The 72,089-nt window shown below is 39.7% G+C and overlaps 2 protein-coding genes across 2 annotated transcripts; both read left to right on the top strand.

Moving 5' to 3' along the window:
* Window positions 1-16,235: 16,235 nt before the first annotated feature.
* On the top strand, window positions 16,236-36,906 carry LOC131256960 (uncharacterized). Its single transcript, XM_058258082.1, has 7 exons — window positions 16,236-16,615; window positions 18,806-18,847; window positions 24,851-24,933; window positions 25,092-25,194; window positions 25,694-25,907; window positions 36,247-36,341; window positions 36,428-36,906. The coding sequence occupies exons 1-7, from the start codon at window positions 16,474-16,476 to the stop codon at window positions 36,676-36,678; spliced, it is 930 nt and encodes a 309-aa protein (XP_058114065.1). The 5' UTR covers window positions 16,236-16,473; the 3' UTR covers window positions 36,679-36,906.
* Window positions 36,907-42,887: 5,981 nt separating this feature from the next.
* On the top strand, window positions 42,888-48,365 carry LOC131256959 (photosynthetic NDH subunit of subcomplex B 1, chloroplastic). The gene is made up of 6 exons (XM_058258081.1): window positions 42,888-43,528; window positions 44,936-45,126; window positions 45,613-45,870; window positions 46,355-46,460; window positions 46,632-46,717; window positions 48,052-48,365. The coding sequence occupies exons 1-6, from the start codon at window positions 42,911-42,913 to the stop codon at window positions 48,215-48,217; spliced, it is 1,425 nt and encodes a 474-aa protein (XP_058114064.1). The 5' UTR covers window positions 42,888-42,910; the 3' UTR covers window positions 48,218-48,365.
* Window positions 48,366-72,089: the final 23,724 nt, after the last annotated feature.

Raw genomic sequence — 72,089 nt, 5'->3', positions numbered from 1 at the left:
CAGTCCGTGTACAGGCGATTGCGCCGCTCTCGTAAACGGTGCGTGGGATATCGATCCGATTCGGCGAATCCGTCCATGTATTTTCTCCATCGTATGAAGGCTAAAACAGTGCATACGAAATGAACTTTTTCACTTTGCATCTCCGTCGTATGAAGGGAAATCCCAATCGCAGATTTTCCATCCATATGCGCATGCAAAATGAAACTTTAGATCGTAGGCTTATGAAGGGAAATTGATGTTTAATGAAAAATCCCAGGTTTATAGAATCTGACAGAATAGCTGGGAATAGACTTCCTAGCTCGGGAAGGGGAGGCATTCTTCGGCGTAGGAAGGCCAACACACCATCTCTCTGATCCAATCTCATCCTATAAAATGGTGATAAAAAACAGATGAACGGCATAGATGAGACACAAACAGCATGGTGGGGCCCACATAGCATGGAACCAATCCGTTTCCCTCGTACTGCGGACCACTGTGTCAAGAAGTGGGCGGGCGTTCCCACGACAGAGGTCTAGTCCCATGGGATTGGTCCAGTCATCCCAAACACGCTCGGTTGCAAATCTAGGGTGTACACCGAAACCTACCGACATCCCAAACACGCCAGCCATCCAGGATGGAATTCGTTCCATCCCATGGGATTAGCCGACAACCACTGACACGCAACATCATTACCTTGAAAACCATTCCATCCCACCAAATCCCATGGGATTGGTCCGGCCAAACACGCCCTTAGGTACATGTGTGGGCCTATTAAGGTTAGGAGTGAACCTATTAAAAACCTCCGATGGTGAAATCTAGTAAGCTCTAGGAGAGAGCGCGTCAGCCGGGAGTGGAGTAGGAAAATCGAACCTGTCACACCCCCGTTTTGGAAACCCGAGCTCGTTTAATTCAATCGATGAGTCGAAGGTGTGACTCAATGGTGACGGAAAAGTATTATACAGATAAACATAATAATCATCACAGATAATACACTTAATTAATCATCATCCACTCAGATAAAATTATTAAGTATCTACTGACTGATATCTAGTACAAGTTTATAAATCATTATTCAAAGCAATAAACATAAAATGAAAAATTATTTGTTCTTTCAATAAATCTCTAAGAGCACGTCTCTTGAAATCATTACTTCACACTCGAAGACTCCAGTACATTTCCATGTCCTGGATGGTTTTTCAATCAACGAATGAGTTGACAACCTAACAAGTAGTTATATGCATGATTCATAACATGGGTAAGAAACAAGTGCATATACATGAATCTCAGTATGCTATATTACCATATGACAATTTCTTTAGTGAACAACTAGGGCCATAGCTGCGCATAGCGTCCGACCTGCCAACACCCATTGTAACGCCCTAAAAATCGAGGGTCAAGCATAAGTCCAACTCCCGAGTTCCAATGCATCACTTATGCAACATATTTAATGATGATTAAATGTTGTCTGTGTTAGTGCATTAATCATGAGTGAGATTATACCAAAACAGTAATTCATACTCCAGAATAATTCATATAACGCAAGCGGAAGACTGAAAAAAATGTATATAAACGTATATGAACCAAAAAAATCACGATCGGTCTCCAGAGTATGAATACATCACTGAGTCACCATATACATGTCATAGTCCAATAGTCCAACTACAAAAATAAACCCTGTAGCCCCGTCGATCCGGATGGCTTAAGCGAAACCCCCAGAGAACTGCATATATGAGAACTCGTCCTGATCATCATAGAAATCAGGCTCCGCCTCCTGAGTCGCATCATCATTTGCAACTAAGACAGAGTCTGGTGGGTGTTCAGAACACCGTCCCAGAACGTGGGAGTGAGTGATCAACTCAGTGGAACAATAAAGCAAGGGTTAACATGTTATTAATTCAGTCAAGCAGTAATGATAACGCAATACAAGCAAACATCCCTTAGTACTGTGATTAATGCAAGAATGATATGAATAATGATTCATGCCCTCACTTACGCTCCCTTAGCGACTTCATCTTACGTTCGCGCATGCAACACTGCCACAGTGCTTGACCTGCTACGCCAAACGCACGTATAATGCGGTGCATGAGCATGATTATCAAGTTCTTATTAGTCTTTTTCATACAGCAGGATTTGAGAAGCTAAGGTACCTCCCTTATATCAATTCTCAAATAATGATCCATTCTAGGGTCGTCAATCCTAGTAAATCTCATACGATGATACGGTTTTAGGTCGCTACAAAGAGCTCGTCACCTTATCAGTGCAGGCCTAGTGTACTCTTGTTGCTCCGTAAGGGCTTGTCGCCTCTACGCAATCTTAGTGTACGCTCGAGGTCACTACAAAGGGCTTGTCACCTTATCAGTGTAGGCCGACAGCACGAATATAGTGTCTCATACCACCATAATCGGCCCATGAGTTTGGTTGCTCACTGGTTACTACGGGGAGGCTCGTCACCCCATCGTAGGCCGACGGCTCGACCACGGTGTCCCATACCACCATGCCCGGCTTATGAGTCTTAGCGAATCGAGGTACAACGGTTAACGGGATTTGCACTGGTAAGTTTTGTACCTTAGGTTCAAGCAGTAGCGTCCAAACATGGGAAACATACAATAGGGCCAATCGGGTTACTTGACGAACTCGACTAGTATGAGTGCACGTTGAGTTAATCGACATGAAGTGCGTAAGCACTCCGTGTGGCCTAACCACTGTCGACATCCCAAGTACGGCTCGGATTCACCGATCATGTCCTATGTGGCGAGATAGCCTCAGCCACCATATCAGAACCTGTTACCGATTGCCTGGACTATTCCGTAGTCTCAAACACATTCAATTATAACAAATACTCATACAAGCAAATCAGAACAGTAATGGATCAACAATTCCAATCATACAAGCATGTGAGCATATGATGGATTTCAACTTTAACATGAATTCACACATAAGTAGTGTCTAAGTTAAGCAGACAAAGAAAATAAGTTACATGGAGGAAATCATACACATCGTTAAGGTAATTGAGAATCTCTTCTCAACGCCCATAAAAAGTACAATATATTACACACTTGTTCATTTAGACATTTCTACAAACACTTAGGCTACATATTCCAACATACATGATGTGTGTTGGTGATAACACATATTAGGACAAATCCTTTCCCCAAGGAGTTGTTACACATACAACTAGCATAAACATACGACAATTAATCATGGCAAGCACACGTTTAAATTTCAAACATATACGATACTTATACATATACATGGAATATACTAAACTCAATATAGTTCATATATATCAGAAACGCAATACAAACTTTGCATTTTGCATGTGAAATTGCACCCACATCAGTACTAAACCATTAACCGACATTGAAAGCCTTGAAAACCATAACCTATACGTTTATAGTCCGCACCTTTCGCCGGTAGACTTGTAATGAACTCAGTTTAAAGCTAAGTCTTTGTCTACGGTAGATTTGGCAACCTATAGGATAAATTAGGTTAGCTATTTGATAACCTACACTATCAGAAACTCTAAAACAGATTAGTGTTAGGTTTTCTTACCTAAGAACGGGATTGGTATCGCCCGTATAGCGATCCAGTAGCGATGAATAAGCACGGGAAGAGGCAGGGTAGAATACCAGGAATCTTCTCCAAGTTCTCTCTCACTTTCTCTCTCTTTACTCTCTTCTCTCTCCTAGGGTTTTTCTCAAATTCGTATGGAGTGAATGAGAGAGGGTTTAAGGTCCTTATATAGGCCCAGATTTGATGGAAATGGCCCCAGGGCCAAGGTATACTTAGGTTATATCCAAATACGGACTGTTCCGGTCCAACGGAGCACTTCTGGTGGCCCCTTTTTCACGTGCGGTCGGACTTAAGCTCCTTGACCATGGATCTAGGTCAGGCTGAGTTTTCATTCCGATCGAATTTACAGATTAGCCGTGGCGGACCGGTTTCAGTTCAGCGGTCATGGTCACTCGATCAGGGCCACAAGTACATCGACATGTGTGGGACATTTCTCCTGATCTAAGGGTGTATTTGGATCAGATTCTGACGGTCTAAATCCTTATATTTGGCCCGCAAGTGACACGACTCAGATTACTTAAATTCAGATTTTATTTCTAAATATTTTCATGTTTCTCACCCTCTTCGCTCCAGGCTCAAGTTGTGCATTTATAGATACAGTTAGGACTTGATTTCCGAGGGGGTTGTCAAGTCCAGTAATGCGGTCATATTTATATAGTTTCGGGGTAATCGGACTTTTGACGTGCGGTCCAAGTCTGATACGGAGTTTCAATGTGCTCCCGAGAGCAACTGGGTTTTGAGATGGATTCTAGATTTCAGGGTAATGTAGCATCAATGATTCTACACGTTTTGGGTCTTGCAGATCATATTTAAGTGATTACTGCTAATTTCATAAGTACTCTTGTTTAACACTTGCTAATATTAACCTAATTTCTAAAGGATTTGGTTCTAAGTAATTCCTGCCTGAGGTGGTACTCGGGTCTTTATAGTTTGTATAGAGAGTGATCCAAGCTATTAATACTTAACTAAATTACACCCTAATTACAACAGAATAAGGTCCTAGGGCAGTTTTACATCCAAGGACGTCCATTGCCAAGTTAGGAAAAATCCGAGATGTTACAATCCACCCCCCTTAAAAACCAATTTTGTCCCCGAAATTGCCTGAGAGGAATGAATAACGATTTGATTATTTCATTTGCCTAAGTTTTATTTATTTCAAGTTTACTCGCGTGGTAGGGTGTACATTGTCCATGCTAGTCTGGTACATTTTAGTCTCTACCCCCCTTAAAAACTTATTTCTTTATCTCTTACTTATATCCTGATGGTTTGCTACAATGAATTTCTTTTCCTATTTGGAGTCTTGACGATGATTCTCATCTATTTAGAGTAAGATATTCATTTTCAATAGTCGACCAACACAGAGAGACAGTTGTAGTGGGCTTGATCCCGATACATCGATCATCTACCTGACCAGGGTAGAAAGCTCATGTATCCCTTCTTAGTCCTGGTGGATCCTGGTCTTCTGCTTGGTCAAAGCAGTGAGTCCATTGGTAGTCGCCAAGCATTGAAAATTGGGTCAAGCTGCGAATGTTTCGCAGTTATATATTTCAATAACTCTATAGTCCGATCACTCTAAAAACTTAGGGAATGCCCATCCCTGAAAGGTTCAAATTTCCTATTTCTAAGGTTGCCCTTTAGGTCTTGGTCTAAGAAAGTCCTCGTTTTAATCTATGTCCGAGGAAGGGATAAATCAATATTGTAATAGATCATCCTAAGGAGGTTTTTAATAGTATAGAATTGGCTAAGGTTTCTATTAACAATTGCGGATACACTAACTTTGTTTCTTTTGACTTAACTCGTAACTATTGTTAAGCCTATTCTTTAATACGAAGGTTCCGCTTCTACTTAGTGACCATTTAGTGGCCTATCCTTTTGTCTAACCTGGATCAATTTCCTTCGATCCTAGGCCAGTGGGGCAAGGGCCAACCACGCTTCCGCTTCGCCACTTTGATTAAATGGAAGCATTAACTGACCTAACTAGATTGGGCTCATAATGTTCTACCCCCCTTAAAAATTATTTTCACTCTCAAGGCTCAAGGATCTATATCCTGCTCCGTATGTAGGAACAAAGTGTAATTTAGGACCTATCCTTGACATGAAATGGGATACGATCTCCTAATACATTGGTCTTCCTTCCATCAATGATGTGTGCTATGGCATTGGTACCTATGGTTATAGAAAGGAGCTAAAATGATGGGTATTGTAGTTGATTCCATGGACGGGTGTGAGTTTATGGCAAGATGCCTAATCTACCCAAGAAGGAACTTTTACTATGATCCCGACTTACCCTCTTTAATCATGCCCAGTTTAATACGATAAGATAATCTATATATTATTAGTACATAAGGAAGTTGGACAAACAGGTTAACAGGCAGACTATCCTTCTAAGTTCATATGCACAATATATATGCCAGAATGGTTTGTGATTCGGGACCTAATTCCTAACTGTCTGTTGCCCATTTGAGAAACTTCTTGGGCCTAAAAAGAAAAATATCTATTGGCTATATACTTTTAATACTTCTCAAAGACGAAGTAATAAACTTTTGGTTGTAAGTGGTAGGGTCAACACGGAAAGAAAGTTGTGTAGTGGGTTTGAGCCGGATACATAGACCTTCTACCTAGCTAGGACAGAAAATTGTCGTATCAGTTCTTAATCCCAGTTAATCCCGAGCTTTTGCTTGATCAGAGTATTGAGTTCATTGGTAACTACCAAGATTGAGAATTTGATTCAAACCGCGAATACTTCGCTTATATATCATTTCTCTACTCCGTGTTCCTGATTAAAATAAGTCCTTGAGAAGGCTATTATAGAGGGTGTGTTGTTTTGATCTAACGTTCAATCCAAGGGATATATAAGTTTCCTCTGAGCGTGAATAGTTTCTAAGTCAAACAAGCTTCCTAAGAGTTACTAAAGAAGCCTATAAGTACCAAGAGGATTTAATGAAAGAATAAGGTCTCACTCCAACCTAATCAAACCGACCAACGACGTCTATTATTCGATTGTCTGAGCATAATCAATGCTTTACATTCCTTAGTATAACTAGTTGCCTAGTCGTAATTTAGGAGTAGCCGTAATCCAATAGTTGGAATCCAAAGTCTACACTCATACGCTAGTTGATTTCATCCCATCTCTAATACAAGAAATTATTTTATTGCTTAGGGTCAAACGTTGTCTGATTGGAATTGAGTTGCTCGAACTTGAATGTAATTGTGCTCGTGCATTCACACATGACCATACCAGCTAAGAAGTTCCTGGGGTTCACGTTATTAATTTATTGAATTTCCCACACTGTTAACTCCTTTGAAATCTAAGAGTACCAACCTTAGGTCTAAAACTCTAAGAGCCTGTTTGGCCAGAGGTATTAAGTTGTATTAAATGGATTTTGTTGCTAATCCCACCTCCGGATGTGGAAATAACATGTTTTGAAGGAGGGTGGGATGAAAAAAAAAATCAATTTCATAGGCTTTGGAAAATAAGCCTTATGTTGGAAAGTGTGAGATGGGATTTCCAAATCCCATGATGATAAATTTCCAAGTGTAATTTGAAAGGAAATTCCGGGATTTACTTTTAATTGCATACATTCCGAACATGGTGTCAGAACCCATGGGATACACCCAATCTAGGGACATTACCTTACACATGCATTTATTATTACTTTTACAATCCCATCCACCCTAATCTCACCTAGGTTAGAAAATTCATGGAATGAGAGAGTGAGGGTTTAAGAGCTCGAATGAGAGAGAATGGAAAGGGTTGGAAGCTGTGGTAGAGGTTTTTGAAGGGGTGGTGCAAGGGTTGCACGAAAATGAGAAAGGGAGTGGTTGAAGGAGGGATTTGAGTGAAAAATCTGAAATTTTTGGAAGAAAGGAAAGCTTGGAGTGGTGGTTTGTGAAGGAGAGGTGGTGTAGAAGGGTTTTTATCAGACCTCACCTGCATACGTGGGTCCCACAACACCTAGGAAGGATTGGCTCGGGCCCGTTTGGCGGTGAGGGCTCGCCGAACCGGCGAGGTCCTTGCCGGTCGCTGGACTATCCGGCAAGGGCTCGCCCTTTGGGCGAGGTCCTCCTGCCCCCTGGGTCCCAAAAAGGTGTGGGTCCCACCATGGGTCCCCCTGAAAGGCTTCGTTTGGCCCCCGACTCCGTTTCGAGTCGTTTCGGGTCCTTTCGAGCACTTTCTGATATAACCTCGTCTTTTCTCGATTGTTGAAGGCTGTGATTGGGTAAATTATAGTCTAAACTCGTCGATTGATGGTCTGGGGATGATCCGGGGTCGACTCAAGCGATCACGGATGTGTACAGACCCGATCTCGGTGATCATTTTCGGTGAACTTTGCCAATTGGTGAAATCGGAGAATCCTAAGCTTGTCTCTACATCTCTCTCGCACCCAACTATGTCGAAAATCGTCAACGTACGTTGTGTGACCATAACCCAGGTCCGGTTTAATCCAAATCATGCTCTGATACCATCTTGTAACGCCCTGAAAATCGGGGGTCGAGCATAAGTCCAACTCCCGAGTTCCAATGCATCACTTATGCAATATATTTAATGATGATTAAATTTTGTCTGTGTTAGTGCATTAATCATAAGTGGGATTATACCAAAAACAGTAATTCATACTCCAGAATAATTCATATAACGCAAGTGGAAGACTGACAAAAATGTATATAAACGTATATGAACAAAAAAGATCACGATCGGTCTCCAGAGTATGAATACATCACTGTGTCACTATATACATGTAATAGTCCAAATAGTCCAACTACAAAAATAAACCCTGTAGCCCCATCGATCCGGATGGCCTAAGCGAAACCCCTAGAGAACTGCATATATGAGAACTCGTCCTGATCATCATAGAAATCAGGCTCCGCCTTCTGAGTTGCATTATCATCTGCAACTAAGATAGAGTCTGGTGGGTGTTCAGAACACCGTCCCAGAACGTGGGAGTGAGTGATCAACTCAGTGGAACAATAAAGCAAAGGTTAACATGTTATCAATTCAGTCAAGCAGTAATGATAACGCAATACAAGCAAACATCCCTAAGTACTGTTATTAATGCAAGAATGATATGAATAATGATGCATGCCCTCGCCTACGCTCCCTCAGCGACTTCATCTTACGTTCGCGCATGCAACACTGCCACAGTGCTTGACCTGCTATGCCAAACGCACGCGTAATGCGGTGCATGAGCATGATTACCAAGTTCTTATTAGTTTTTTTCATACAGCAGGATTTGGGAAGCTAAGGTACCTCCCTTATATCAATTCCCAAACAATGATCCATTCTAGGGTCGTCAATCCTAATAAATCTCATACGATGATGCAGTTCTAGGTCGCTGCAAAGGGCTCGTCACCTTATCAGTGCAGGCCTAGTGTACTCTTATTGCTACGTAAGGGCTCGTCGCCTCTACACAGTCTTAGTGTACGCTCGAGGTCACTACAAAGGACTCATCACCTTATCAGTGTAGGCCGACAGCTTGAATACAGTGTCCCATACCACCGTATTCGGCTCACGAGTCTGGGTTGTTCACTGGTCACTACGGGGAGGCTCGTCACCCCAGCGTAGGCCGACAGCTCGACCACGGTGTCCCATACCACCATGCCCGGCTCATGAGTCTTAGCGGATCGAGGTACCAAGGTTTAAAAGGGTTTTCACTGGTGAGTTTGGTACCTTAGATTCAAACAGTAGCGTCCATACATGGTGAACATACAATAGGGCCAATCGGGTTACTTGACGAGCTCGATTAGTATGAGCGCACGTTGAGTTAATCGACATGAAGTGCGTAAGCACTCCGTGTGGCCTAACCACTGCCGACATCCCAAGTACGGCTCGGATTCACCGATCACGTCCTATGTGGCGAGACAGCCTCAGCCACCATATCAGAACCTGTTACCGATTGCCTGGACTATTCCGTAGTCCCAAACACATTCAATTATAACAGATACTCATACAAGCAAATCAGAACAGTAATGGATCAACAATTCCAATCATACAAGCATGTGAGCATTTGATGGATTTCAACTTAAACATGAATTCACACATAAGTAGTGTCTAAGTTAAGCAGACAAAGAAGATAAGTTACATGAAGGAAATCATACACATCGTTAAGGTAATTGAGAATCTCTTCTCAATGTCCATAAAAAGTACAATATATTACACACTTGTTCGTTCAGACATTTTTACAAACACTTAGGCTACATATTCCAACATACATGATGTGTGTTGGTGATAACACATATTAAGACAAATCCTTTCCCCAAAGAGTTGTTACACATACAACTAGCATAAACATACGACAATTAATCATGGCAAGCACACATTCAAATTTCATACGTATACGATACTTTCTACATATACATGGAATACACTAAACTCAATATAGTTCATATATATCAGAAACACAATACAAACTTCGCATTTTGCATGTGAAATTACACCCACATCAGTACTAAACCATTAACCGACATTGAAAGCCTTGAAAACCATAACCTATATGTTTATAGTTTGCACCTTTCGCCGGTAGACTTGTAATGAACTCAGTTTAAATCTAAGTCTTTGTCTACGATAGATTTGACAACCTATAGGATAAATTAGGTTAGCTATTTGATAGCCTACACTATCAGAAACTCTAAAAAAGATTAGGGTTAGGTTTTCTTACCTAAGAATGGGATTGGTATCGCCCGTTTAGCGATCCAGTAGCGATGAATAAGCACGGGAAGAGGCAGGGTAGAATACCAGGAATCTTCTCCAGGTTCTCTTACTTTCTCTCTCTTTACTCTCTTCTCTCTCCTAGGGTTTTTTTCAAATTCGTATGAAGTGAATGAGAGAGGGTTTAAGGTCCTTATATAGGCCCAGATTTGATGGAAATGGCTCCAGGGCCAATGTATACTTAGATTATATCCAAATACGGACTGTTTCGGTCTAACAGAGCACTTCTGGTGGCCCCTTTTCCACCTGCGGTCGGAATTAAGCTCCCTGACCATGGATCTAGGTCAGGCTGAGTTTTTGTTCCGATCGGATTTACAGATCAGCCCTGGCGGACCAGTTTCAGTTCAACGGTCACGGTCACTCGATCAGGGTCACAAGTACATCAACATGTGTAGGACATTTCTCCTGATCCGAGGGTGTATTTAGGTCAGATTCTGACGGTTTGAATCTTTATATTTGGCCCGCAAGCGACACGACTCAGATTACTTAAATTCGAATTTTATTTGTAAATATTTTCACGTTTCTCACCCTCTTTACTCTGGGCTCAAGTTGTGCATTTCTAGACACAGTTAGGCCTTGATTTCCGAGGGGGTTGTCAAGTCTAGTAATGCGGTTATATCCATATAGTTTCAGAGTAATCGGACTTTCGACGTGCGGTTCAGGTCCGATACGGAGTTTCAATGTGCTCCCTAGAGCAACTGGGTTTTGAGATGGATTCTATATTTCAGGGTAATGTAACGTCAATGATTCTGCACGTTTTGGATCTTGCAGATCATATTTAAAGTGATTAGTGCTAATTTCATAAGCATTCTTGTTTAACACTTGCTAATATTAACCTAATTTCTAAAGGATTTGGTTCTGGGTAATTCCTGCCTGAGGTGGTACTCGGGTCTTTGTAGTTTATATAGAGAGTGATCCAAGCTATTAATACTTAACTAAATTACGCCCTAATTACAACAGAATAAGGTCCTAGGGCAGTTCTACGTCCAAGGACGTCCATTGCCAAGTTGGGAAAAATCCGGGATGTTACACCCATCCGAATGAGATGCACATATGCCTAACACGTGTAGGATTATACTCACATCATGCATGAACGTAGGCTTAAGGTATCTCACGTATCGTGTGTAATTGTATAGTATGACAATAGTGGCTCACTTTAAAGCCGACCAAACTCATTCCCCAGCCTTGACTATAGTCTGAGGAGGAGAGCCTATTGGTACCAACAAAAGTTACATTGGGAACTCTACCTAAAAATTTAAGGAATAACTTGATCCCCGAGTTGTCTGGTGTTCTTAAAATGATAACACATTACAATACAAGTCAACTGCATACTTCAACATATATCAGCATATTATAATAGTAAAGCAAAAGTAACCATATAATGTTATGCAATACATGCGAGAAAATTCATCCATAATAGCGACTACTTACACATAATGTCCATTCTTCATTCGTTCATTTAGGTTTTTTAATCATCTCCTCAATGATCTGATGACTTGATTCAGGTTTACGGTATTTGGAAATATTTTTATTGTTTGGGTCATGAACATAATTCAAGCACTAAGTCAATGTGTTTCTTACTTATGGTCATTTTTACTTAGAATATTGATAAAAAATAATAAATAATCTAAGATTTATCGATTGATCGGTTAATACGATCCTTAGTTTCTTAGATATGAGTTGTAAATGGTTCATTTTACATAAAACTCATATATTTGCCATGTTTTTAACCATTGATCAAATATATTAATCCTTGTTAGGTCTAACATGTGGTCAAGATCTACCTTTAGAACAATTGGATGTTAAGATCCATCCGATCCGATCATTCATTTCTTTATTTTTCACAATTTTAATCTAAAGAGCTTGATTGATCCTTGATCAGGTGATTCGATCTAAATCTAGGTCGAGTGAATCTTATTTTTCTTAAGTCTATTACTTTAATTAGTTGATTAAACCCTTGCTCAATAGTTAGATTAGATCCGATCGTCAATTTAACGGCTGAAATCATTATTTTAATCTTTATCTAATTTCAATGGTCTGAATCAAGATCCACTTAAGGATCATAATGAACATATAATGATCAAGAATTATAAGGTTTCAATAAAGTTCTACACTTTTGTGGTTGAGATCCACCCTTCATTTGAATATATGTGGTGGGGCCCACTTAAGGATGCCTTTAATGTTGGTGGGGCCCACCGCTATATTACTTTGCTAATGATGGATTTTGCATCTAAAATGATGTTGAAACTCATTATGCGATTAGCTTTTTTTTTTTTTATCATGTTTCTAATAACAATATCTTAAAGTGGGGCCCTACCCCAAATGTTTGATCAACTATTCTTTTGACATTGATTTCATATCTTATCCCCAGTCTAATCAATTAGATTAAAATCATATGGTGGGGCTTAACTTGAGTGATCGTGACCACTTACTGTAAGGTTCACCATATGAGATGATCATCATGCATCATTTAAGTACAACTTTAAATTTAAAATTAAGATCTCTACATCATTACATCTTTCACACATCCCAATTTCATGGTGGGCCACCATCTTACTGTATAATTAATAATATGTGACCCGTCCATGGGTATGATCACATCCATTGGAACATATCTAGTCCTCAAAGTATGCTCATTGTACATTCTTTCCATGTGGAGCCCATTACACTTGATCGAAGTATGATCTACACAGTTGATCTAGATCCCTATCAAGTGATCTATCATGATCAAGTGATACTCTCGATAATACAATGTTTGGTTATGCAAAATTTATTGCTTAATCATGATGGATTTTAACAATCATAAGAATACTAGTGTACATATAACAAAATTTATATTCTTACACGATTAAATCTAGGTTGATTGGTGTATCTTTTGGTAAAAGAGATTTTAATGTATTTTAGACCATTAGATTTAGATCACATTGGAAAAATACCCATAGGGTGCACTTTGGACGAGATTGAGCGGTTTAGATCGTGCCGAGTCAAAACAAGGCCCACCTATTAAGACCTCTCTCACTTTTTGCATAAAGTGTAAGTGCTTACGAGGAGTGGTGCACACCCCTTCCTTTTAAAGGGATTCATGCCTTACACGGCATAAGAGATTTTTTTTTTAAAATGTAAGAAAAAGATTGCATAAGACATATTTAAAAGGAAGTTTTGATTGAAGGTGCAAATTAAGCTTAATGAACATGCCAAATCACTAAGGGTCCCACAAGGACTGATCACAAGATCCAAGGCAATCAAAGCATTGTTCTAGTTGATCTCTCTATGGTAAAATTTGTAGCATGTCATGTGTGAGCTTTGACCACTTATGTCATGGAAGGAGTACCTAGTAAGGGCGTTCCTCTTTTTCCTTGTGTAAATGTTTACCTTTAGGTGTGTGCATGCCACATATGTATACTCCACATATATTTGATCTAATGTGATAAAAAATGTCATCTTCATGTTCATGATGCATGGATTTAGCGAAAAATATTCTAAATGTACAAATATGCATGATGGACGAGATATTCAATATTCATGATGATAGATCATATACATGCATATGATAAATCACATTTTCACATATTTCTATGAAGATCTAACCATATAAATCAGTAAATTTAAGCATAATAAATATAATAAGATTATCTATTTGCATATTGGTCTGCTACCTTAGGCTAAATTTATCAACTAATCATCGCCATCCACACTCTTGATCCTAGATTTGGATTTGTACTCAAGATTAAATTATGAAAATTATGTAATCTCAAATCTAATACAATGGGGAACAAAATAAATAGTGATCATTAGGTGGATCATGTGATTGAATAGTCAATTTTAGTGATATAAGTGATTCGTCCATTAATTTGGCATCTTTTGGCGATTAATTTGGCAATATAAAGGTTAAGTGTTAGTTTTGATGGACGATTCATGGTATGTATTGGTGTTTAAACGGACAAATCGACGTAGATCCATATTTAAATGGTCAGATGACCCTACCTAATGATTAATTATGATCAATAAAATCGAAAAAAAAAAAGAATTTAAAAATTCTCAACTATACTACAAAACCACCATACATGCCTGTGTTTAAGATTGCCATATGAGTACATTTCTAATTATACTTATGTATCTAATTGATGAATTATGTATGCATAATTAGATAAATGTTAAAACTTGAATAATTAGTTTATCCTACGCACTAAATCACTATCTTATTTATATACTAGTTGCCTAACTAATATATATTTTGTAGTCTATATAATTAGACCCATTAATCATGGCTTGGTACTCTAAGTATTAATTGTATTCTTAGTTTAAATTGATAAATTAGTTTAAGTAGGTGATTATATTTTTAATTGGTAAAATTTTAAGTAATCCTATTCAACTCTCTTTGTTCTATAACATAATCACCATTTTATAGCACTACCAAGCTTACGAATAACGTGGTAAACTATTCTGCATTCAATTTCATACTTGAGTTTTGAATTAGCCTTATTTTATACTAACATGATTTGGCTCAAATGATACATGGATCACATACCACATACACTTTGTGATGGCCCCATGGTGGTTTTTGTTGAACAGAATTAGTGTCCTAAATCTGTACAGGTAGTTTGCTAGGGTGTCAGGTCATTCTGGCCATCATGTGAGACAAGGATTAGGTGAACCAATGGCCCGAGATGTGTTGGGTGCTGTGGGGCCCACCACTATAAATGTGTTTTATATCCATGTTGTCCGTCCATTTTGCCAGCCTGCTTGTTGGTGGTAAACCTAAAAAAATGAAGTAAATATAACGTAGTGAGATTGGAAAGCACATTAAGAACTTCACCAGCTCAAAAGTTTCAGATAAGCTGATATTTTTGTTTTATTTGGATGTTTGTGACCTAATTAATATGTTAGATGGAAAATGAATATTATAGTGGGACTTAAAGAAAGTTTCAACGGTCCATCTCATTATCCTTATTGTTCCTGTCTTATCGTTCGATTGAGAATAGATCTGCTTCATTTTTTGGCCTAAGTGGATCAGGTGTGGCCTTGTCTAACCCAAAAGAGTGTGTCCCTTACTGTGGGTCCCACCATGATATATATTTTGCACATCCACCCTGTTCATCCGTTTTTTCCAGCTCAAGCATGGGCATGAGCTAAAAAAGGTGAAGCAGATGGAAATATCAAATAGCCCACATTATAAGAAACAATGGTGATTTAACACGCACCGTTGAAAACTTCCTAGCGCCCACCAAAATGCCCACCGTAACATTTATTTGCTACCTAACTTCTTGATAAGCTCAGGAAGACCTGGGATGAGGAATAAAAAACAAATATTAGCACGGTCCAAAACTTTATTGGCTCACAATTTCTTAGTGGTTAATCATGTCTACTTCTTATGGTATGGCCCACCAGAGATTTGAATCTGTTTCATTTTTAGCATTAGGTATTAAAATGAGCTGGAAAAACGGATGTACGGCGTGGATATACAAAAAATACCTCAAGTTGGGCCCCACGGTCAGGGCTGTACCGTATGCGGTGAGGCCGGGGCTGCACCTAATCCGACCCCAGGTAGGCCCCACAGCGCCCAACGCATCACGCCACCGCTGGGGGTGGTGTTGCAATCTGCGTCCCCATCATGTGGGCCCCGAAATCCATGCATGGGATTCTCGTATGCGACATCCAGACCGTTCATCAGATGGGACCTTCTTGTATGTACATTGAATGGCCCACAAGTGTACATCGTATGTGGAAAGCTGGTCAAAAGTCTCTTTTGACTCTCCTCTTTACTAAACAACTAAGTCCTGAAGATTGACCCCCAAAAGCCGTTTTTTAAGCCATCGCAAATACTCCATCAGGGCCCACTTGATGAACTGCCCGGATCTTCCACGTACCAATCAAATTGGCACGTGTGGGGAGAGCGTGTAGGTTTCAAAATCCAAAGTCTCATGTGCATTTTCCTCATAAAGTAGAAAAGTCGGACGGCAGTCTTCACGACCTTCAGCTTCTCTATTACAAGCACCGAAAGCCGGGCTTCAGAGTCTCAGACACGATTTCTCTCTCTCTCTCTCTCTCTCTGTGACATTTTTCCAACTTCCCCAAATCTGCAATTCCTCTCTCTGTAGATCTGATCGTGAAGAGGAGAAAGAGCTATAAAAGACGAGTCCCTTTCTTTTTTTATTTATTAATTTTGTTTTTTTTGTGATTGAGGATCATGTAAAAAACAGAGAGATTCTGTGAAAATGAGTGTATCTATGACTGTAATGACTTTCAATCTCCACGAAGATCAGTCAAATGACAGTCCAAATTCATGGGAGAGACGGAGAGATTTGTGTATAAGTGTCATCACCAGCTATTCTCCAATCATTCTCTGCACCCAACAAGGTATGAAGATCTTTCTCACCATCTTTTCCTTTTTCGATGATCTGGGTCTTCTTCAATCGGTGTTTTGGAGGTGGGTTTTGAGTGCTTTTGGATTTCGTGGTGTTTTTCTTTTTTTTTAGTCGGCATGATTGATCTGGGCTAATTGGTGTTTTGGAGATTGGTTTTTGGTGATTTTGGATGTCGTCGTGTTTGTTCTTGAGAATGGTTGATTTGGGTATTCTTTATGTTGGGATATCGGACTGTTTTGAATGAACTGTGGAAAGCTTGAAGTGGCTTCAAGTCTCATTTTGAACAAGGTTTTGAAGTATAGTCCGAAACCGGTATGTATTTCCTGATATGCACTGTATGTACTAGTTTCGCCCATGAACAATATGGTTGTATCGGGTCTGTATCGGGTCTGTATCGGCCTGTATATGAGACCCAATACACTAATTTAAAACCTTGATTGTGAAGTTTCGTTAAGACGATATATTTGCCGCCATTACAGTTGAAAATCCGAGCCCATGTCTCCCGCTTGTTAGATAAGCTGGTAGAGACAGTGCAGTGTGTGAGTGATCCAAGGTTCAATCCATGGCAGTGCTACCTTCGAGAAAAGAAAATCAGAGCCTGTAATCTGGGTTGCAGGCAATTCGTCTCCAGGGTACAATGAAGCCCAATCTCTGTCATTGATCTTCAGCAAGCTTTGGTGGTCAATTGACCGGGAACACTCCCAGCAATGAATGAGGTTAGATTAGAAACAAACTGACTTTTATCTGTTTCTGTGGTGATAGAATAACAGCTGTAAACAATGTAAAAGATGTGTTGGAAAATGTGAGCAAAACGACAGTTCTCAAAATGGAATTTGTAGAGATACTGATTGCTGGGATTTGTAAATCCCCCAACCCTCTAGAAATAGAGGTTTAGCCATTTAGGTGTCTGTTTGGATGGGTTCTTTGCATGTTCTGAACAGGCACAAGATGATTCAATGCACCCTTTCTATTTAACCAACCGGTTTGACTGCTGATCAAATGGTCAAGTCACCCTGCCATGTCGCTAATCCAAATGGTCCGCATAACTGCCACCATGGAACTGCCACGTCACCCAATTGTTCATGTAATCACCACCCACCCTCACCACATCATGGAATGGTCTACTCAGTCAACTGCCCACTGAGGCACCACACCATTGGGTCTGTCAACCTGGTCACACCACTTACCTGAACCACGTAAGTGGTAAAAGTTGAAGGTTCTTCATGACGATACATGTGCAAAGTGCCAAGTGTGCAAAAGGCGCCCAAGTAGCCTTATAGCTCACAACCACACATGCACCATGTCGCATTTCGTGTTCAAGTTCCTTGTGGAGATTTGAACTTAGGTATTTTTTTTTTAGTAAAAAAACACCGATGAGGGTATTTAGTATCAAAACTGCTATTCGATTCACAACTTTTTGGGTTTTTGTTTTCCAAAATATAATGGGTATCTTTTTCATGACAACTTTGAAGAAGGTTAGTCCACATTTCCGACAAGTAAACCCCCAAAATCATGTTTTGATTTTGAAAATTCCCAGTGCTTTAATTGATGTTTTTGGAGATATTTTTTCTTCTTCATGTTTTTGGCTTCTGTGGTGTTTTTTCTTGAGAATATTTGATCTTGGTTTCGTTAATTTGATGTTTTCGAGATGTTTTTTTTTTGTTTTTTTCGTGTTTTTTTTTTTTTTTTTTTGCTTTGGGCTTTGGTTGTGGTTTTGTTTGAGAATGTTTGATCTTGGTTTTGTTAATTCGATGTTTTGGAGATGGGTTTTTCTTATTTTTGACTTTCATGATGATTTTTTCCCCTTCTTTATATGGTTGATCTATATTTTGTTAACTATGATGTTTTGGGAATGTGCTTGATGTAAATTGGCTTTTGTTGCGCTCTCTCTCTCTCTCTGGTTCTTTTTTTATTTTATTTTATTTTAAAATTTTTTAAAATTTTTTTAAAATTTTTATTTACTTCGAGAGAATTAGTGGACTGATGGGTGTCTTTTTCAACTGATGTTTTTGAGTGATAGGTTTGTTTTGATATCTTATAAGTCTTGATATGGGTGTTATTGATTTTTTACTTCCGAGTGATGGGCTTTCATTTTTTCTTGGGATAGGTAGCGTTTCATTGAATGGGTTGATCTAGATTTCCTACTAATTGACATTTGGTTTTTTCTCTTTTCATGCTCAAGGTGTGAAGTCGCAATTGGAGTTCCTTCAACAAGGCTTACCAGGTAATGTTTTGATTTAGAAACTGTTACTATGTATTTTTCATTGATAAATTCGCCATGTAATGTTATCTATATAACTTTCAAGTTTCAACTCACGGAAATCAGATTGTTTGGTTTTAATTCCAGTATTTAACCAATGCTTATTGACTAAAAAGGAAAAAAAAAGACATGTATATTATGCTTGGTTGGAGGGGTGTGTATAGTGTCGGGCTCTTTTGGGAAGATGTTTGGAGGGGTGACATGCCTCGTTATATCAGGTTCCCAAAGATTGACAGTCTTGCTCCAGATCGCAATGTCATAGTCGATAATGTCAATCGAGGGAACACAATCTCAAAACGTGAATCTCATTTAATCATGTACTATACTTAGGTTGTCTATTTTAGGAATGGAATTATTCTCCTTCATTATCTCATTCGATCATGCTATACTTGTCTATTTTAAGAATAGAATTATTTTCCTTCATTATCTTCATTATCCCTTAAATAAGAGATTGTAATCACCCAAAATTATGGGTCAACATATACCATGTATAACATTCTGTAATCTATTTAAGAGGATGGAATCTCACAATGAGGACCACCCTGAATTGAATCACATCTTGATATCAAGATCTCAACAATTCAAAAAGGCTGGCCACTACAAATAAAGAAATCCAATTTTGAGAGAGGGGGGCTTCGACGTTCTTAGGAAGAGCCGTACGAGGCTTCTCATGTACGGTTTGGGAGTTGAGTCCCAGCACAGAGGCTTAGGTCAACACTTATATGTTAGCCAATCATCAATTGGAAGTGGGCAAGATGGTGATGAATTGCGATTGGTCTAAACCTTTGACTAGCAGGTGAGTCCGGTCAGGAAGGAGTTTGACTGTTGGGATGAGATGCGGGATCCTATTCAAAGCACTCCACCACGAATAACTATCAATCGGACTGTCGGATAGGCAGTAGAGATAGGAAATCCTATCTTTAGGGTGGGCTTTCAAGGCACAGATGAACTACTACATCTTGAAAGGGCTTTCAAGATACAGATAAACTACTCCAGCTGTTGCTTGCAAAGCCATTGCGCGCTAGCTTATGTTTTCTTAGCATGGCTTCTAAGCTTATTACTAAGTAAAACGCACTAGCGCGCCTGAATTTATAGTTGTTTTTCAGCTGAAAAATGTAATATTGCAGCTTCAATTGTATAAATCCCCTTCTCCTTCCTGTTGTTGTTAGACACATGTCACATTAACAGTCTGAAGTGTCAACTAGGGATGCCTGACTTTTCAGCCCTTGCTTGTATTTTTGTAGAAATATCAGATAAGTGCAACGATCGTTGTGGCGGGTCAGTGATGTAGGCTCCGCCTTGCCGTCGGTATCTTCGAGACAAGGAGGTTGAGGAGTACGCCATTCTCTTGTGTTGTTTGCATCTATGCTGGCCTTCGGAAGGTGAAAGCAACAGTTTGGTGTGGTGCAGAGATAAATCAGAATGTTTCTTGTTTAGATCTTTCTTTTTTACGCTTTTGAGTGGTGGGGAGAAATCGGGGAAGACGAGTCACGTTTGGCATTATGGTGCGCTCCCCACCTAAGATTGGGGCTTTTGGTTGGCTAGTGGGCAGAAAAGAGTATCGACGATCAACAATCTCTAAAGGCGCTCTATGGTTATTCCTAACACGTGCTCTATGTGCAAGTCCAACACCAAGTTAGTTAACCATCTATTCATCCACTGTCCTTTTGCTAGCCATGTTTGGGGTTCTATTCTTGTTAGGTTCAATTTGGATTGGTCCATGCCTCTTGAGGCGGGAGATCTCTTTTCGGCTTGGCATGGGGTGGCCCTAGGGAGAAAATCTCAAGTCATTTGGAGGCTTTGTCTTCTTGCCGGCTTATGGTCGATTTGGGGAGAAAGGAGTGTAGATGCTTCTGCAACGAAAGCAAAAGTGTTGAATGGGTCTTTAGATTTGTTTGGTTCCTCTTGAGTGGGTTGGGGCTAAGCGAAGGTCGGAAAAGTTGTCATTTTTTTTGTTTTGTTTTGTTTTTTTTTTTGCGTGTGGTTCGCTGTGTTTGTGTTTTGTTTGTGGCACCACCTTGTCGCTTTTTTAATGAAAGCTTTTGTTATCTTTCAAAAGAAAAAAAGAAAAAAATTAATATGCTTGGTTGGGAGTTGCGACCCCAGCTACTGCATTTTCTAGTGGTATTGCTAGTTTGATTTCACTTGGTTAGTGAGACTATGCTTTCTTGGCAAGTTGTTATTTTGTTGAATGTGGTAGTCATCCTACAAATGCCATTATTTTGCACCTCCAATATGGGTATGATGGTTCATATGTGGTGAATTGTTTCAGTTAGAGCAATGGTTCTAACTTCTAACAACTATATGAGGGATTATTTATTTATTTATTTATTTTTATTTCCAATGGCCATCTTGTCTTGGTATCTGACATGTAATAAAATAGAATACAAAGAAGTTCAACTTCAAAAGAAGATAGCAAAAATCAAAATATAGATAAACAAATAATAGTTAGCACCATGGGTACTTGCCAAATTTGCCTTTGATGCTGCATTGCATAGCACACTTGTAAATAAATGGTTCATTGAGAAAAGAAGAGAAGATGAGAGGAGAAAAAGGAGAGGAGAAAGAGCACAAAGGATGTTCACTTGCCCCCCTGGCCCCTACCAAAACCCCCACAAAGTAATATATTAGGGCAACTCTAATAAATGTAAAATTACACATATATCCTTTTCACTTGATATACACCCTACCCAAGGTATCCCAAATCGGTTACGTATCGGCCGTAATGGCCGATACGTAATGGTAACGGTGGGACCCGTTACGCGATATGGGGTCGAAACGGCCGTTATGGAATTCTGTGACCGTAACGGCCGTTACGGGCCATAACGGCCGTTACAGACTAGTAACGGCTGTTACAGGCCCTGAAAAAAAAAAAAAAACAAAAAACAAAAAAAAAAACCTTCACTTTTTTTCCTTTCTTTTCTTGTTCTTCTTCTCTTTCTTCTTCTTCTTCTTCTTCTTCTTCTTCTTCTCGAGCAGCTGCGCCTGCTTCCTGTTCTTCTTCTTCTTCTTCTCTCTCTCACTCGCTCTTTCTCTCTCTCTCAATCTCTTCTTTCCCCCTTTCCCTCTTTTTTTCTTTTCTTTCTTTCCCTCTTTTGTTCTTTTCGTTTCCCTCTCTCTCCATTTTTTTTTTTTTTTTAATTTGCAGCAGCTGACTGTTGTAGGTACGTGTCACGCAAAGATGAGCGCTGACACTCCTCGAGCTCCGAGTTGTATGAACGGTTTAAAGGAGATCAAAGTTATATGGGCTCCACAGTGATGTGTTTATTACATCCACACCGTTCACCTATTTTCAGATATCATTTTAGAGCACCAGCCAAAAAATGAATTCTATCCAGAGATCATCTAGACCACACCAAAAATAGCAGTAGAGATAATGATTTTCACGATTAAATAATTTGTAGGGCGCACGGTAACGTTTATTTTCCATCCAATCAGATCAGACCCGAGTGGGCCCCACCATAATGTATATATTTTATCCATATCGTCCATCCATTTTGCCACGTCATTTTAAGTCAGGATTCAAAAAATTAGTAATTTCCAAATCTCAGGTGGACCACACCATAGGAAATAGTGGTTATAGAATGCTCACCATTAAAAATTTCCTAAAGTCCACTGTAATGTTTATTTTCAATCTAACATGTTAATTGGGTCACATTGACGTGGATGAAGGGAAAACACACATGTTAGCTTGATCTAAAACTTTTCTAGCCCCCAATAAATTTTTAACGGTGAACGTTTAATTATTATTGTTTCTTACGGTGCAATCCACCTGACCTTTGGATGTGCCTCATTTTTGGGCTCATGCCCTAAAATTATTTGGCAAAATGGATGGATGGTGTAGATATAACACATTCATCACGGGTGAGGCCCAAAAAACTTTGACACGTGTGCTGCACTTTACATCCGAGTCCCTCCTAATTCAAGCCTTAAAAAATTGTACACGAGACATATATTAACTTGAAATTTGACAATTAAATTATGTACTGCAATTGCTAACTCACAATGCCAAAATCAAATTATTTGAATAGTTTTAATTGTTAATTTGTGAACTTTTATTTTTAAAAATAGGGCCTTTTGATTTTTATTTATTTATTTATTATGATTCATTATCCAATAAATGACCACCAATTTATAAGTGGGATAATGACAATAAATGGCATGAATTTGAGGCTGATTTGAAGAATAAATTGGTCCTCCAAGTCAGCCCCAAATTGGCAACGCCATCTACCTAAATTTAATTTTATTTTTTTAAAGAACTATTGGGAGAAATGATATCAAGATGTTAAGTATATAAATTACATATTTAAAAAATTAAATATATGAATTTTGTAGTCAAATTCAAGTTACCTGGTTAAAAAATTAATCAGACAGTCCGATACAACTTCTCACCAAAGAGTGGACCGTTATACCACCATAAACATATTCCAATTTATAAATGAATGCATATTTGGAATGCTTAGAATATTCTGGATTTAATCCATATTTTTTCATATTTTTTTGGCAAAAAAAAATAATTTGTGCCGTTACGGGCCGTTACGCCCCCGTATCGCCGTTACGCCCCCGTATCCGTATCGGTTTCGGAGGGCACCGTTACGCCAACCGATACCGATACGGGACACCTTGACCCTACCTAAATGAGTGCTAAACATAACCAACAATAACGGCCATAAGTGATACATGTGAACTACTTCATTGATCACTTCTAATAATCTTATGATCACCCCCCAACAAGATGGTCCACACTCATGATCATGACTGTCCATCATGGCCCATCAACATAAAACATATAGAGAAAAGTTTCGCTTCAACTTCTCACTTGAAAACCTGGTTTTACCACATCTTCCATATTTCTAAAACATAGGCCATGTAATCTATTAAGTGATGTTTGGAATTTGGAAATACTTGGAATTTTCCTTCATCATTCTAGCCTTTTAATGTAGTCCAATCAACTAATTCACAAAGACACAAGCAAGTGGGTTACACCACTGTATAAATATAGATGGAATTACTAGGCCATCTTTGTTGTTTCAACTTAAAACCAGATTTGATACTTGAATATTCGGTTTGACAACCTGCTACTAATTCCTCCTCTGCTTTTGGTAAATCAAAGGGTACATGAAATCAAAGATTCATGTGGTAATTTTGAGATCTTTGCTTCATGGTAATAACGCGATCTGGGAAGGGAAAATTCACCATTTAGAAATGTAGCCGGTTGGCAAGGAATAGTCCATATTTTTCTGTAGAAGTCACCGTAACGTTTTGCCAGTTTTATCCTGCAATTAATCACAGGGAAAAAGGAAAATGGTATGTCTCTGGGGGTATTTTTGTCATCCAATTCTTTCATGCGAGTAGCCCGCTCTTAAATCTTCACTTTGCTTATAGTTTGCATTGACGGCGGAGTAATAGGGAGCCCATGCAACAAAGGCTCTGTGGCGCCTATTGTGATGACTGTGTGACATCTGCTCCATACATTGTTGAGCCGGATCATGTCAGGACAACAGTCCAAAAATGAGGGAGATCTAAAACTCAAGTGCGTCACAGAATTGGAAAATGGTGGGGATGGGTTGCCCACCATTGAAACTAGGGTAGCCCTCTCTCGATTTGTGTAGCCGCGTTCTTTTCCCGTCTCTCCTTTTTTTTTTTTCCTCTCCTCTCCATGTGCTTTGCGTGCGCCCCCCCTGGTACTTTCATTGAACAGTCTCATTCTTTTCTTGTTTGTTTTCACGATTTGGTTTTTCTTAGTTGATGTTTTGTTTCTTGGTGTGAATTTTGGCATTGTAGATTTACTTGATATACATCTTTCCCTGGTTGTTGTTTTCTTTAATTTGCTATTAATCTAACCATGTAACTTTCAACCGGATGATATGGTTCACTGTTGTTTTATATATCGCATATGGGACAAGGTTTCATCTTAAAATTGGAAAGCCAACTAACCATGAAAGTTGTTTCTCCTACATTCTCAAGGTTATGGACAATTTGGGGTTTCAAGGAAAGGATCCCAAGATACTTCAGATGAACATTGCACAATCTTCTACGACAAGGAGAAGGTATCATGCCATTCTCTTCTCTAAATTTGGGATTGTTGGATGGATTCTGATTTAGTCAAATGAACTTCGATTTGGACATCATTTTTTTGACTTGAAGTCTTAATGAGACATTATTGATAGTTTTTGCCTTTTCTAAGACGTACTTGGACTAAATGAAGGTGGAGCTTCTAGAAGGTGGAACCTTTTGGCTGTCAGAGTCGCCCTCTGTTCCGGGAAGCATTTCCTGGGGATCTGTGGTTCCGTGCATTGCAACGTGGGCAATATCCTTTGGTGTTATTTACCTAAAAGGAATCATCTAATTCGTGGCCTGAAGAAATGCATAGCATCCTTGGACCCTCATTTCCCATAGGTGGGGTCCACATTTTGTGCAGACAGATTGTTGAGCTGATGGGGCCTACCATGGAAAGAACATGCCCAAATCTTCTGGATTGGAGGATCCCAACCTTTTGATCCTTGTTCTTCCCCACCATGGATTATCTATAATTCACAAAAAGAAGGATCAAGCGTGGATTGACGGTATCTTCCCTGGATATTTTGGGTCATGGTATATCCTTGGTAGGCTCATCATATTAGTGGCCTCAATCGCCAACCTGTTGGCCCTACTTCTACCAGATGGAACTTGGGGCCCAAGGATACCATGCATATCCTTGGGCAAAGGACCATATAATTCCCTTACCTGAATAAATTGTCCGGTCCGATCTTCTCATCTTTGTTATGTTGGATGTGGTATATGATTTGCTTCTTTGACATCATTTCCACACATTTCAACTCAAGAGAGTTGGGCCTCCAGGCTTCACTTTCCAGATTGTAAATACGAACATGGATGAGTTCAGTCCTCGGGCTCGTAGACGCAGTGCTTTGCTCACATGGCAGCACATAGCATCCTTGCCTCCAAGCTTGCCGGTTGTATATTGTGGAGGATTCAACACACAGAAGGAATCAATGACAGGGCGGTTTCTACTTGGCAGATCAAGGTATTGGTTAATCCGTACTGAGTAGTTATACTTAGGGTACATACAACTTTCAAATTCAAACTAGGTGCTGATTCCCCAGCTAATTCACTGATTGCCATGTTTCTGCTAGTTGACAATGGCCAGAATATATTCTATGAATTTCATGCTGGTTCCTATCTCTACGGTTTGCAAGTTGTATACACCCTAGCTCCCTTTTGGTTCTATTGGAAATTTGGAAATAAAGGAGAATGATTCCACAGTAAGCCCCACACGCAAACCGTATGTTTTCTATGGTGCACGTCCCTCCGAACTATTCCCTGTGGTGTGGCCCACTTAAGTTTTGGATTGGCTTGATTTTTGGGTTCGGGGGAAAACATTGGATGGTGCACTTGATGGATGGAGTGAATGCCATACCCACATCACAGTGGGCCCACACAGCTCAACTCCATGTGATCATTCCCTGGAAAATGACATGTGATTGTATTGTTGTAGCTTAGAATGTGAACTGGGACACTGATACCTACATCTACTAAATTGTTATGATGGCTTGTTCTGTCACTAAGCATTTTATCTACAAGTAGAATTTTACTAACGAGGAAAAAATGGGGGGATTGAGATGGCCCACTCTAAAGACCTTGATTTATTTCTATGTAACCTAGAGACAAACATGTGTATCATTTCCAAATGGTCAGTAGCTTCTAAAAGGTAGATCGTCAAAGTGTCTGTACAAATTCTTAAAATAACAAAATCATGTATTCTTTTTTGCAGGGCAAAATCACTTATTTTAATTTTATTTATATGTAAAAATCCTGAGAGATCTAAGCACATAGAAGTAGATTGTTATTTTATCAGGAAAAGGTGATATCCGAGATAATCAATACTTCTCATGTTTCATCTAAAAACCAACTTGCTGATACTTAAGCGGTTGGACAAAACAAAATTCAAGAAAATTCTAGGCACTCCGGGCATGATAGATACCTATGCACTAGCTTGAGGGGGAGTGCTGAAATGGGTATTCTCTTTTAAAGTCCCTTGATATACATTGATATGCCATCCTCTAACAGTTCGAGCTTTTAGAGCAACTGGTTGTTTGATATGGTATTAGAGCGGAACGTCTTGTTTTCGAATCCTGGGAGCAGTAAATATGCCTCCATAATATATTCTCCCACGAGGGGCCACTTATGGTGTGAGTTGTGAGTGCCCCTTCACCCTTGCCTAGTATGTTTCCGTGTGGAGTTCCCCACGATACAATATCCATTTTAGCCCTACTGAAAACCACCTCTGGTTGCTTGCATCGATTATGAAAATATCTATCCTTTTTGCCCAGATGGCCTAGAGACCGCCAAGAAGAGCAAACCTCCACAATTTCCCTTATGGCCCACACTACCATTATTCCAAGCAAGGGACATCTTGATTATTTCCTTAGGAGCCACCCAGTGAATCTAGTAACAATAACTCTATTCCTAGACATCCTTGGGGAGTTACGCAATGCAAAAGAGATGGTCAACGGTCTTTGCATCTTATAGGCACATAACACACGTTGGGGATCATCTGCGTCTTTTAAAGGTTATCCACTGTGAGGACCTTGCTTCTGCCCACAAGCCAAGCAAATGCCGCTACCTTCGGAGGCCATCATAGGACCAAATAAATTTTGTAGTAGCTTCTATCTTACTACTCCCCTGGGATCAGATAGCCTTGTAGAGAAGACTGAGAATTTTCCAGGTTTCTTTCATTTCCAAATCCACCCATCCTTATCAGATTGGTAGAAGCTGCTATGCTGTAAAAATGGTAACAAGCTGATTGTGTCCTCTCTCTTTATCTGGGAGATTCCTTCTATAGATAGGGTTCCAAATTGTGGAGATACCCGGATCCTTCCTAACTTGACCAATGAAGTGAAAATAAATTTGAGTGGTCTTTTACCACACCAAGCGTCCTCCCAAAATCGGATAAGAGAACCATCAACCAAGAGAAATCTGACCCCGTATTTGAATCTATCACTGACCCTCATAATCACCTTCCATGCTGATGAAGCTTTGCAAAGAGATGAGTCCTTAGTGAACCACCTTTCGTTCCCGATTCCATATTTTATTGCGATTACTTCTTTCCATAAGTTAGTGTCTTCCATCCCGAACCACAACCATTTACCTAAGAGGGCTATGTTGGGATTTTTGAAAGATAGGTATTTGGTTTTTAGATTTTTGGGATTAATTCCCATCTAGATAAATTAAATTTCTAAAGCCTAAAATAGATGGTTCAGATCATACCTTAATGCTACAAAGTCTGAAAAGAGAATAATTGATGTTGTTCCTTTCTGAATTGAGGTCTCTCCTAGATCTATCCCGAATGCTTGAAACCCGTTGATTCTCTTCATTGTAGGGCTGTAGAGATTGGTTAGCGAAGACAGGTCGTTGATCTAATGGGCCATCAATGGAAGTGATGAAATGATAGGAGAAAACTCTCCTCCTCCACTCTCTCTCTCTCTCTCTCTCTCTCTCTCTCTCTCCCTCCCTCTCTCTCTCTCTCTACATGTGTATGTCACTAGGGAGGGGAAAGGGGGATGCATAGGGCCTTTCTATAAGGACCAAGGAGGTGCTTAGGGGGAAGCGGATTGTGTATTGAATAACTCACTACGCTAAGCGTACTGAGTAAACTCTGTGGGGTCCACCGTGATTTATATATTTTATCCACTCCTTCCATCCATTTTATAAGATAATTTTAGGGCTTAAGCCCAAAAATGAAGCATATCTAGATCTCAAATGAACCACATCGTGGGAAACAGTGTGAATTGAAAGTCTACCATTGAAAAATTCTTGGGGGCCACAGAAGTTTTGGATCAAGCTTATATTTTTATTTTCCCTTCATCCATGTCGGTATGATCTTATGAACAGGTTAGATGACAAATAAACATCACTGTGGGGCCTAGCAGGGTTTCAACGGTGGAAATCATTATTCCCACTGTTTCTTGTGGTATGATACACTTGAGCCTTTTATATGCTTCAAATTTGGGCCCAACCCCCTAAATGAGGTGTAAAAACAGATGGACGGCGTGGATAGACCACATACATTCACGGTGGGCCCAACTTAGTTTACTCAGTACGATAAGAGCGTACTGAGTAACTCAGTACGCAATCCGATTTCTGCTTAGGGTTTAGTGGAGCATATATTGTGGTACTTCGCCACCCTATGGACTTTGGTAATTGTCCTACAACACAATTCCGTCATGTTGCCTTTCTCACACACCAAAATAGACCTATGTCCTTTCACTTTTTTGTGACATCCAATCCAGGCCTTTAAAAAACCTAGTGCAATGCTCTAAATTAGATATTAAAAGATATGACTATTGGATTTCAATAAGGCTTGATAAAAATAAATCTATAGTTAGAACAAATGATCTAACAGTTAAAATTGATCTAAAAACCTTTTAAAAGAATATGAAGGTGCTGGACAATCATTTGAAGCTTGATGGCCCATCCAAGGGGCAAGATCTAGCTAGCCACTATACTTAGTCCTGGGCGACAAGTGGATTCCCTTCTGAAATACATGAAGCCTCACTTGAATCTTATCACGAGAACCCAATCTCACATGTGTGTCAGCCACTAATGTAGCATTAGAAGGTGTATCAAAGCCCCATATCAAGATCAATGAAGTCCTTTTGTTATCTCAGTTCTAAGGACAAGTTTAAGCCTGTGCACAATCAACCTGATCCAATCCAAACATGATGGGTATTCTTGGTTAGGAGACTTGACATGATCCATTCCAATACAAATATCTAATCAAGTCTAGAACTAGATCTTGATGAACAAATAAATACTTGTACTCATCCCATGTGTGAAGGGCGATGACAACTAAATGCCTGATGGTGGAGATAAATGAATCCCTACTCATCATCGGTTCGTACACAAGATGATCGTAAAACTGATCAGAGGTTGCCTTTCCCTCGCTAAGACAATCATGGAGAATTTCGTTGAGAATATGGAACATCAACTCTGCACTAGGCTATCTGCGTCGTTATGTTCATTGCATTCTTTTCCCAAGGCAAAAAGGAATTTGAAGAGAAATCCTTATAACTCATTAATTTGTCTAAGTTTCCAATCAAAAGTAATAGTAAAGCATATAAAATGTGGGTCACTAATAACCCTATTTCATTCACACCCTTTAAAAAAACCTATTCCATTCACCAAAAGGGGTCATTAATGACCAAGTTTCAATTATTGAAACAATAAGAGTCAAATTGGCTTGAAAGGGCGCACACAACACCAACAGGGTAGGCTCATTGACCTTAGCTCCCTTATCTCTGCTCTACCTTCCGAAATCAGTTTGCAAACCTCCTTCCATTGCAACAAGTGAAATTTGTGCTTGCTTTTTGCTCTTGCTAAAGGAAGTCACACCTAAACCTTTCCAAAACTTGGTCACCAATGAAGATGGTAATAAAATAATGACACAAAATAGACCGGCATATTGAACATAGTTGCCTTGATTAGCATTAACCTGCCTTCTAAGAACAGATGCCGACTCTTCCAACTAGATAATTTCCTTTGAATTCTTTCTATTAGCTTGTCCCACAAGTGCTCCATAGGTTTACCAATGCAAAGGAGAACGTCGAGATACGAGGTGAAAGACTACTTACTTTGCAGCCAAAGATATCTACCAAGACCCGTACCTCTTTATCTATTTTCTTGACGCCCAATATCTCACTCTTGTGAATGTTAATTTTCAACCTTGAAACCACCTCAAAGTACTTGACGATTTTCCTTTGATTGTCTACCTCAATATTTGAGCCGTAAAATAAAAGCGTATCTTCAACAAATTGGAGGCAATATATCTAATGTGTGGCAACCTTCCATTCAAAACTCTTTTTTGATTCTCACTTCGACACCCCTTTCCAACATCCTATTTAGTGCCTTCATTACCACCAGAAACAAAAAGGGAGATAGCATATCTCACTATCTCAGACCCCTTGATGTCGTGAAGAAACCTTTGGCCTAAACATTCACTAGGATTGAGAACCTAGCAAAGCTAACACTTCCTTTACCCATTTTCTCCACTTCTTGCCACTGCCCAATTGAGCTAGCATGTTTGAGAAAGTTCTAAGCAACATGATTGTAAGCTTTTCTCCAAGTCTAGTTTACGCAATATCCCCCCAGTGCCTCTCCTATATTAGGAATCAATACATGAAAATTTTCTTGCCAAATACAAAACTTTTGACGGACCACAGCATTCTTCGGAATCTGGATGCGGAGACTTTAGCTAGGATTTTTTATGGGCTTCCAATCAAACTGATCAGTCTAAAATCCTTCAAACTTTTTTGTTGCTTCTTTTTTCAGAACTAGAGCAATGAAACCAATTTTGCAGATAACCTTCATCGCTCACCAAATTCCTGAGTGAATGCCATTAAATCCTCCTTCTCCCAAAATACTTTGAAGCAGGCCAAATGGTACCCATCCAAGCCTGGAGCCTTATCCCTCCCTAGAATTCATTGCCTCCTTAACTTCTTTTTCTTTTGTCGGTCTTTTTAACTCTTCTGCTTGCAATTCTGAAATATGAGCAAACAGTAAGTTGTCTAACTTTGGCCATTTCTATCTCTTCTCCATTAGGAGCTGAGTAGAACTTGACAATTGCACTGCACAATTGATCTGTTTTTGCAATGTCACCTCGTCAACCAATACACTATGGATGTTATTGGATCTTGTCCTACCATTAGCAATACCATGGAAAAAACTTTGTGCTTCTGTCCCTTGAGCCACACAGCCCTTGAACATTGCGTCCACTTGATCTCCTCCTCATTTAGTTGTTTTTTATAATCAAGAATGAGCGTAGACCGCTGATCCCTATCCTCCCCAACAATGAATCCCCTTCCACCTAGATGTCTATTAGCTTAAGAATATTGTCTTTCTTCTCCAAGGTGTTCTGTAATGGTAATGGTGGCTGTAACGGCCACCACCGTTACCTCTACGATACGGGGCATAACGGCTGTTACGGCCCCGTAACGGCCGTTACCTTCTCTCTCTTTTTTTAAAAATTATTTATTGAAAAACTCTCGAAAAACCTGTATCTGCCCCGTAGTGTTGATTAAAAAGTATGAAAAACATGTGTTTGTCCCGTAATAGACCATTACGGGGCTATTATGGCCTTTATAGGGGACATAACGTTTCGCTAACGGCAATTACGGGTCATTTTTTCCATAATGGCTGTTACGGCCGTTACGACCTCGTAACGTGTAACGGTTGCCACCGTTACCTTTACGTGATGGCCTTTACGGCACACCATGTTCTTCTCCTCTTTGACCAAAGAAATCTTTTCGCCATTGCCTAATTTTATCCTTTAGAAGCCACGACTTTACCAAAAATGTATGCACTGCCCGACCCTCCACTTGAAATGATCTGGACCACTCCTTCACCCGTTGTGCAAACCCCTCAGCCTCAAGCTACACAAGCTTGAAGCGAAAAAGGTCTCAGGTCTCAATTGTCCTCTTGAAAGTAAGATAGGGCATTTTGTCGGAGATTGGCCACGGCAGGCCCCATTATTCAAGCAATGGGAAAACATCAACCCCATCAGCCAAAATCAAGAAGCGGTCTAATCCGGACATTGCCGGTCTTTCTTGACCATTCAACCATGTGAATTTCATGTCCCCCATAGGAACATCCACCATTTCGTTCCTCTCTACCCAATCCGATTAGTCTCTCATACTTCTTTTTATTTTGGATCCATTGAGTTTTTCATAGGAGAATAGGATAACGATGAATTCTCCACCCACATGGCATGGCACTTGCCATCTTGCATGAACTTGATCCAGCTACACTTAGAAGGCCAATCTCTGTTGATCTTTGTTCGGTCCATACACTGAAGTGAATGCCCATTTGAAACCCAACACCATGTCCCTTAGAAGTGTCAACATCGAGAATTCTCCTGCCCACCAAACCTCTTTGCTCCTATGGAGCCCCAAATAACCACCGTGCCTCCTGTAGAGCCCTTTGCGTCTAGCACTGCCCATTCTCTAAACTTAACAGCCCATATGAAGACCACCATTTTCAGCCTTCTTTAAGAACAATGTAAAAAGGCTAGGTCTTTAATCTTGGATGATTGAGGTCCCCTTTCTCTTAAACACTTCTTCTCTTCTTCTCTTTTCTTACTTTCTCCCTAGGTCTTAAATCTTGGATGATTGAAGTCCCCTTTCTCTAAACACTTCTTCTTGTCTTTTCTTACTTTCTCTTTCTCATTTGAAAAGTCAGTAATACGAACCTGTGTGTCGTTTTCGTTGTCTTCATCAAGTGACTGTCTTTGAAATTGTGACATATTTAGTGGTACTTATTTTAATTTAAAAATAACGAATGGCTATAGATTTCATTAAAAGAAAAAACAAAAGAGGAATACAAAGACGAGCAGCTACACTACACAGACTCCAAATTGACTTGGAGCTGCGACAAAGGACCCCTCGAACACATCATAAAAACAATAAAACAGAAGAACATGAATGAACATTTCCTATCACCAAATTGCACTCTGGATATGTTCCATGGATGCCCCCTCAATCTAGCCTGTTAGCCTCCACATATGCTGCATGTTGCACATGCGAAAACAATGTGATGATGGATGAGCAAAGGTCTGTTTTCCATGATAAGATTTGTGATGCCCCAGGAACAACCTGATTTTATCCAACCAATTGCATTGCTGAAGTCCCCTTCAATGCAGATTGGGTTGAAATTACGATGTACAACCAGTCTAATCCATGGTTTTGAATATTGGTTACGATGTGGCCGGATTGCAACTGTATTGGCCACCCCGCTATGCGATACAGGGTTGAACTGGTCCATTACAAGGAAAAAGGGCTGTATCTGTATTGGCCAATATACAACAGCCATAAGGGCCCCATTTCAAGTTCTCTTATTTTTTCACTCAGGCCATTTGAACCATAGAGGAAGCTTAGAAACTCATTTTTTGACTAGAGCTAGGCCTAATTTGAGGATCAAAACACGGATTCGAATGGCATTCAACAAATCAAAGCGGAATGTACCATTTGGGAAAAAAATGGAAAAACCCTCCCCCCCCCCCCCCCCCCGTCGCTCTTCTTCTTTTTTTGTTGTATTTCAATGTAATGTTTCCTAATTCATGAACTCCCACTTGATTTGTGTTTGATTAGGCCCTATTCGGTTTCAGTAGGTCAAGCTGATAGACAACATTCTTACCAAAGAATGACCCATTATACTATCAAATAGACGTCCAAAGCAAGAAAAATATATTCTGGATCCACCCATTATTATTATTATTATTATTTTTTCAGCAAAAGAAAAAAAAAGAGGCTGATATGGTCAGCAGTCTGGTTGACATGGGAGCTGATTCTGATTTTCATAACCTTGGTCTAATCCCTTGGAGAAGGGCAGCAGTCTCGGCGTAATTTGATGTCCTGACTCCCAATTAGCATTGCACCAGTATTTCTCCTTACTGTTCCTGATTAATCACCGACTCTAGTTGGGTTTAGGTTCCCATTGAACTGCACATTGCACCAGTATTTTTCCTCACTTTTCCTGATTAATCACCGAGTTCACTTGGGCCTGGGTTCCCCTTGAGCTGCCATTGAAGTTGAGTTTGAAATGCCCGTCTCGAGGACAACACCAAATTTCTTTTATAGACCCTGGATTCTAGCCATATCTAATCCATTTTTCCCATTTGGATCTTAGTAAATCGGACAGGATCCCTCTCAATATCTTGTTAAGCTTTCACCATTCAACTGTACTATGCAATAGATTTTGTGATATGGCATGCTCAGACCTTGATTTCCCTCTGGAAATTCTGTTGTTCATTTCTAGCAAAATGCATCATAATGGCAGCCTGCCTTGATGATTGACCTCCATAGGAGTCAACCAACTGGATCCATGCATCCGTCCACCATCCGTCCACCATCCGTCCACCAGCCAATGATTAGAGGATTTGGAAAATTGGGTTATAGCATTTGGAAATTTTAGGGATTCTAGCAAAATCGTGGTTTTAGATTGTAATTTTGGGAAAAAAAATGGGAAATTTAGGGTTAAGATTTGGGGAATTGGAAATTTAGTTGGGGAATTTGGGAAAATTGGGAATACCAGATTTTGGGCTAAGAGGAATTGAATGGTATTGACTTTGATTATTTTTTTAAAAAATAAAGTAATATCTATAAATAACTAAATAATAATATTTATTATATGAAGTCAAAGACTGTGTCTGGAATCTCCAAGCATGCGTGTGCCTAGGCATTTCGGGCACTATAGGGGTAGGTGCGCTGAATGCCTTTAATTGCACCATACTCAAGTACAAGGTTGCAATTTACATGTAATGAGCTTGATCCCTAGTTGCATAATCCACTCCCACAATTTCACTTCGGACTCTGGCTCCTGCTCCCACTTCTTAACTATTTATACTTGTTTACATTTTGAAACTGATGCTTCCCTGCTCCCGTACCTGAATCTGTTGCCATTTCGTTTCATGCTTCGTGCAAGTGCAACTATTGTTCCATGTGACCCGGATGAATTATGGAAACTTCAACCACGTGACATTTGCATGAAACAAGTATCACTGTACTGTAAAAAGTCAGTCGTGTATGTGGTCTTGAGTAATTATATAATCCTAGGCCTGAGCATGCACCAGCACAACATACAGTTTTCAATTTGTACCAGTGGGTCCATGGATGGGGCCATGGATGGACCATACCCTGAAGGTCTTCTTGATCGGACCATCCTATCCTTCCAATTTGTGGCCTGAAAGAGTAAATGGTTAGGAAGATGCTTGCAACAACTGTCCACATTCTACTGAAAAGCCCAGAGATTGTCAGCAACCAAAAGATCTTTTAGACTGGGAGATTCTTGGCAATCTGTCCATCCCTGTGGTTCACATCAGACCTATGGTTTGGGTCAGTGGAATGTGGGCCCCAATCATACAAACTGAAGACTGGTGTATATCTTTCATAGCCTTAGTTCTGTGGTCCTACAATTAAAGGCTAGACACCAATGTGAGATTGTGGCATTCAAAACTGTGGCAGCATGAATAGGTTTCATTTGGATTGAGCATAGCCCACTGATTGGATGATCTTAACTATCTGATTCATCTGTTGAATGTCAGCCACCACCCATTTTCCCTGTAATGGTCCATTTGATGAGCGCTGAGAGAAGGGCAGGGTCGTCCGATCCGTTTGATTTTCAGGCTATGCTCCATCTAAAATGCTCCATCATGCGGTTGCCACAATTCAGCAAGGTATGGCGAGCATGTGTCAGAGTCTACTCCACGAATCTGTAACTCCTCCATATCTACGAATCTGTAACTCCTCCATATCTAGATATTATTACACGGGCTACTGATGTGATTGCTGCTGGTTCTCACATTCTGACAACAGAGAGCATGGCGTCGTAGGGGACATGAGAGATGCATGGCCCAATGCACGGGTGAGGAAAAATGTCTCACTTATCCGCACATATCATGGATTCAAAGGTAGGTATCCCATTTCGACCTCATAATCAACGTGCCCCCATGACACTGCAGCAGACTACTTTAAACTGTCAGGCGGCTGTTTGCAGGTGACCAACAGGGAGTTCTCGAGTTCCTGAAACTGATATTCCGAGCTCTGTGCCTATGCTGGGACCGCCAGACTCAGGACTTGCACATCGATTGGATTCTATTCCGCGGCCGCTCCTTGATCCCCGTCTCCTGCGAAGTGGTGAACGATCACATCGATGACATGTATCCATCTTCGCATTATCCGATATTTGCCGAGTTTATGCTTCCACGTACGGTGAGGTTGCTTGAAACTCCCGTAGATGGAAATTAGTTATTTGGTTCTGCCTTCAAGTCTTTCCTTTTTTTTTTTTTTTTGTCTTTTTTTTTTGTCTTGCTCTTGAATAAATGGTAGAGATCTGTTTCTTGTTTGATTGTAGTTTGTGATTTCAGGTGCATTTGGTACCTGAAATACAGGAATCCTGAAATAACAGAGTTTTGAAGATAAAAGGAAATGAAATGACAGATTCCTGTCCTTAGGCAACTAGCCTACTACTGAGTATTTGCCAAAATCTCTATATCCCATCTTGGAAAATATTTTGCAAAGAATATTTGTCACTTGGATAGGGTGCATCTGGGCTACCCTGGGCACGGTTCTAAAACTCACTGACTCGACTTGGAACTAAGATGAGTTGAGTCAACTTGGCTCAGATTTCAGCCAAGTCACTTGGAAACTTGCTCTTGGGACTGACCCAGTCTTTGATCAGAAAGACTCAGTGAGTCGACTTGGTCAGCTGGTATTTTGTTGAAAAAATTTGAAAAGGGGACGGTATCAAACCTGTCACTTTGATGGAAGAAGTCTTTGACTAGCACAGGACATACTGCCAATATGCCTATTCTTTGGCATTTTGATGTAGAACAAGTGGCGGAAGATTTCATGGACAGCTAGGATTGAAAGAAATCAGGTTGGGAAGTTCAATCTAGAGTAAAAACAGCCTATTACCCGTTTTGCACATATAATATGTCATTGGAGAGCCATCGACAAGTTCTGTCTTGGCTAATCACCAGAGTTCATTGACCCCCTAATGACTTCGTAAAATTCAATCATTTCAGGAGTCAAATTTGAGTTTGAAGTCAAAACTTACTTCTAGTAAGTTCTGTTTTCTCTATTTTAAAGGTTTTACAAGTCTGGTTGTAGTCTTTGTTTACGCCATCTAAGAGTTATTTACGAGTTTGGGTAGGAATTAGACCTCCTTCTAGGCTTTTACTATATTTTAGTAATTTTTACTATTTCGAGAAAGAGTCCTAGTTTGCCTTGAGTCTATTGCCTATTTTGGTCATATAAGGCCATCAGGTACTTGTGAGTAATTCATTCACTTTTCCATCCAACCCAAGTTTGTTACTCATTGTAAAGATTTTTCTCCCCTGTTGATTCGAGGATTATCCTAGAGATGAAGACACTGATATTGTCTCTTTTATCTGCATGCCTGCATCTTTAGTTTGTAATATTTTTACAGAGCATAACTATTTTATGTGCTTATTCCTAATGCCCTATTTGATAGCCACTTAAAAATGAGTTCATCTCATTTTTGTTAACAGTATGTATTAGATATTTTGTTAAGGATTAAAAATAATCTTAATAACCCTTAATTAAAATGTAATCTCTATTGCATAATAACTATTATAAAAAATGAGATGAGCTCATTTTTAAGTGACTACCAAACAGGGCCTAATGGTTTTAGTTTAATTATTTACTATCTAGTCAATCCGAGTCTGTTCTGCAGAGTCTTCAAGCCGATCAGACCCATCTAGACATTGAGTCGAGTTTTCAGATTTTTAAACTATGGTACTAGCTGAAGTGGTTCCAAGCCTGAGTGCCCATGAACTTTGGACTCGAGTCCAATGCAAGCCAAGCTTGCTGCGTAGGGAATTGGCTTCGCCAGGCCAGGCTGGAGCCAGCATAGCCTATTTGCAACCCCCAAAATTTGAAAGATCTTGGAAATCTTCAGGGAGGAATTGCTGGGAATAAGATTTATTACTATGGTAAAATGTACAAGTATTGTATATCATTAACATACAAATGGAGATTGCTTGATGGGCCATGCTTGGGCTTCAGGAAGTTTTAATGATGTCATGCCTGGGCCCAATTCATGCTGGACTGGGTTGCGCGATTGGCCAATGGCATCCCTACATTTACCATCAACCACCGGTGAGTAAAAATGCCAAGAGATGGGATGATGAGAAATAGCTTTGGTAAATCTTCTCAAAATCAAATTAAGAATGCTTAGGGCCTGTTAGTGTTTTTGGTAGCACTCGTAGCGTATGCTATGTAGTGTAGCTCCCTAGTAGCGTAAGCTATGCTTGGCGTGTAGCACATGCAGTGTACCTACCTGAAATCTCTCTTTTTAAAGTGTTTCTTCTATGTTAGTTCAACACCTATGTTGAAATGATGGTGGGTCATCCCCTTATGTAAATAAATTGTAGTTCTGAAAATGAGGAAGAAGAGTTGATGAGAGAACAAAGGGAATATAGCTCTCTTGCACCTATCTTCCCCTATATTCCACTTCTGCTTCTAGTTTTGTGCTATTCATTGATATTTCTCATTTATCATGATTGAGTTCTGGGAGATGAAGATCTAATAAGCAGAACTGGCCTGAATACCAAAGATTTGCCTTTGGGCAGATGAATCTGCTTAGGTCCCTCTCCTAAAAAAGTAGTTGTTAGTGGTTCCAAAAATTAGTCAGAAATTCTCATTCAGATAGAAGAAGACGAGACTACCCAATTCATACCTCATACCAATCTGCATTTGTACTATTGAAACCAATGAATAGGAATCAGATCGACATGCTTCGCACATTTGCAGTTGACCATCTCTGTGCCTCGAAAGCGTTGATTCATCCCTACCGTAGCACCCTTGTATTTTTTTTTTTTTTTTTCTGGGTTTATGGCTTATTTCGATTGAACTCGTCGATTGTGATTAACTTATGTAATAGACCAATAAATAGTGGTTGATTCTAATCAACGATGTAATAGTCTATTAAATAGCTCTTGTGGGAATTTCGTGCTCTTGTTATCGGTCCGAAGCTTGAATAAAAGAGGGGGGGTTACAAAAGGTTGGCAGCTGCTGTCAAACTTCTGTTGTAACTTTTATCATGAATCCTGACCATAGTGACATATCTCATTCATAGCAATTTCTCAGCTGAAAATTTCTACGTAAACTTTTATTTTTTGAGGTTTTTTCTAAAATAAAAAATATTTAAAATAATTTATTTTAAATTAATGAATTATATATATTGTATTTTAAATTAATGGATTTTATATATATATATATATATATATATATTATATTATATTATATTATATTATAGTGTAGAAGGTTTTGCTAATGTTCCCACCTTCATGGGAATGCTAATAATGTTCCCCAAACCTTTTAAATGTCACACATGCACCTATCGTCAATCCGAACTGTTCATTCATTTACACAACTAAGAGCAAGCCATGGGCAAAAATCTTGTCAATCCGGTGATCCTAAGCTACCAATCAATATCATGAAAATGGATAGTCAAGATTGACTAGAAAAATAAAATAGGTCCAATTATCATCTTGAAACATCTATTAGATAGATCCCACATTGTATTTCTTATAATTCTAAAGTAACACTTGATTTGATGATTCTAATCATGTGATTTATAGCTTGAAAACAATGGACGGTTGGAACAAATTGGCCCCAATCAAAGGGTGATTAGTGTGATTCTTGTACCATGGCTTCTTCCTAGTGGTATGAATGAATGGATGGTTCCCATCGATGATATGTCAACCCCCTATGCCATTAAAGGGTTCGAGGATGTTACTAACATCCAAACTAAAGTGGAACCTTAGCAAAAACTCATATTTATTTTTAGAAGTAAAGCGAAAACCCATATTTATATAACAAATTACTTTAAGCTTTTTAGCAAATTTTCAAATTAATATCACAATATTATCATAAAATTTCACAATATTTAAAATCTACTGAGATCATGATAATATCACAATAATGTCATTTAGGGGCTGTTTGGATCTTAAGTTGCTTAAGATAAGCTACTTATGCCATAAGTAGCTTATCTTAGTTTCTACTTATTAAGAAGATAAGTATGTTTGGTAAACAACATACTTATCATCTTCTCTTTTTCGTCTCTTCTTATGGCTCTCTTTCATGACTTATGAAAAGTAGAAAAGCTAAAACAATTAAGTGAAGTTATTAAGTACTTTTAAGTAAAAAAGTTACTTATAACTAATCATAAACCAAACTTATTTGAAATAAGTCACTTATATACTGCTGTAGGTAAAAAAAAGCAACTTATTTGGTGGTATCTAAACAGGCCCTTAGTGGAGTGAAGGATACCTCGTTTCAACACTGAGGTCTTGGTATGGATCCCTAGTGGGGGTGGCTAACAGTGAAGTGTGAACTGACAGTGTTGCTACTAACAAGCTAACAATAAAAAAAAAAAAACAAAAAAACAGGCCCTTGGTGTATTTCTGGCTTGGCTTCTAAGAAAGAGGGTGCAGGTCAAATCCGCGCTAACCCTTTACTTCAAGGGATGGTGCTTCTGATACATGATTGGTTAATGACGATTTTTTCGAAGTGACGGAACTTTGAATGAGTTGAGATCATTGTCATTCATCCGTCATAGGTCGGAGTACTACTCTTTTGATTGAAAGGCAGCGACCGATTCAATGCCTGCCAGTCTCACTGAATGACTGTAATTTATTCAGTGGTATCTAAATAGGCCCTTGTGTATTTTCTCGAAACGACCACGGCGACTCATGTAATTGGGGCTCATAGTTTAGATGGTTCGACCTAGATGTCTTAATACCTGAGTATCAACCATAACCTTACATCAGAGTATCAATGTTTCTTGCAAATGCTAAATGTTAAAAACATTCTATGGTATAAAAAAATAATTACGTACTCTTCTCAGCTCATGAGCTGGAATTTTAGAAAATAGTCAGGTAGCTTAGAAAAACTTTGCCAAGTCTTTTTTTTTTTTTCATCCGTCCATTGATTTTGTAAACATTGTTCTGCTTGATGACAAGAACAGACTAAATTTTGGGCCAGAGTATCTGGACAAGGGGACCCATTTGATGGATGGCTTGTATGTGCATGTAGAAGACGGCAGTAGTTCAATATATGCACAGGGCGGATAATCCTAGCCATCTGATCACTTGCATTCAACCCGATGGTAGAAACACTAGTTATTTATGTTGACTTTCATTTCTAGAAAGTTGAAGAAAAGTGCCGTATGGGATTGCCTGATAGGCGTAATTTTTTTTTTAAAAATATAAGCCATCCATGATGTTTCCCACTAGATGGACGGTCCTGATTAACACACAAACCAGCTAGTGTACTTCAGAGGGGCGGATCCATTCCAGTGCTTCCAACTCTAATTTATCACCTCCCTGGTTTTTTGCAATGTGCTAGCAAGGCTCTGATCCAGTGGCTTGCCAAATCTGCCTCGCCATGCGATGATCCAGACCGTTCATCTAGAAGTTGCCTTTGAGGGTGTTCCACATGTGAAAATCAAAATGACTTGCCAGCGACGGTCCGTAAAACTAGTTCCAACTTAGCTAGCTTGAAGGGTGATCAATGATCATTCCTGATCAGTGATATTCTATCCACCTTTACCATATGCTATAAGAGTTTCCAGATGAACGGTCTGGATCATCGAGTGGTGGGTCCAGTTCCTATGGAGGCAAAGTAGGTACTCCATTTCATGGCCTCACGCGCGGCATACGTGAACGTGATCTGAGCCCTTCATTCAGCAGCCAATAGGGAATAACCTATAGGCCAAAAAAAAAAAACTGGTCCGACCATCCTAACCGTTTAATGGGTGCCGTCCAAACTGACACTAGAAGATCAATCAGCAACGGCTCACATTCAGTGCCAACAGGGTCATCTCTTTAGTGGTTAAGATCATCCAATCAAATAAAACTTTGGTGGGTGGTCTATCAAAAATCAGGCCCATCAAATTCATGGTTCTGATCATTATATGAAGTGCCACGTGTAATGATATGAAGGCGGAGTGGAAAAGTGCATAAAGAAGCAAACAAGAGGCAGGCGTGAGTGAAAGCACTTATCCAACTCCCTTCCACACATTCAAAATCCGTCTCCTGCCATTTCCCAAACTGTTAGTTTACCATGTGCATTCTCCACCACTTCCTAGATGGTGGCCACACATCCACCGTACACGTGGTACACATTCAACCTAATCCAGACCGTCCAAATAGTTAATCCACTGTATGTGAATAATATCCCCCAAACTCTCATCTATCAGACAATCGTAACCTTAAAATAATAGCCATTGAATTCGGAGCACGGACAGCATTCTTTCAACAACCCATCATCAGCTCCCAATTGCATGTTTACTGTCATCCAATCAGCGGAATCACATGATCATCGTATCTCCTGCAATTTATACGGTCTGGATCAACGTGCACACCTCACCACCATTTAAAACTCCACCCAACAGCATCACAGCCATTGAACTATATAAAAACAAAAACGCCCAAGGGCCCATCATCCCACCATGGCCACTGCAACATCTCTGCTCCCCAAATCCTCCACTCATCTCTTCTCATCTCCACTGTCCTTCAACTCCCCACCTTCAATTCCACAAACCCAATTCACCAAAATCACAATCTCCTCCAATTCATCATCCAAACAGTCCCCTCACTGGACCAAACCAACAAAACTACTAGTAGTACCCAATGCCAAGAAGAAGAACCAATGGCTCGATCCATTCGACTATGGCGATGATCCCGATATGGAATACGGGTCCCTCTTCTCCGACGGAAAGCAAGAAGAAGATCCGAGACCGCCCGACAATCCGGACAATCCATATGGGTTCTTGAAATTTCCACTTGGATACAATGTGGAGGTCGCTTCGTTGGGATTGAAGGTGAGGGGGGACGTGCGGCGGTGCTGCTGCGTCGTGTCGGGCGGTGTTTATGAGAATTTGCTGTTTTTCCCGGCAATTCAGCTGATAAAGGATCGGTATCCCGGCGTTCAGGTCGATGTGTTGGCGTCGGCGAGGGGGAAGCAGACGTACGAGTTGAATAAGAACGTGAGGTGGGCCAACGCCTACGATCTAGATGATCATTTCCCAGATCCCGCTGAGTATACGGACATGGTTGGAATTCTCAAGGTTGGTTTTGCTTTCATGATTTTTGAATAGAGCAGTAGGCGGGAATTGAGGATTGAGATCAGACCGTATTGGGTGGGACCCACTAGCCATTTTTTCATGGCCTGAATTGAGACATTGGGTGGGCCAGATCGTCTATGTTGGATGTGGGCTGTTAGACAATTCTTTTAACCGTCCATTTTCATTAATATGCATGGCTCTGATTTGTGGGCCGCGGAATGTGCATGGTGGGGCCCACCAGTTAATGACCTGGATCTTGAGCATATGGATGGTGCAGGATTCAGACCGCATATTTCAATTGAATACAAATGGCATGGTAGCGTATTGGGAGATTCCGTAATAATTGTTAGCTAGAATTAGCACTACTACGGATAGTTGCAGGTGATCCGTGCATACAGGATCTGTCAGTCCACTCAGCAGGTGGCCCATGTTGGGAGACCTGCCGAAGCACACACAGATGAATCAAGCAAAGTACTCTAATTGTAATAACCTAGTCCAAACACACTGAATATAGATACTACGGGGAAAAACTCTTGTGGGAAAAAACTATGGCACAAAGTGACAGATATGCACTATGAAACATACAAGAGAGACAGATATGCAATATGAAACAGAAATTACAAGAGAGAGATTACTTGAATAAGCTTCAAATCTCCCTTATAAGCCCTTGAAAACTTTTAAACGAATTAGAAAGCTTTGAAATTTTATGATATCATCACAATCGAAATAGGAAACAAATCCCGCACTTACGCATCTTTGCGTAACTCTATGCGCATGTTCGATGACACTTTGATGCCACTTTGATGGCATCGACAGACTATCGATGACATCGAATATAACATCAAAACATTCTAGCAATAAAATATGGATTTTTTAGATTTTTTTGATGGCATTGACGATGCGTCAATAGCATTGAGCAGGACACTAAAAGTGTTTAGCAACCAACATTGGATTTCTAGATTTTCTTGATGACATCGAACGACTTTCGATGGCATCGAATGTTCTGTGGATGGCATTGGCAAATCCTGTTGTTGAAAAATTTGAGACATCAACAACAGGCCACATGATCCTTGATCAAAGGCCACTATGGTATCCTTGGCTCCATATTCTCTCTGTCCTGAAAGCAGCTTAAGAAAAGAGAAACAGCAACAGACCATATTCAACTGTAAAAGGCCAAAGATTGGATAGTTAGTAAATGCTAATCTGGGAAATTTTGGGGCATGGTCCATCCATGGTGGGCTATGAAATCAATGGTCTGGATCCTCAAACCATGAGCAGTTGTAAAAATGGATGATGCATATCCTTGGTTTGAGGAAGATCATAAATAGTGGGGCCAGAAGATGATGAACGACCCAAGTAGCCTACACATTCCTCTGATCAGACTCATGGGGTGTGGCGGTTTTTCGACAGGGTAGGTACTATGATATGATACTATCGACGAAGCTGGCGGGGCTCGGGCATGCTGCCTTCCTGTTCATGACAACGGCCCGCGATAGAGTCAGCTACATCTACCCAAATGTAAATTCAGCGGGCGCCGGACTACTACTATCCGAAACATTCACGCCCGACGGGTTAAATCTGTCGGATGGTGGATATAACATGTGAGCAAGATTGCATTCAACCACATTGCTTAAGAGTGTGTTTGGTTGCACCAAATTTCATGAATTAGACTGTTTGATCGTGGAATATCCTGATATTTGGTGCAACCAAACGCGCCCTGATCATCTGTTTTCGATTATCTTTTCTTGAATTACATGGTGCTCTGCTGTAATTCCTGGAGTTCTCGGTCAGCTAGCATTTGATGCTGGTGGGGCCCACCCATCAGTGATCATGTATGCCATTCGCTTCGCTTGTGGGCCCCATGATGGATATGTTGCACAAAAACTCCCCCATGGACAGTTACACAATGGATAAGTAGTCCTCCAATTCAGATGGCTGGGAGGTGGGGCCCACCTGTATCAAATGCATGGCCAGAATGAGGCCACTGGCAATTCAGTTCTTGAGCATTGTACAATGCCTCCTCTCTGTCAGCTATGCAACCACAACAAATACATCCACTGATAGCGCGGTTTTTCGATCTGTGATAGGTATGATCAGATGGTTCAATGGTTGGGCCGGCCAGCCCGCAACGTGCCGAGACAACCTGTCCCTCCACTTAAAGTGTCCATCTCAAGGAAGCTGAAAGAGGTTGTTGAAGCAAAATACAAGAAATCGGGGGCGGAGAAGGGGAAATACATTGTAATACATGGCATAGAGTCGGATTCTGCTGCATCGATGCAGTCCAAGGGTGACTCTGATAGCTTGTTACCTATCAAAGTGTGGAATGAAATTGCAAAGGCAGTAAGGTATGCATACAGCATGCAAAAAACAGGTTACTGTGATCATGAATATAAAATGCGCTAGAAATGCGATGGACCACACCCACCACATGTGCCAATGTGCGAGATCTAGGCCCTTAACTGCGTGGGCCGAAAATCTGTTGAGTCTGATCATCAGTTGGGCAGATGTGTATAGAGAAATCAATGTTTCACATTTGATGCATGTTAGTCCAACTCATTCATATCTAAAACTCAACATTGGAAACTCTATTACAGTATATGCTGTTCAACCGTTCGAGCTTAAATGCTGGCGAAGATTGCAGCGCCGTGGTGTGGCCCATATAAGTTTTGGGCGGGCCTGATTTTTGGGTTCACGGCCAAAACATTGGGGGACACGCACGGTGGGTCCCACAACTTACCATGGAGTCGAAAAAATATGATCGTTCCCCATGTGGGTCACGCCAGAAAATAAAAACTGCTTATGATTGATTGGTTTTGATGATGGAAACAGGGGTGCAAGGCCTGTTTTTGTGATCCCACATGAGAAAGAGAGGGAAGACGTGGAGGAGGTCGTCGGAGAAGATTCGAGCGTTGTGTTCATCACTACACCGGGCGAGGTCGGTCTTAATTCTTTTGAAATTCATTCAATCCAAGTGCATGTTTTTGACGAAGATCGGTCTTTCATCACTATATTGAAATGACTGTTATTCTAAGTCATAATTTGGACAAAGCAGGCCATTTCCAACATCTGATCGAAATCAGTTTGGTGTTTGTTTCATGTGCATCAGCTTGCAGCACTTATCAATGATTCAATAGGAGTGATCGCCACAAACACGGCGGCCATCCAACTTGCAAACGCCCGCGAAAAGCCCAGGTGAGAGCTGAATCCCTTTCTAGTTACCGTGTTTCTTCCATGAGATCTGAGCCATCCATCAGGTGGACCACATAGTGTATTTCTGGGGATGAAAAATCAGGAAAGGCCACCAATCTAGTCCACACACAAATGGACAGTTAGAAAAAGGGTGCTGCTTGCGAGGCCAACCTGATGAATGTACTGGCGCGAGTTTTGAGCATGGGCACATACAAAATGGGCCAGCCTGATTAGCTGTGGGGCCCATGCAGAGTTGTGATTAATGGGCCCAATGGTTTGCTTATCTTGTCCATTGATCAGTCCAAGTGGAGATCATATCCATCCAGCTTTGATTTTTGCACATTGAATATAGACTGTTGCTGAATTCTCTTCCTAACCACTGATACAAGGGGGCTACGATTGCTAAGGCAATCACATTTTTGGAGAATACTGCATCCAACGCAGGGCCTATCAGATTAATGGTGTGGATTTCTGATCATGGGCCCCACTTGTCCAAACACAAAGCTCAAGAGTCTTCTTATACCAAATTAACCTTTTAATTAGAGCTCGGGACGACTCGACTCGGCAAACTTGTTCAGGTCTGACTCGATCCGAACTGAGTGGGTGAGTCGATCTGAATCAAGTTGACTTCATCCAATCCGAACACAAACCGAGTTGAGTTCGAGTCACCCAGTAACTCAACTTGACCCGACCTGAAATCCAACTTGGTACTGACTAGACTCGATCCGAAACTCAACTCGTACATATATATTAAAAAAAAAAGGTTTTGAGTTGATGGAAAGGTTGTAATGGAGAGGTTGCAATTCGGGCAAGTGAATGTAGGTTTTGAGTTGTGATTTTAGCATGTAGATGCCTGCTGCGCCCCACCCGACTCGGTGCTGACTCAACCCAACTCGGCACTTGTGACCAGGTCGGACTCGGATTGGGTCAGGCATGCTGGAATCAGATCTGAGTCGGGTCGAGTTTGAGTCAGGCCTATTTCAAAACCGGATCGAGTCGGGCCAGCTCTAACTCGATCTGACTCGACTCAATGCCCAGCTCTACTTTTAATCATTCAAGTTCCTGAATTTTCATGTGACTTGTCTGAGTTGACATAAACCCGCTCGACCCATTTCAGTTTGACACCATGACTCAGTCCTGACTCAGGCGAGTCGGGGTGATTCAACCCTGACTCAACTGAGTCATAACATGACCTAAGACCGGACGAGTCGTTCCCAATCACCGAGTCTTAAATCCATGGACCTCATGGCTCAGTCCAGCCCCAAATGGTCTGGGCTGGGCCACGCCCTTTTTTATTCTAGAACTCGGATTGGTGCTCATGCTGTTGTTTTCTACAGCATTGGACTGTTTTCTTCAGAAGAGAAGGGAAGACTGTTTGTTCCCAATGCAGAAGAGAAAAGATGTGCGATCATCTCATCCAAAACCGGGAAATTGATCGACATCGACATCCAAGCCGTGCAAAATGTGGTCCAGATCTTCGAAGTGTCCCTAGTTCTTGCTTAGAGCAATCATGTTGTATTTGATTGATTATTCACCCATCTTAAAATGAAGGCCCAGAAGTTCATGTATTGAGTTCATTCTGATGGTAGGCGTGTTTGGATGTACAATCGGCTTAAATTGCAATATTAAGTGGCAACAAGGTCGAAATGAATCATCCTGATATCCTTTTTTGGATTAGAAATTTTGGGTATTCTGACTTTCATGTCCAATTTAAAAACTATGTAAAATCAGATCCGAGACCCAACTTAGGAATTTTGCTTTGTCACCCATGTTTGGATGCACTATTGAATTGAATTGCAATATCTTGTACAGTAAGTTCGAAATGACTTAAATTGCAATTTGAGGCCTACTTTGTTATTGATGTTAAGGGTCTCAACTTAAATTTGGTCATTGTTGGGAGGGAAAGTAGCTTCATATTTGAATCAAACAAGTAATAGAGGATGAACGAAAAATTCGAAATAAACAAAGAGAACACATGAGTTTTTTTACGTGGAAAATCCTTGCAGGACAAAAACTATGTTATAAAGTGATGATCAATCCACTATAATCAGAAGAAGGTTATAAGAGATGAAACAACTTACGGTAAAAATCCTACTTTTGCCTTTAAAACCCCTGAGTATCTGTGCTAAGCTTGAAAACCATTGTTCTGAACCCTAATTGCAATTAGGAGGGTCTTTATACACTCCCATACAAGAGTAGGAAATAAAACCTGCATTTACTCATATTTATGCGTTCCGTCTATCGGACCAACATGAACTGACACATCCACTAGTTAAACCGAAGATGTACAAAAAGTCACATCATACAATCGGAGAATACACCCATAAATTCGATCTAACCGGTAGGGACACCAGTCGAACTGAATTTGTCTTCTCTGCACTATGATTAAAGGCACTCGATTAACAATCTCCACTGTGGCTTCAATCTTCTAGGTCCACTGCTCCGAGTTGTTACAATCTCTAATTATCTTCAAAATAATGCCATCATCACTTCGTGTGCACTCTCTCTTTATTTCTTCTTTGCCAAGCCTAGAGAAGTCGAGCAAAACTTGAACTTTTCTACATGAATGACCTTCGTATGCATGTCCATCAGATTTTTGCTAGTGTGAATCTTCTCAAGATTGACATCTCATTCCTTCAGCATCTGCCAGATAAAGTGATGACGAACATCAATGTTTTAGTTTGGGATTGATACATTGAGTTCTTTGTCAAATTGATTGTACTCTCGCTGTTATAATGCACAGACACAACTTTCTGCTGAAGCTCTAATTCATTCATCATCCCTTTCAACCAAACAACTTTCTTGAATGCTTCTGTCACTATCATATATTGAACTTCGATTGTGGACAGTGCAACCATAGATTAAAGCTTTGACATCCAACTAATAGCTTTACCTGTTAACATAAATGAGTAGCGAGAATTCGACCTTCTATTACCGACATTCCCTGCATAATCTGCATCCATAAAACCTACAAGTTTCTCCTCAGAATTTTAAAAAACCAAGACTTAGTCTGTGGTACCTCCTATATAATAAAGTAATCATTTCACTACTTTTTAATGTTGCTTGTCGGGGCGTGACATATATCTGCTAACAACACCAATCGTATGTGAAATAATTGGTTTAGTACAGACCATGACATACATACTATTGCCAACCACACTCGATTAGGGCACACGAGACATGTACAACTTTTCTTCATCTAACATAGGACATAACTTCGAAGAAAGCCGAAAGTGAGCAGTGTGGGGAATGCTAATCAGTTTTGTCTTTTCTAGCCTAAACTTGTCCAAGATCTTCTTAAGATATTATTCCTAAGACAACTATAGCTTGCTTATTTCTCTGTTTATGTGTATATTGATGCCAATAATCTTCCCTGTAGCCCTTAGATCTTTCATCTCAAATGTCCTGGATAACTAAGCCTTTAATGTGTTGATTTTAGACATGCTACATCTGTCGATAAGCATATCATCAACATACAAAAATAGAATAATGAATTCTCGATCGCTCAGTTCTCTAAAACAGACACAATGATCAAATTCACTTATGATAAACTGCTAACTCAATATGAAAGAATCAAATTTTTTGCACCAGGCTGTACTATATCTTTAACCTACAAACTAAATTCTCATTTCTTTACACCTTGAACCCTTCAAGTTGCTTCATGTAAATATACTCTTTTAGTTCCCTATGTAGAAACATAGTCTTCATATCTAATTGTTTTACTTATAAATTGTATTGGGCAACCAAAGCAAATACAAATATGATGGATACTTTACCACTAGCACGAATATCTCACCAAAGTCGACACTCTTATTCTGAGCATAACTATTTGCTACCAATCCAGCCTTGTAATTATCCAGTTTCTTTTGGTAAATTCACTTGCAACTGATCAATTTTCGCCCAACGGGCAGCTCTATCAACTCTCATGTTTCATTTTTGTATAGAGAGTCTATCTCATCATGCATTACTGTCATCCTCCTCTCTACATTTTCTGTGTTTTAGTGCTTCCTAAAAAGTAGACAGATCCCCCTCATTTGTAATGAGAATAAATGCAACGTTTGACTCATCTATGTATCTTAACGGTAACCTACGATCCCTTGGTGGATTTCTCCTAATAGGTGAATGCTCCACCTCTTCTTGTACCTTTACCTATGTTGAGACTCAAATATTGCATATTTTTTTTCCCACTTATATCTTGGTTTTATGAACATGATAATGCTTAATAGTATACTTTATACATGTTTATGTTGTAAGGTGAGTTTAAGAGCTTGGATTGAAAAGAATGTTAGAAGTATAGATTTAATGCTCAAGAAACACCAAGGCAAAGAATGGATCCTTGGACACCAAGATTGAAGATTTCAAAACCCCAAGATCCAAGAAAACCAAGTAGAGAAGGAAGGAAGTCGAAAGAACAAAGTGCTAAAATTCGCTTCATTACTTGTGTTATTGACAACTATTGGATGACATCGAAGCCATGGTTCGATGGCATCGAACACAGCTTGATGACATCGAATTTTTACATGAAAATCAAGTGGTTGCCCGACATATTGGGTGCCATTTTCTATTACTTGAAGACTTGCTCGATGACATCGATGAGTTGCTCTCGATGACATCGATGAGTTGCTCGATGACATCGAGCACAGCTCGATGGCATCGAATTTTCTGAAGAATTATGAAGCAACTCGCTGGACTGTTTTGGATGCCTTTTCGATTGTTTGAAGACCTGTTCGATGATTCAAAGCTTCTCTTGATGACATCGAAGGAAGGTTCGATGATACAGAGACTTACGCAGTGTGAAACGAGAAAATGCGCGACTTTCGGATTCAAACACCTTCGATGACATCAAATGCGTTACGCAGAGTTACACGGACTGCGTAAATTTAATACGATTTGGTAATTTTAAAAAACTGGCCTATAAATATGGATTTCCTAAGTTTTTTGAGATATCTAGGGTTTTGAGGAGCAGAGCAAAGGGGTGGAGCCACCTCCCACGAGTTTCTTTTTTTTCTTTTTCTTAGTTTTTAATGCTTTAAAAAAAAAAGGATTTTAGATCCAATCATGTTTATGGTTGGCTAAATCCCTTAGTTAGGATTAAGGGGTGAAGCTTGTAGCGTGATTGAGATGATTTTCTTATTTGGTTCTTGTTCTTGTTGAACTTCTTTAATTCTAATTTGATATTTAAGGAATACTTTTAGTTTTTAATGGTTTGTTGTGACTCAAGTTACAATATATCTGCAATAGCTTTGAGTATCTTTTTTTTCTTCATTTGAGATTGTGAAGATAGTAAATCTTGTTGTTCGCCATCGTCCCTTGGGCATGGTTGGGTGATGGAATCTCTTCTAACCTTCACAATTCTTCTATGTTTGATTGTAGGATTGGTATATCCTATTGTTTGATGATGGAATCACTTCCAATCCTCACAGCTCTCATCTATTGAGAATTAGGTCAATGAAAGTTCAGATTGATTTTATTGTTATATCTTCCAATTGGATAGGATAACAATTCCAATTGTGTTCCTTGAATCAAATAAGGAAACATCCTAATAGTTGCAAGTGGATCCCTGGGCACCCTAGTTCCCACATTTGAATTATTAAGTTTTAATTAAATTATTCACAATTACTTCCTATTATTCTAGATTTAGATTTAGATTTAGATCTTTTTCTAGTTTTGATTTTAATTGCTTTCAGAATGCATACAAGTTCAGTCACTATGTATTCGACCTCGGTCTCACCAAGATTATTACTATATCGCAACCTTACACTTGGGGTTGTGAACAACCTATGACTCAGGTTCTTCAAGTGTTTCACTATTGTCTATTTCAATATTAATAACTGATTTTTCTGTTTCCTTATGCTCATCCTTTCAAAACAAGGAATATTTATCAAACTCGATGTCTTGGCTAAATATGATTTTTTGTGAAACTGGGTCATATAATATGTAACCTTTCATCCCATCATCATAGTCGACAAAAGTACACTTCTCAGCCCTTTGGTCTACCTTATCTTTTTTAACTGACAGTACATAAGAGTAAGCATCAAACCAAATATCCGTAGCCCTGAATAATCAAGTACCTGACCACTCCATACTTCTTCTGGAATTTTGCAATCAAGAGCCATAGGTACAACTTCAGTCCATGGCTCATTAACTCATAATTACTCAGCATACTCTGGGCACTTTCCAAATGAGTCTAGTTCATATGTTCAGCCACACCATTCTACTCTGGTTTATACCTCACTATCTCCTCACTATTGTAGTATTGATTAAATTCTCTTGAAGTAAATTCACAGCCATTATCTGCCATCAGATTTTCACTATTCACCTTGTCAGACTTTCAATCATTGCCTTCAAGGTCTTGAAAGTAGTAAAAATATTTAATTTATGCTTCAAAATGTAAACCCAAACCTTCCTAAAGAAGTCGTCAATGAATGTAACAAAGTATGATAACCCTCCTCCAGAAACAATAAGCGACGACCCTCACACATCCGAATGCACATAGTCCAACTAACTTTTACTAACATGCTTCCTAGTTTTAGAGTATAACCTTGATTGTTTCATATATATATATATATATATATATATATATATATATATATATATATATACACACACACACACACACACACACACACACACACACACACAATGCTCACATATATCTAAATCAAAACTTTTAAAATTAAGAATTAAACGACGATCGAGAAGTACCTTCATACCTCGCTCACTTATGTGGCCTAGCCGCACATGTCACAAACGTGCCAACGTGAACTCTACTATAGATGTTGTAGTTCCACCCGATATAGTATTTCCGATCAATCTGTAAAGATTTTCACTCCTCTGTACTTTCATAATTGTGAGTTTTTCTTTTGAAACCTTCAGGATACCTTCGTAACTAGCGAACTTGCACCCAAGTGCATTTAGAGCTCCTAGAGAGATTAATTTTTTTTTTCAAATCTGGAGTGTGCCTCACATCGTCAGAGTACGCTCCACCCCATCAAACATCCTGATGTGAACTGAAATAATTTTAACCATCTTATAGGCATGATCATTGCCTATAAGAACTAAGTCACCATCATACTCGCTATATGTGGTGAACAAACTTCGATGAGGACACATATGGTACGATGTTCCCATATCTAAAATCCACTTTTGATAGAAGTAACCGATCTTGGACAATGATAACACGTTACAATCATCTGATCCTTTACCAGATTTTGCTGAATTGACTTTCTTTAGTGAATCTTCTGATATCTCCTCTTTTCAGGTTTTGGGATATTGACAGTCCTTCATATGCCCCATCCTCTGACAATTTCAGCACTTCAATTTGCCTTTGCCTTTTGACTTAGATCTAGATCGCGACTTCCCATTATCTCGCTTAGACAGTCTTCCTCGAACAACCAATGCATCCGTAGAAGTGTATTTGTCTTTGTTTTTCTTTTTCAACTGCTTCGACAGAAGGACAGAGATAATAACCTCGACGTCTAATGTATCCCTATCATAACAGATAGTATCAACCAGATATTCATATGACTCCAGGAAAGATGTCAACAAAATAAGGGCTTTGTCCTCTTCATTGATTTTTTACTTCCACACTTGTCAACTTGCAAACCGGCTTGTTGAAGACGTTAATGTGCTCAGAGAGATCTGACCCTTCTGCTATCTTCAGAGTATAAAACTGTCTCTTTAAATATAAACAATTGTTGAGCGACTTCGTCATGTACATGCTCTCCAACTTTGCCCATAAGCCCGCGATAGTTGTCTCAATGATAATATTGTAAATGATTTCATTAGCAAAGCATAATTAGATTGTGCTAATTGTCCTCTGATCAAGTTCATTTCAATCCTCTTCCTTCATAGATTCCATATGATGCACTTTTCCAAGGAGTGCATGCTGAAACCCTTGCTGAACTAGGAGCGCTTTCATCTTCAACCTCCATAATTCAAAGTTGTTTTTACCTGTGAATTTTTCTATCTTAAACTTCACATTCGATTCTCTTAATGCCATATTTCCAGATTTAAACTAATATCCTAACCTACTCTTTGACATCACTTGTTAGGAGCGGAAGCAACCTTTAATCTAATTCAAACAAGTAATAGAGAACGAAAAATCCAAACAAACACAAAGAATACATGAGTTTTTGTTAGAAATATAAGAATTTCTTGTGCACAACAGAGGATAGAAGAAAACGATAACGAAACGATCAGATCTATCGGGTTCAAGGCTCGACTTGAACAATTAATTTTTCAAGACAGATTTGCTGCCATTTTTCTGGAATTTTCAGCAAGTGCAAACGAAGGAAATCTGCAAATTGTCTTCAGGATACAATGAACTCTCAATCCGATTTTTAACACGAAAATTTGCACATTTAAGTGTTGAACAGATCTCTAGTTTTGACACCGATATGCCTTAAGATGTTCAGAAAAAATTCAGCAAGAGATCAGATCGAGAGTAATTACACAGAAGATGATATAATCTCAAGGATTAAGAGTATTATCTTCTGGATTATAGTATCCAGGATTTATATTAGTTGAAAGGTTATGAATTTCTTTCTGAAGAGGTGCTAAAGTGCCTCTTCAAGAAATCCATACCCATTCACAGCAAATAATTGCCTTCCATGAAAGGACATGACTCTTTGTCCTATGACAGTTATTTCTGTACCCATTCAGACAGAAACAGTAGCCCAAAAAGGTTTGAACCGTGTGCCAAAAAGACTAAGGCTCTTATTGCTCCTTGCGACGATGCGAAGTGTTAAGTGCGCCTAATAAAGCGCCAAAAAGCCTTACAGCCCACGCCACGCGCGGACGATGCGAAGGAGATTTGAACCCTGGTTGCATAAGCTAAAAACCCTTCTTTTACCGACTGGCTATACACACTATTTGTGGAAAGTTTAAATAATTAATATATTTATTTACTTTCTAAAAATAACTTTTATTTTTGAAATTTATTTTTATTCTAAAAAACACAACAGTTTTTACTGGAAAACCCTTGCTGAAAAAAACAGGGTACAAGGTGACGATTCGTCCACTGTAATTAAAAGAATGTTACAAGAGATGGAACAAATTACAATAGAAACCCTCGTTTTTCCTTCAAAATCCTTTAATATTCATTCTAAATTTCAAAACCCTTGTTCTTAATCCTAATCGCAACTGGGAGGGTATTTATATACTCTCTTATAAGATTAGAAAACAAAACCCTCACTCAAACTTACGCGTTCCGTCGGTTGAACCGATGGGATCGTTGGTCGGACCGATACATCAACCGGTTGAACCAAAAACATACAAAAGTTCACGACGTGCATTTAGAGAATGAACCCACAACTTCGGTTAAACCGGCAGGTACATCGGGAACCGAATTTTTCGTCTCTGCACTAGGATTAAAGGGATCAACAATCATTTCCTCTCTATTGAATTCATTATTGCAATTCATTCAAATAGCATCCAAACACAACCTCAATTATCACAATCGAAATCATTGATACATCCAAACGCATCAGCAAAGTGTAATGTAAACAACAAAAGCTGAAGCCCATTGCTGTGGACTGTGACTAAAGAGCCCATTGCTGTGGACTGTGACTAAAGAGCACTTGAGAGTTTGATGAACACGAATCAACTTGGCAGGTGGGGCCCAGACGGTTGGTCTGTTGGTTACTGTATCCCACCATGGTCGGGCAATTTCCCAAAATTCTTCCAGATTATAGTATCTTGGCCATCAATCATGGGTCCATTTTCAATTGAATGTGGATCATCCTTGCATTTCTCTTGTTAACCATCTATTTTGTAGTCCACAAATTGAGAGGATAGGATTCTCCTACAGAGGACACATCTGGGTTATGGTCCATCCATGGTTAGATGCAACAGACAGTGGTTTGGATTACCAAGCCATGGGCATGACAAGAAGTTTATGTTAAATAGGGAATTAGAAATGAGATTACATGGTACAGTAATTTGTCATACAGGCATGTTTTTCCTACAAACATGCCACTGGTGGATGACATCCGTACCATGCAAGTGGTAAGCCCCATCATGAAGATCACTTCAGATAAAAATCATGCTGGTCCGCTCATCAGTTGGGACACACCATTGGAATCATTGAACATGTGATGGTTTGATTCAACATACAGGTGTGGCCCATCTAATCAGTGGATCATGCTGATTTTTTATATGAATGATCTTCATGATGAGGCCTACCGTCTGCATGGTACAGATGTTCTACAATGTCTGGTGCCTTGTAGGAGATTAGTCCTTAGTAGAAGTAATACCTATTCAGATTTGACCTTTACTTAATAACTTGCATAAATGGGTGAACTCCAGATCTTCTCAAACAAGATCCGATCCATAATTTATTTATTGAGGCCCAATCCAAACATGTGAAATGAACCGAAGTTTGATCAGTAATCCAAAATGTCCATCTAATGGGCCTCCTTATAGATGGACCATACCCTAATGATCTCCTCCACTGGGGTATCTTAACTTGATTATTGGCTTACATGTGGACGGTTGAGATTTAAAATGGTTCACATAAAATGTAAAATAAGCTACCTTGGGGGATTTCAGAGTAGTGGCCCACCAAATTAGCCGGCCTCAAAACCTTGGGCCTAGGCCTTGAGCTCTTTGGGTTAGACCAGGCCTCTAGGCTCTAGGCACTAGCATCTACCCAATAACCCAACAAGTGGGACCAATGTCCCAACTTATTTAAAAGGTGGGTGGGGTGATTGGATAGTTTGCCTGGCCTACTGGAGCCGGAATGATATCCTCAAGGGCTGGATTGGACCTGGAATCAGGTCCTTAGCTCATGCTCTGCACTTGGACATCTTTCACCCAACCAGCCCACTGGCCCCACTTGCAGTGTTCCTTGAGATAGGCAGGAATGAATTCCTGACTGGGCCAAGTTGCATGCGGCTCATCCGAGTCAACTCAGACTCAATCGAGTCGGACCCAGTTCATAACGCAGGGAAGGACGTGTAGAGGTCAAGCACCGTCTTCCTCAAGGATAACTACTCCAAATCCATGGATCCTTGTGGAGATGCCTCAAATCCAAAAGAAAAGAGAGAAAATAGAAAATATTTCTAATAAAATTCGTAATAGTTTGATTGAAGATGAAAAATGAGCTTACAACCTCTTAAATAATAAGATAAACCCTAGGAAGAAGTTTCAGAATTAAACTATAACAAAAACCGGTAGAAATCGTGACTTACTACCAATAGTAAACTTACTATTTATAAATGGTCGTGATTCCTACTAGTGCGCACGGGTTTTGGCTAAAAATAGTAAGTGTCCTATTTGGCTCAACCATGTGATTCTCCTAATTACTCTAAGCACTTTTCATGTTGGGCGCAACTTCTAAAGCCCAAACGGATGAAGAATTATACTCAAACTAAAACTTACTATAAATAGTAAAAACGAAATTAAAACAAGAATTTGATTGTCGATCCAGTGGTATTTTGCAAATTCAACATGCGCAACCTGGCGTAGAGGATTGGGTGGCTAAAGTAGCTCGTCCTACCCCAAAATCATATATGGCACTTCAGATAACTCATTCCGGTTTGTGAGATACGTCTGTTTTAGGTTCTGACGATCCGGATCACCTCCATTTCCGATCGAGCTGGTCCATCTTGGCAATGAAATTATCCATGATCCCCTCTACATCAGTTCAGCACTTTGAGTCAGAATTGAAAGATGACTCGGTCTGACCCGCTCTACACCAGGGGCGAACGAGTTGATCCGAGTCTTCAGTCCCAAGTTGCCGAGTCAAAAAACCATGATGGGAAGGAGATTATCCAATGAGGTTGGAAATTTGCAATCCCAAAAAGTTGGTGATTTAAGGATGTTTTAAATGTATAAATCAGCTTGCAATATCCAGAGGGGCCCAACAAGATTGATCTAGACCGTCTATCTGATGGGCCCCACCTGGAATAGTATAGAATGAAGATAACGATCTATCTACTTTTCTAAAATACCGTATCTTATCTAGACAGTATATGCATGCATAATAACACTTATTAAACGCAACAAATCTTCGTTAGTTATCTCAAGATTTATATTCTTCGAAGGTGACGTTAAGATAGTATTTGGACCAACGACTAACGGCTGAGATTTTTCAATATCTCTTTTCAAGACAGGATTCCAGACATGGTAGCTTTGTCCCTAGATATGTTAGGCTGTTTTTAGGGCCCTTAAAAAATGGGCCCCACATTCGATTTAAGATCACGACATCACGTGAGAGGAAAATTCTCAGATATCATTAGAAGAATCATATGATGCTCTGGCGGAGCATGATAATCCGTGTGGGTGTATGTCGTTCGTGTGCTTGGATCCCAGCTATCGAAATAGTGGGCCCCACTAAATATGGAGCGTAACCCAAAAATTGCATCGAACGTGTATGTCGTTTGTGTGGCTTGATCTCAGCCGTCCAAAATGTGGGCTCCCACTAAAGATGGGCTGTGACCCAAAAATCGGATGATTTTAAATGTCAGATTGTTGCCTGTCGAATGGACGGTGGTCATCCAAGCAATCCAATTCTTGGGGGCATGCCTCATGATTTGGACGGTGCCGATACACACATGCCACGTGTACTTCGATAGCTAGTGTGCATACTCTACCAACGTATCTAATAACTGGTTTACTAAATTGCAAATCAAGTTGACCAATTGATGAATTAAGTGGTGTCCAATTAATGCACGTACGTCCCATCAGATCAACGGCGAATAAAATAGACGGTCAGGATTATTTATGTATAGTTTGAGACTTTTGAGTCACCAGTTTGTTGGACACTGATGGATCACTTATTGTTTTAAAGTATCTTTCGATCCAGCAATCCAAACCATCCCTTTCACGGCTTGGAAAATGGATGGCTATAAAAAAAATAATGAACACGTATTGAACCATCGGAAGTGTTATTTATTTATTTATTTATTATTATTATTTTTTTTAATTTATAAAATTTCATGGTAGCCCATAAAATTGGACGCGGATTTCCTGTGATCTGAAAGGAAGCTAGGTGGGGTCCTCTGTCCATCTGTTTTGCCCACTCATTTTAAGATATGAGGCACAAAATAAGATATATCCAAAACTCAAGTGAGCCACCCGAGAGGAAACAGTAGAGATTGAATGACCACTATTGAAACATTTGCATGGCCGTATAAGTTTCGTATCAGACTAGGTTTTTTGTTGTTTCAATTCTTATAAATGATTTGGATGGCATATAAACATCAAAGTAGATTTAGGGAGGCTTCTACAGTAGCCTTTATTTCTCTCCCCTTTTATCTCTTCAGTGCCCTCTTTGAGTTTAGGATCTGCCATATTTTTGGTCTCATGTCCTAAGGTGAGCATGAAAAATAGATAGATGAGATGAATTTAATAAAACATCATGGTGGCCCAACCTATCTTCCCAATGCATGAACTTCATGTGAAAGCCTTTGACAAGAAATCTGCAGCACACAAAATTGTGCCCTAGATGTAACGGACCAATCGAATCGATGGATTAGATTGTCTAAAGGCTTCAATGCAACTAAGAGCACTATATCATTTCTCATTGTATATTAATATAAGCAAAAAAAGCCGCTTCTTAAGGGAATTTGGATCTCGTCTTTCCATTTCTTGCCTTTTATTTGTTCTTCAAAGGTTCCAATAATACATGAGATTTCCTTCTCTTCCTCACAAGACAGAAGGCATGAGGCATGAGCATTTTTCCCTTTCCCTTTTAGCTTCTTTTCCTTTGAATTCTCATGTGAAGGTGATGGATTCCTTCTGTAAAGGAAGTTTAAAAAAAAAAACAAACCCACATATCAAAGAACAAAAGCTTTTTTGCTTTTTCATTTTTTTAATTTTGTTAGTCTCACATACAATAAGTGAGAATTTTTTGTACTATTAGGGTATAAAATTTCATATATTTGTAATTATTCCTAACACATGTCAAGCACTCGTCCTCTAATGTGGGGTCACGTAAGCTTGATAACATGCATGACTTGGGATAATTTTTAAAATGATCTTATACCATTTGCTTGTGTCAAATTATGGTGGAGATGGTTGTATTTTGATAAAAAAAAAAAAAAAAAAAAAAAATATGAAGTCTGGTGTATTTATGTGGATTGTTTATATAAGAGTCGTTTAAGAGTAAGAAGAGCTTTGTCTCTATATGCTCAATCAAGTAGGTACGATCAGTTGTCATTAATTTATCTAACTCATTTATATACATTAATCTTAAAAATTAAAATAATTAAAATAATATATATATATATATATATATATATATATATAATATATATATATATATATATATATATATATATATATATATATAATAAAATAAAAATAAAGAAAGCTCATCCTTAATTAGGTGCACATATGAATACAATGGTTTGTGTCATGTGTCACAATTACGCAATCTACCACACATGTGATTGTGCATGTTCGGTGCCAATATATTAAACAATAATCCATATGAAAGTGTTTATGGATATAGCATATAAGAGCTTTGCTGACACACACACGCGTGCGTATAAGGCTCATGCGTGGCATACATGTGCTAGCATGCTATAATAGGTGTGAGATCCGATACACCTCATGATAGGAATGACATTCTTTAAGTGAAGAATCAAATTGATCCAACTAATCAAGTGAACCATGGTTAGTAAAAAGAATATATGGTTTTATAATACTTAGCTGAAGTTTTCTAACCCATCCACACCTATTTTCAATATTTGGGCCCACATGTTGAGTGGACTAGATATTATAAAAAAGATATGTAGAAGGTTAGACCAATCTAATGGATGGATCAGATCTCACACCATTGTGCTACGCTGGCACATGTTTGGCATGTACATGCGCTTTATTGCACACGTGTGTGCTTGCTTAGCAAAGCTGGAGCGCATTATAGTCTTAGGGCTGTTTATTAATGCTGAATTTTTTAACTTAAAACGGAATTGGGAAAATGTTCCGTGCTTAGTGGTGTTTGTTAATGCGTCGTTATTGTGGAAGAAGGAAAGCGCTAAGTGGTTTTTCACTGAATTCTTTCAGTGATAAGAGTTTGGCTTAGGGCCTGTTTGTTAACGCTGAATTTTTGCACTTAACGCGGATTTGGGAAAATGTTCCGCGTTTAGTGGTGTTTGTTAATGCATCGTTAACGTGAAGAAGGAAGGCACTAAGTGATTTTTCACCTTAAGTCTTTCTGTGATAGGAGTCTGACTTAACGGTGAATGCGGAATGCGCTCAGTGAATTTTTCATTACACAAAATTTTTTGCTTCCCAAAATACCCCCTTTCAAGTTACTATGGCAATATTTTTTCTTTAAATTGTTTGCGCAATACAAAATCAACTTTTAACCTGTGAAACTTCTTTATGCTCCACCATGATGTATGTGTTTCATCTATTCCATTCATCCATTTTTAAAGATCATTTTAGGGATTGATACAAAAAATGAGAGGAATATAAATCTCAGGTAGTGATTGGATATCCACCATTAAAATTCTCCTAAGGCCCAGTGTACTGTTTATTTGACATCCAATCTGTTGATTAGGTCATATAGACCTAGATGAATGACAAAAACAAAGATCAACTTGATCCAAAACTTTTATGGCTCCCAAAAAGTTCTTAATGGTCGAGGTTCATTCAACACTGTTTCCCTGTAATGTGGTCCACTTGAGATTGGGATATACCTCATTTTTAGTCTTATACCATAAAATGATCTAGAAACATAGATGGACGGCATGGATGAAACACATACATCATGGTGGGGTCCACATAACACCGACTATCAGCTATTGGCTGGTAGCAGGGGAGTAGCCAATCTGTTCTGCGAACGAGGATTGGATACTGACAGTTGAGTAGCGAGAGTCGCTACTAAAGTTATGTCACCAAGTTATGTGGACCCCTTTATGATGTATGTTTTGTATTCATACTGTCCATCAATTTAGAAATATACTTTTAGGTAAAGATCCAAAGAACGAGTCAAATCCAAAGCTCTAGTGGACCTTACCACAGAAAATAGTGGATAGAATGATGCCCACCATTAAAAACTTAAATAGGCCACAAAAGTTTTTGATCAAGCTGATATTTGTTTTTTCCCCTTCTTTCATGTCTTGTTAACTTGTGAACAGGTTGAATTTCAACTAAAAATCATGGTGAGACTTAGGAAGGTTTTAACGGTAGGCATCAATCTCGCCACTGTTTTTTGTGGTGGGGTCAACTACATATTTGGATCTGCCTCATTCTTTAACTCATGCTCTAAAATTAAATCTCCAAATAGATGGACGGTGTAGATAAAGCACATACATCATAGTGGGCCCATGGAACTTGATGACGTCACTTCAGTAGCTAATCTGCGTCCAAGTAGGATGCGGATTGGTTGGTGTACCTCGCACCAGCTATATAGCTGCTGTATTTACGTCAGCAAGTTCCGTGGGTCCAATCATGAGGTATGTGTTATATTCAAACCATCAATCCTTTTGGTAAGCTCATATTAGAGCTTTGAGACGAAAAATAAGCTGTAAAAAGGAGCGGGGGATTGAATGTCTACCATTGAAACCCTTTTTAGGGTCATAGAAGTTTTGGATCAATATGATTTTTTTTTACCTCTTCATACATGTATTTGTGACCTTACGAACATATTGGATGGAAAGTAAACTTCTTTATTACACCCACTGTCAGATCACACTTCACTGTTAGCCACCCCCACTAGGGAATCGATGCAAAGACGTCTTTGTTGAAACGAGGTATCTTGTACTCAGTCTACCACTTGAGCTATGCATCTGGGTGTGATGGAAAATAAACTTAAATACGCCACGGAAGTTTTGGATCAATATGTTTTCACTTCATCCAATTGGGAATGACCTTATAAACTGTTTGGATAGCATATAAATATAAGGTGGGCCTTATTTGAAGGTTTTGTTGCTACTGGTGTTCAATCCTATACAACACATATTAACAATCTTCCCGCTGAGAAGAAATGAGGGCCTTCGGATGATATTTTAGTTTTTTATTAAGTATTTTAATTTATTTGAATTAAATAAAATGATTTTATTTTCATTTAATAAAAAATAATTTCTTTATAATGTAAAACATTTTCAAATGAGAGATAGGAGCAAATGTTTCAAACTAACATATTTCAGACATTTAAGATGTTGGTTAACAAATAGTTTGTTTCAGATTCAGTACTTAATTTTTAGACTTCAGCCATAATTATCAAAAAAGTTTTTTTTTTTTTACTTTAGATTTCAGATTCAGGCTTCAGATTTCATATTCGATCATTAGACTTCAGATTTAACAAACGGGGCCTTAGTGCCTATTTGTTAACGCTGAATTTTTATACTTAACACGTAATTGGAAAAATGTTTTGTGTTTAGTGGTGTTTGTTAATGGGTCGTTAACGTGGAACAAGGAAAGCACTAAGTGGTTTTTCACTGAATTTTTTTCTCTTTAACTTGTTTGTACAATACAAAATCAACTTTAACCTGTGAAACTTCTTTATGCTCTACCATGATGTATGTGTTTCATCCGTTCCATTCATCCATTTTTAAAGATTATTTTAGGGATTGATACAAAAAATGAGAGGAATATAAATCTCAGGTGGACCATACCATAGGAAAACAATAGTGATTGGATATCCACCATTAAAATTCTCCTAAGGCCCAATGTACTGTTTATTTGACATCCAATCTGTTGATTAGGTCATATAGGCCTAGATGAATGGAAAAAATAAAGATCAGCTTGATCCAAAACGTTTATGGCCCTCAAAACATTTTTAATGGTCGACGTTCATTCAACACTGTTTTCCTATAATGTGATCCATTTGAGATTGGATATACCTCATTTTTGGTCTCATATCATAAAATGATCTAGAAACATAGATGAACGGCATGGATGAAACACATACATCATGGTGGGCCCACATAGCACAGACCATCAGCCATTGGCTGGTGGCAGGGGAGTAGTCGGACGCGGATTGGATACTGACAGGTTGAGTAGCGAGACTCCGCTACTGAAGTTACTTCACCAAGTTATGTGGACCCCTTCATGATGTATGTTTTGTATTCATGCCGTCCATCAATTTGAAAATATAATTTTAGGTAAAGATCCAAAGAATGAGTCAAATCCAAAGCTCTAGTGGACCTCACCACAGAAAATAGTGGATAGAATGATGCCCACCATTAAAAACTTAAATAGGCCACAAAAGTTTTTGATCAAGCTGATATTTATTTTTTCCCTTCTTTCATGTCTGTGTTAACTTGTGAATAGGTTGGATTTCAAATAAAAATCACAGTGAGCCTTAGGAAGGTTTCAATGGTAGGCATCAATCTCGCCACTGTTTTTTGTGGTGGGGTCAACTACATATTTGGATCTACTTCATTCTTTAACTCATGCTCTAAAATTAAATCTCCAAATAGATGGACGATGTAGATAAAGCACATACATTACAGTGGGCCCATGGAACTTGATAACGTCACTTTGGTAGCGAATCTCGCTATCAGTAGCTAATCCGCGTCCAAGTAGGATGCAAATTGGTTGGTGTACCTCACACCAGATATATATGCAGTATTGACATCAACAAGTTCTGTGGGTCCCATCATGAGGTATGTGTCATATCCAAACCATCCATCCATTTGGCAAGCTCGTATTAAAGCTTGAGATGAAAAATAAGCTGCAAAAAGCAGCGGGGGATTGAATCGTCTACTATTGAAACTCTTTTTGGGGTCAGAGAAGTTTTAGACCAATATGATTTTTTCCCCCTCTTTATACAGGTATTTGTGACCTTATGAACATATTGGATGGAAAACAAACTTAAATAGTCCACAGAAGTTTTGTATCAATATGTTTTTACTTCATCCAGTTGGGAATGACCTTATAAATGGTTTGGATAGCATATAAATATAAGGCGGGCCTTATTTGAAGGTTTTGTTGCTACTGGTGTTCAATCCTATACAACACGTAGTGACAATCTCCCCGCTAAGAGGAATTGAGGGCCTTATGATGATATTTTAGTTTTTTTATTAAGTATTTTAGTTTATTTGAATTAAATATAATGATTTTATTTTCATTTAATAAAAAATAATTTCTTTATAATTAAAACATTTCCAAACAAGAGATAGGTGCCAATGTGTCAAATTAACATATTCTAGACATTTAAGATGTTTGTTTCAGGAAAAAAAAAAACAGTTTGTTTAAGATTCAGTACTTAATTTTTAGACTTCAGCCATAATTATCAAACAAGTTTTTTAACTTTAGATTTCAGATTTGGTCTTTAGACTTCAAATTTAACAAATGGGGCCCTAGCAGAGCAACCCATTAGGACAATTCTTGTTGTCAACAACTTCCCAATCTGGAAATTTCTCAAGAGATTTTTGAATATCGAGGGTTTATATATATATATATATATATATATATATATATATATATATATATATATATATCTGAAAATCAGGAAATAAAATTTGTAAAAATATCTATTATAAATTAAAATAAATTTAAAATTGTAATGTTGGCATGCACCATTGCTCTTAGCACCATAATCTAAATGGTCTATTAAGTGTAGAAAATATTTTATGAGCTGCTATGAAAAATATACACTATTCAGATGACCAAATATTCCATCCTTAATTTTTTTTTCTTATTTTTGTAGCCATCCTTTTTTCCAACCAATGGATGGGATGGTTTCTAATTCTTTAGAGTCTTAAGAAATCTATGGTAATTCCAACAAATACATTGACCAGGTTGTTTGTTGGACCTATTGTAACGCACTAGATTTTGGGGGCTGAGTAGATACTCGACTTCCGATATCCCAGGTGCCACTTATGTTTTGCGGAAGCGGGGTTCTATGGTTCATTTTACCTGTCATCTAAGCAATTCCTGGAATTAAAATACACTCTGCAATGGTTGTCTCATCCGGTGCGTTAAGCTTTGTGGTATCTACATTTAAGATGGGGTCTGAATGGTGTTTTAAAACACTGTCCCAGAGTGGGAGTGAGTGATTAACTCAGTGGTTTTATTAACATTAAGTTACACAAGCTATCAAATCCACACGCACAATTAATGAAATACAAAGTAAGCATATAGTTCCTAGATACTCTTGTTAATGCACATATGTATGGTATTATGATATGATGCATGCCCTCACCATTCAACATTCCCTCAAGCGACACCATCTATGCATTCGCATATGACCAACATTCCCTTAATGCGACCTCGACTGCCGAGTCGCCAACCTATGCTAATGCAATGCCATGAATATTTATATTAGTCGAGTATTTAATTAAGTCTCTTCATCCAGCAAGATTGGGGAAGCTGAAACACCTTCATTTAATTAATGGCCTTATCCAGATCACTTGGCCTAAGGCGGCCGTAGCGGATCTAAACCTGCGATCCATGATCCAAATTTAGGTATCATCCATCGGTCTCACAAATTAATAATTCTAAAGGTAAGACATGATACCCAAAGGTATGAGTCGTCATCCAAACACTGAGTATGATCGCTCAGTTTCGAAATGCGGGCTTGTCACATAACCAAATCACCATAGGAAAAGGCTCGTCACCCAATTTCATTCATGCTCGGGTCGTTCGAACAATACATTACCATTAAACCATCAGCTGGGTAATTTGACAGGGGCTGTTCGAACAAAGACCTCTCACCTTCTATGCTCGTTGGTCACTACGGGGAGGTTCGTCACCATAGCATAGGCTGACAGCATAGATACAATTTTCCATTCCACCATGCCTGGCTCTCGAGACTTGGTTGCTTACTGGTCACTAAGGGGAGGCTTGTCACCCTATCGTATGTCGACAGTTTGGACACGGTGTCCCATTACACCATACTCGGCTCATAAGTCTTAGTGAGATAGTATCACTAACGGTTATCAGTAGGTCTCTTAAAGGTATGGGGTGCTTCATATTCAGGCAGGTGTGACCATACACTATAGGGAGGCTCGTTACCATAGCGTAGGCCAATAACACAGACACAGTTTCCTATTCTATCATGCTCGGCTCTCGAGACTTTGTTGCTCACTGGTCACTAAGGGGAGGCTCGTCACCCCAGCGTAGGCAGACACCTTGGATACAGTGTCCCATTTCACCATGCCCGGCTCATAAGTCTTAGTGGGATCGTATCACTAACAGTTATCTATAGGTCTATTAAAAGTATGGGGTGCTTCATATTCAGACAGGCATGACCATACATGGTGAACATACATGGTTGGCTAACTAGTGGACTAATTTGACTGACTTAAACGAACTACGGTGCAACCAGCACTAGGTGCAAACATCCCATGTATTCTAACTACTATCGGTTATCCATCTTTAGCCTGAATCGGTCGGATTAGCCTAGGGCAGCCAATCCAGTAGGGTTTCCCTTGTAAATTTTTTGGGTTTGCTAGCCAACCCAATTACCAATAGACTAATATTTTACAGCATGCCACAATCAATTCTATTCAGGAATAGGCAACCAACTAAACAGTATTTTAGGATATTTAAGCTAATATGGGCAAACAAATTGGCATATAAGTGCATTATTCAATCATTGCACAATTTACCATAATCGGCTAATTAGGCGCATATATCAGGGACAAATATAGAACATACTGGCATGGAATTTCAGTATATCCAGTCTATTCTAGCATGCAATCAATAATCGGCAACCATAAACAAAAATTTCACTTCATGGAGGATAATAGGCTTAAGGATTAGTCACTAGTTAGCATGCAATTCATAATTTTCACTACACAATCATTATTTGTGACATAGGTTCGGTAGTTGGCTACCTAAGGCTAATGGTTCGCACCTAGGAATAATTTGACGGTTTGTAGTGCTGCTCCTAAGGTTTTGGTTCCATGGGTTGGCGTATTGGAGCCCTGCGCCAATAGAATTTGCATGTTAGAGTGCATGCAAGGGGCCTAAAATGTCAAAATCTGGAAAAGGGCTGGATTGATTACCTCTCTATTGTCGGTGGGTCGCTTTTACGGCAATGGAGTCGTGGGCTCCGATGTGGCCTGTGGTAAGAGGGAAACTTTTTCCAAATCCAGCTCCTCGGGGGCTCCCTTTGTCACGCCTCAAATTCAGAAACCGGGCTCACAGAATTCTCGATTGTCGAATCCGGTGTCGACAGCTTCTGTAATACCCCATTCTCAGCTCTCAGCGCCCATACGGCAGATTCTGATCTTGCGATCCTAAAAGGAGGATTTTTCAACGTACATTTATCTCGTAAGAAGCATAACCACAAGTTTACCCAAATCACAAAAGCAACATCATCATCACATATTCACTAATATAAACAGTCGAATACAGTGCTGAAAGGGAAAATACATATGTCGAAAATCAAAGCTCTAGAAGATGGCTGCACGCTCCAAGCTCAATGCTGCTGCTACCTAACGCCACTTGCACGCATCTATTGTGCATAAGCTTATAGAAAGCTTAGAGGGTGATGTAAGTGTGTGCGTAAGGTAAGTGCCAAGTATGCATTATCAGAGCAATGCAGAAACATGCCGGTAAGTCTATAAATACATTTTTGCCTTATTTAGGCTATGCGATGTAAAAACATAATAAGTAAATGTTATATACTGAAAAAACAATGCAATACGCAAATCCTGACGAGTTCACAAATACCGTTAACCTCATCTAGGCCATATAAATGCAGAAACATAGCAACTTAAAATGCTATATACCGCGGATGTAATGCAATATGCGGTGCGAATGAAATGATCAAACTAGAGTGTGAAGTCGGGATGATAATATGTAGTATCGCATGCTATGAGATCCATCACAAGGGACTTCTATCCAAACCAGTCCCATACCTAAATTTGGATAGTCAAACTTAATGTGGTAGACTCCTGATCTCAAGTTAGTATATAACAATTAGTTAGGCACCACCAGCCCGAGTGGATAATGAATGAATGAATGAGTAAAATGTTGAGTATGCAACTCTTATTTAATAAGTCCACATATCAGTACCATACATTTCTGGGATTATCACCGGGGTTTAGTACACTCCACACTGGTTGTCGCCTCTCTAGCCGCACAACCATGCAAGTGAAAAAGACCTCACTACCCGCCTGCCAGCAGTATACCAATGCCTCCCCAGTCTGTCGATAGCGGACCCATTTGGGTGCTGGTCAGACTCAGCCTAGCTTACAGCCCCCTCACTCGGGTGGATAAGGCCACACCCTCTTCCAACCGACCACGACACAGTGGAAGACGCGGCCTACTGGTATTTTGCTCTCGGACGCTCATGTATCCACTCGGTCTAGACCTTGGAGCGTCTCCTGGCTACGGAGGTTTAGGGACTTTCACCACAGACATCCAACTCACCTAGATGCTCGAACCAAACATTTTCGGTGTCTCATCTGGCCATCCATGATATGCCTATGGAGGCTACGACCCTAATTTTACTAAGGTATACAGTAGTCATATCACAAAATGTAAGATGCATGAGTCATACAGTCCAATCATGCATCAATCTTGCGTATACCGTGCGCTCATGTGAGACGACTCTGCCTATCAGGGAGTCTCATGAACAACCTGCCCTATGACATATGCAATGGTCAACCTCATCTCATAACAAACATGCAGATGATGCTTATGGGCATGTATCATGATGCTATGCTATCACATACTCATAATCAGTATCGATAATCAGCATCGATAATCAACATCGACAATTGGCCTCGATAATCGACATCGATGATCAGCATCGGCCTCGATAATCAGCACCGATAATCAGCTCCAATAATCAACATCAATAATCGGCACCGATACAAGATCGATAATCGACATTGATGAGAATAGGCCAACAAGGCCTAAGAGAAAGTCACAATGTGGACATTCAACCATCATTGCCCATCAATATGAACATTTAGCCAACATTGCTCCCAAGGAGTGGCACATAGAGCCTAACATATAGTGGGGCCCATGGCTTCGCACAAGGCCTCACGTACAACATAATGGGCCTCACACTAGGGCCTCCCATACATCATAATGGGCCTCATCATATGGGTCATATATACATCACTTTCGGCTTCGACATAAGGGCCTCATATACATTACAATGGGCCACATCCATGGGCCTCAAAGACATCACAATGGGCCTCAAATACGTCACGATGGGCCACACCACCTGGGCCACAAATACATCACAATGGACCACATCCATGAGCCTCAAATACGTCACAATGGGCCTCCCATACATCATAATGGGCCTCATCATAAGGGCCATATATATACATCACATTGGGCCTCATCAAAAGCCACAAACATATCACAATGGACCTCAACAAATGGGCCACAAGAACATCACAATGGGCCTTACCAAATGGGCCGTAAATATATCACACTGGGCCTCATCAAAGGCCTCAATACTTCACAATGTGGGTCCCATCTGCTGGACGACACTGATACAACGCATGCATCATGGTGCAACAACACCGTCCTAATGCCTGGACGGTGTGGACGCATACATTATATGGGGTCCACATCCCAGAAGATGGATGGATGGTGAGGATAAAACCCATTCATCTGGTGGATTTCCACCATCCAACGAGTGGACGGTGTGGATTATAAATCATGGCAGGCCCCACTGAACTTGGTGATGTCACTGTGGTGACCCTACCAGTAGCTAATCTGCGTCCATCATCTGGTGGGTCCCACATGATCTGGACAATATGGATACAACACATGCGTTAGGATGGGGGCCACATGCTGGATAAACACACATGTAGGGTGGGCCCTACTGATGGAGGGCGTGGATGAAGCAGATAGACGGTGCGACAACAATACATGCATCCAAGGTGGGTCCCACCGTGGATGGACGGTGTGCAGATACAACACATAAATCTGGTGGGGTCCACATGCACGTGTTGGACACAGCACACGTCAGGTGGGGTCCATAGACGGGCGGTGCAGATAAAACGCTTGCATCACGGTGATTTCCACTGTCCAGACCGCTAGACGGTGTGAATAAAATACATAAATCATGATGGGGTCCACTGCACAGACGGTGGGGATCAACCCAGACATCACATGTGGGGTCCATACGTGTGGATGAAATACATAAATCACGTGGCCTCACGTATCACAATCCTGCCTGTCCAGATGGATGGTATGGATACAAAATATATATCGAGGTGGGTCCCACCCCCACACGTGCCACATGTGTGGGGTGGGCCCCACGTTCAAAACGGATGGACGGTATGTATAAAATACATTTATCAAGCTGCAACCACAGCACCATCCCAATGGACGGTGTGGTTGAAGAGTAGATACATCAAAGGTGGGGTCCCACCAGCCCACACGTGTCACTCGTGTGGGGAGGGCCCCATGCGTCCAAACAGATGGACGGTTGGATATAATACATACCTTATGATCAGACCCATAGTACTGTCGACGTTAGTCTAGCAGCCAAATG

Source organism: Magnolia sinica, chromosome 9 (genome assembly GCF_029962835.1).
Source record: "Magnolia sinica isolate HGM2019 chromosome 9, MsV1, whole genome shotgun sequence".
Classification (NCBI taxonomy): Eukaryota; Viridiplantae; Streptophyta; class Magnoliopsida; order Magnoliales; family Magnoliaceae; genus Magnolia; species Magnolia sinica.
This window is presented reverse-complemented; position numbering and strand designations above follow the sequence as displayed.

Coding starts and splice junctions, on each gene's coding strand:
- LOC131256959 (XM_058258081.1), top strand. CDS start 42,911: ATGGCCACTGCAACATCTCTGCTCCCCAAATCCTCCACTCATCTCTTC. Junction 43,529..44,935: donor ACATGGTTGGAATTCTCAAG/GTTGGTTTTGCT, acceptor GTTTTTCGACAG/GGTAGGTACTATGATATGAT. Junction 45,871..46,354: donor GAAATTGCAAAGGCAGTAAG/GTATGCATACAG, acceptor TGATGGAAACAG/GGGTGCAAGGCCTGTTTTTG.
- LOC131256960 (XM_058258082.1), top strand. CDS start 16,474: ATGAGTGTATCTATGACTGTAATGACTTTCAATCTCCACGAAGATCAG. Junction 16,616..18,805: donor CATTCTCTGCACCCAACAAG/GTATGAAGATCT, acceptor TTCATGCTCAAG/GTGTGAAGTCGCAATTGGAG. Junction 36,342..36,427: donor CACATATCATGGATTCAAAG/GTAGGTATCCCA, acceptor GGCTGTTTGCAG/GTGACCAACAGGGAGTTCTC.